This window comes from Pseudophryne corroboree, chromosome 3, assembly GCF_028390025.1.
Source record: "Pseudophryne corroboree isolate aPseCor3 chromosome 3, aPseCor3.hap2, whole genome shotgun sequence".
Classification (NCBI taxonomy): Eukaryota; Metazoa; Chordata; class Amphibia; order Anura; family Myobatrachidae; genus Pseudophryne; species Pseudophryne corroboree.
In genome coordinates, this window is record NC_086446.1 from 505,031,686 (window position 1) to 505,103,774 (window position 72,089).

A 72,089-nucleotide genomic window follows, 5' to 3' on the forward strand; every position below is an offset into this window, starting at 1 on the left:
TCAGGTGCGGTAGGGGGTCATCTCAAGAGTTTCAGCACGCAGGGGGCTCACTCACAAGTGGACTCCTGGATCCTACAAGTAGTATCCCAGGTGTACATTGGAAATTCGAGACGTCTCCCCCTCACAAGTTCCTGAAGTCTGCTTTACCAACGTCTCCCTCCGACAGGGAGGCAGTATTGGGAACAATTCACAGGCTGTATTCCCAGCAGGTGATAATCAAAGTACCCCTTCTACAACAAGGGAAGGGGTATTATTCCACACTATATTGTGGTACTGAAGCCAGACGGCTCGGTGAGATCTGAAATATTTGAACACTTACATACAAGCGTTCAAATCAAGATGGAGTCACTCAGAGTAGTGATAGCGAACCAGGAAGAAGGGGACGATATGGTGTCACTGGATATCAGGGACGCTTACCTACATGTCCAAATTTGCCTTCTCACCAAGGGTACCTCAGGTTCGTGGTACAGAACTGTCACTATCAGTTCAGACGCTGCCGTTTGGATTGTCCACGGCACCCCGGGTCTTTACCAAGGTAATGGCCGAAATGATGATTCTTCTTAAAAGAAATATGGACGCTTTCCTGATAAGGGCAAGGTCCAGAGAACAGTTGGAGGTCGGAGTAGCACTATCTTAAGTAGTTCTACGACAGCACGAGTGGATTCTAAATATTCCAAAATCGCAGTTTTTTCCGACGACACGTCTACTGTTCCTAGGGATGATTCTGGACACAGTCCAGAAAAGGATGTTTTCTCCCGGAGAAGAAAGCCAGGGAGTTATCCGAGCTAGTCAGGAACCTCCTAAAACCAGGAAAAGTATCAGTGCATCATTGCACAAGGATCCTGTGAAAAATGGTGGTTTCTTACAAAGCGATCCCATTCGGTAGATTTCACGCAAGAACCTTTCCGTGGGATCTGCTGGAAAAATGGTCCGGATCGCATCTTCAGATGCATCAGCGGATAACCCTGTCTCCAAGGACAAGGGTGTTTCTTCTGCGGTGGCAGCAGAGTGCTCATCTATGAAAGGGCCGCAGATTCGGCATTCAGGACTGGGTCCTGGTGACCACGGATGCCAGCCTGAGTGGCTGGGGAGCAGTCACACAAGGAAAAAATTTCCAGAGAGTGTGATCAAGTCTGGAGACTTCTCTCCACATAAATATACTGGAGCTAAGGGCAATTTACAATGCTCTAAGCTTAGCAAGACCTCTGCTTCAAGGTCAGCCAGTATTGATCCAGTGGGACAACATCACGGCAGTCGCCCACGTAAACAGACAGGGCGGCACAAGAAGCAGGAGGGAAATGGCAGAAACTACAAGGATTCTTCGCTGGGCGAAAAATCATGTGATAACACTCTCAGCAGTGTTCATTCCGGGAGTGGAAAACTGGGAAGCAGACTTCCTCAGCAGGCATGACCTCCACCCGGGAGAGTGGGGACTTCATCGGGAAGTCTTCCACATGATTGTAAACCGTTGGGAAAAACCAAAGGTGGACATGATGGCGTCCCGCCTGAACAAAAAACTAGACAGATATTGCGCCAGGTCAAGGGACCCTCAGGCAATAGCGGTGGACGCTCTGGTAACACCGTGGGTGTACCAGTCAGAGTATGTTTTCCCTCCTATGCCTCTCATACCAAAAGTACTGAGAATCATAAGAGGGAGATGAGTAAAAACGATACTTGTGGTTCCGGATTGGCCAAGAAGGACTTGGTACCCGAAACTTCAAGAGATGTTCACGGAAGACCCGTGGCCTCTACCTTTAAGAAAGGACCTGCTCCAGCAGGGGCCTTGTCTGTTCCAAGACTTACCGCGGCCGCGTTTGACGGCATGGCGGTTGAACGCCGGATCCTGAAAGGGCATTCCAGATGAAGTCATCCCTACCCTGGTCGAAGACAGGAAGGATGTAACCGCAAAACATTTTCACCGCATTTGGTGAAGATATGTTGCGTGGTGTGAGGCCAAGAAGGCCCCTACAGAGGAATTCCAAATGGGTCGTTTCCTACATTTCCTGAAAACAGGACTGTCTATGGGCCTAAAATTAGGGTCCATTAAGGTTCAAATTTCGGCCCTGTCGAATTTCTTCCAGAAAGAACTGGCTTTAGTGCCTGACGTTCAGATGTTTGTAAAAGGGGTACTGCATATACAGCCTCCTTTTGTGCCCCAGTGGCACCTTGGGATCTCAATGTTGTTTTGAGTTTCCTAAAGTCACATTGGTTTGAACCACTCACCACTGTGGACTTAGCATCGTCACCTTCCATGTGAGATATTTTATTAGCCCTGGCTTCAGCCAGGCGTGTGTCAGAATTGGCGGCTTTATCATATATAAAGCCCTTACTTAATTTTTCATTCTGACAGGGCAGAATTGAGGACTCGTCCTCAATTTCTCCTTAAGGTGTTTTCTGTTTTTCACATGAACCAACCTATTGTGGTACCTGTGGGTACTAGGGACTTGGAGGACTCCAAGTTACTTGACGTTGTCAGGGCCCTGAAAAATATGTTTCCAGGACGGCTGGAGTCAGAAAATCTGACTCGCTGTTTAGCCTGTATGCACCCAACAAGATGGGTGCTCCTGCTTCTAAGCAGACGATTGCTCGCTGGATTTGTAATACAATTCAGTTTACACATTCTGTGGCAGGCCTGCCACAGCCAAAATCTGTAAAAGCCCATTCCAAAAGGAAGGGGGCTCATCTTGGGCGACTGCCCGAGGGGTCTCGGCTTTACAACTTTGCAGAGCAGTTACTTGGTCAGGGGCAAACACGTTTGCTAAATTCTACAAATTTGATACCCTGGCTGAGGAGGACATGGAGTTCTCTCATTCGGTGCTGCAGGGTCATCCGCACTCTCCCGCCCGTTTGGGAGCTTTGGTATAATCCCCATGGTCCTTACGGAGTCCCAGCATCCACTAGGACGTCAGAGAAAATAAGATTTTACTTACCGATAAATCTATTTCTCGTAGTCCATAGTGGATGCTGGGCGCCCATCCCAAGTGCGGATTGTCTGCAATACTTGTACATAGTTATTGTTACAAAAATCGGGTTATTCTTGTTGTGAGCCGTCTTTTCAGAGGCTCCTTCGTTGTTATCATACTGTTAACTGGGTTCAGATCACAGGTTGTACGGTGTGATTGGTGTGGCTGGTATGAGTCTTACCCGGGATTCAATATCCTTCCTTATTATGCACGCTCGTCCGGGCACAGTATCCTAACTGAGGCTTGGAGGAGGGTCATAGGGGGAGGAGCCAGTGCACACCACCTGATCCTAAAGCTTTTATTATTGTGCCCTGTCTCCTGCGGAGCCGCTATATCCCCCTTGGTCCTTACGGAGTCCCAGCATCCACTATGGACTACGAGAAATAGATTTATCGGTAAGTAAAATCTTATTTTTACACATAATGTCCCTTACACATATGCCGCACATTATTAATGCCCTTATACACATAATGACACACATAGTGCCCCCTACACATTTGCTGCACATTATTAGTGCCCCTATACACATAATGACACACATACAGTAGTACCCTGTTACACATATGCCGCACATTATTAATGCCCTTATACACATAATGACACACATAGTGGCCCTTTACACATATGTTGCACATTATTAATGCTTTTTTACATGACACACATAATGCTCCTTACACATATTCTGAACACTACTGCACAACCAACCCACTCACATGCACACAGCACTCACACTTCCACTAACACTGTGACCTCTGCCTCTGCTTGGATACAGATGTGTCCTCACAAATCTTGCATCAATGCTAACGTCGGGTACCTTTTTTTTTAATGAAAATGCATCTTATTTGCTTTGCTATGTGGCTAGGATGCACAAGCAGCTTCTGCTGATTAAACTGATATGCAGCATGCCTATATACTGTGTAAGGCTGTATCTGCATATGAAATGCTACATACAGAATATAGGCATGCCGCATATCATTTTAATCAGCAGAAGCTGATGATGCCCCTAGGCATATCAAATGCCCTAGGCAATTGCCTAGTTTGCCTATGCCTATGACCGGCTCTGCCTTCACTTCATATTGTGCAACTTTTCAGGGCCCCAGTTCTTATTATGCAACCTTATAATTCCCCTCCAGTTCACTGTACACCACAATACCATGAACAGGTCCAGGATCATAACTAGATAGATTGCAGGCTCCAAGGCAACTATGTACCACAGAATTATGAAATATGTATATAACACATGTAACTTTGACAGGTAAAAGGGGCCCCTCTCAACCCAGGGCCCCATTGCAGCTGCACTGCCTGCATCTATGGTAGCTATGCCCTTGCTTATGTACCTTTAGTTCCTAAAAAAACACAACCTAAATGTTCTCTTTTCTGTTTCTTATATTGTATCTTCTGTTCTTATATGCAAATGTAAAGCACTTTGAGTTCTATATAAATAACATAACTGGATGCCACTATCTGAACGGCAAAGGTTGGTGACAAAGCAGGTACCATGTGCAATGCCAAATACCAGATAACGTTTAGATTGATATGGATGTGTCCCTAGTATGTATGTTTCATTGGCAGCAGAATACAGACCAGGAAACTGTGTCACAGAAGCCCCATTGAGACCGATAAAATCGCCTCACCAAAGAAACGTGAACTAGTGTCTCTCCTGAAGGAGCAATAAATCGCTTTCTGGAAGAATTTTTGTGTGATTTATGGATGTCACTTAATTTCACGAACTGTCTTTCAAAGGTGAAAAGTAAAAGGAGCCTATATCCCAGAGGTGGCTGAAAATTAATGTTGAAGGAAGATATACAGAATATGAGGCTGGCTAGGTTTCTACAGTTTTACATGTGTATATTTCTAAACTTTTGGACTTTATTATAAATTGTACAATTTATACTTATACTGTAAATGGCTATAAAAATAAATAAATATATAAAAGAACACAGCACACTGTGGTTGGCAGAGTCTGTTTTATTGTTTGCCTCATTATGTCGTTAGAGGGTACAAAGTGCTTCCCAGATGTAGAGAACTGTAGCTGTGCAATGTTTGCGGTCCACATTTGTACTGTTTTTCTTTTAAAATACTGCTTGTTTAGCCTTTTCTGACTAAGTACAATGTACAGATAGGTCCCATTAAGAGTATATAGTTTGAGATCCAAAATACTCTGTGTAAAATTCAAGTCAGTTTGCAGAGAAAAAATGGCCATGGTTAGTGAGGAGCGGGTTCGGTTCCTCGGAATCCGAACCCCCCCTGAACTTCACCCATTTTACACGGTTCCGAGGCAGACTCGGATCCTCCTGCCTTGCTCGGTTAACCCGAGCGCGCCCAAATGTCATCTCGCGAGATTCGTATTCTATATAAGGAGCCGCGCGTCGCCGCCATTTTCACTCGTGCATTGGAGATGATAGGGAGAGGACGTGCAGCGTTCTCTCAGTTGTGTTCAGTGTGCTGCAAATATCTGTGCTCAGTGTGCTGCAAATATCTGTGCTCAGTGTGCTGAAAATATCTACGTTCTCTGCCTGAAAAACGCTCCATATCTGTGCTCAGTGTGCTGCAAATATCTGTGCTCAGTGTGCTTTATTGTGGGGACTGGGGACCACCAGTATTATATAGTAGGAGGACAGTGCAGAGTTTTGCTGACCAGTGACCACCAGTATTATACGTTCTCTGCCTGAAAAACGCTCCATATCTGTGCTGCATTGTAGTATATAGTAGGAGGACAGTGCTGAATTTTGCTGTGACCACCAGTATATATATAGCAGTACGGTACAGTAGTCCACTGCTCTACCTCTGTGTCGTCAAGGATACAATGCATCCATTCCTGTGGTGCATTTTAGTTGTGCGCAGTATATATAGTAGGACGACAGTGCATAATTTTGCTGACCACCAGTATATAATATATAGCAGTACGGTACAGTAGTCCACTGCTCTACCTACCTCTGTGTCGTCAAGTATACTATCCATCCATACCTGTGGTGCATTTTAGTTGTGCGCAGTATATATAGTAGGAGGACAGTGCATAATTTTGCTGACCACCAGTATATAATATATAGCAGTACGGTACAGTAGGCCATTGCTATTGATATATTACTGACATATAATTTCTTTCATTTTTCTTTGCATCATGTGCTGTTTGGGGACTATTTTTTAAATCTGCCATCCTGTCTGACACTGCAGTGCCACTCCTAGATGGGCCAGGTGTTTGTGTCGGCCACTTGGGTCACTTACCTTAGCCATCCAGCAACCTTGGTGCACCTCTTTTTTTCTTTGCATCATGTGCTGTTTGGGGACTATTTTTTGAAGTGCCATCCTGTCTGACACTGCAGTGCCACTCCTAGATGGGCCAGGTGTTTGTGTCGGCCACTTGGGTCGCTTAGCTTAGCCATCCAGCGACCTTGGTGCACCTCTTTTTTTCTTTGCATCATGTGCTGTTTGGGGACTATTTTTTGAAGTGCCATCCTGTCTGATACTGCAGTGCCACTCCTAGATGGGCCAGGTGTTTGTGTCGGCCACTTGGGTCTCTTAGCTTAGTCATCCAACGACCCCGGTGCAAATTTTAGGACTAAAAATAATATTGTGAGGTGTGAGGTGTTCAGAATAGACTGGAAATGAGTGGAAATTATGGTTATTGAGGTTGATAATACTATGGGATCAAAATGACCCCCAAATTCTATGATTTAAGCTGTTTTTGAGGGTTTTATGTAAAAAAAAACACCAAAATCCAAAACACACCCGAATCCGACAAAAAATTTTCAAGGAGGTTTTGCCAAAACGCGTCCGAATCCAAAACACGGCCGCGGAACCGAATCCAAAACCAAAACACAAAACCCGAAAAATGTCCGGTGCACATCACTAGCCATGGTGTTTCACCACGGCAAGGAACAAATGCACCCTCTTCTTTATCTCATTTTATCTTTTTGATTTTCATCCTTCTTCACTCCTGTCCAAGGCCTGTGCTTCTTGACACTGCCCAGCCATAGATATCCTCATACCTCCATCTATGTCTCTTTCTCCAACACTACCTCAGCCTCCTTTTCACTTCTTGTTGGTGTTCCCCAAGGCTCTGTTCTTGTCCCTTTTTTTCTCTCTCTACACCTCACTAGGTGATCTCAACAGCTACTTTGGTCTACTTTTACGCTGATGATAGTTACACAAATCTATTTCTCCTCCCCTGACTTCTACCTCTCAACCTCATCTCTGTCTCTCTTCTATCAGTGGATGTTTTAATGCTTTCTTAAGCTCAACAAGACTGATCCTATACCACTCCCTCCATGGTCCATTTCCTCACCCATTTCACTCTTTCTTGGATCCGGACTATAGGTCAACAGTCATTAGGTAGACAGTCATTAGGTTAACTCCATATGGTCGACAGACACATGGTCGACATGGATAAAAGGTTGACATGGACAAAAGGTCGACATATGAAAGGTTGATATGTTCATATTGTCAACATGCCAATGGACAACACACATATGGTCGACACATGTATTTTGTGGGGGGTTTCCATGTGTTTGGACTCCTTCCTTGATTATCAATGTCATAAATCATAACCTTTAGTAACCATGTGGTGAGCGTGACACCCTGCCTGAAGCGTGGAGGGCTAAGTAGGGTGACGAAGGGATGCGGTTGTACAAATGGTGGTTCCAGATGACAAACTATTTACACTAACCCTAAAAATGCAAGAAAAAGTGTGTTGAACATTTTTGTGTTGACAAGTCATGTTGACCTTTTGACACTGTTGACCTTTTGTATCTGTCAAACCTTTCCAGTGTCAACCTTTCATACAGTATATCGTCCTTTTGTCCATGTCAACCTGTTATCCATGTGGACCTTTCATCTGTCGATCTATATGTCGATCCAGACATGTCGACCTTCTGCCTGTCGACCATATGGAGTCGACCTAATGACTGTCAACCTAATTAATGTAGATCTTCTATACCACACCCACTATTGCTATAACTATCCTCTTTCCTATCCCCAAGTATGCTACATGGGTGACATCCTTCACTGCTCTCTCTCTCTCTCTCTCTGTCACCCCCCACACACTCATTCTTACTTTCTCTAAATCCTGCCACTTACACCTGTTCAATATATTCTGGTCACACCCTTCCTCGCTGGGATTCTACCTCGATCACCTGCCTGTACCATTATGACCTCTTACTATCTGGTCTTCCTCTCTCCCAACACTCCCTCTTAAATCTATCCTCAATGCTGCTGCTTGCCTTATCTTTCTGTCTTGTTGCTCTAATTTCATTTCTCCATCATCTCCATCACTGACTACACTTTCCTTACAGAAACAAGTTTAAGCTCCTCTTGCTCACCTCATGCCACACTCCCATTTGCCTTCTCCACTATTCCTCTGATTGTCGCCTTGCCTTCTCTTGATTACCTCCTGCATCCAAAACCTCTTGTGTTGCTCCCATCCTCTGGAACTCACTCCCTCATCCTTGAGGGTGTATACCAGCCTGCAGGGATTCAAATGTGTCATGAATACACAATTGTTCTTAAAAGCCTACTATGCCTCCTTTTACTCTTAACTCAAGTCCTTCATCCTCCTTCCTCATCTCAGTTCACCACCCAGTTTTACTCCTCAATCCTTTAGACTGTAAGCTCTCACAATCAGGGCCCTTCACCCTCTTGGTTCTCAAGAGGGTAGAGGTTTCTTATCCTGCACTATGCTTGTCTCCAGTGCACTCCCTCTTACAGTCAGTTATTCTAATGCTTTCTGCCTGCCCTTCATATGCATGGGGTCACTTATTTCTCCTGTTATTATCGATGTCTCATTCTTTTTTCCCTATTGCCACTTTGGGGCTTATTCATATGTTCACGCGCCACCTATCTCCCGTCTAAATTGACGGGAGATAGAAGGGCAATTTTCAAATGACCCCCATTATCGCACTGATTGCACTCAGTACAGTCGGGTTTAGGCGCGCAAAGCACCTAAACCTGACTAAACTAATGGGCGCAATCGTAAAGAGACCCGTTTGGGCACCCAAACGCGTCTCTTTACGTGCATTTCAGTTCACTACCTCCGGGGGTAGCGAGCTGAAATGAAGTTGTCGTGCCCGTCGGCAGTAACATTAGAATACCGCCGGTGGGCACAATCGCGGCCGGGAGGGGGACAGAACATTTAAATTCTGCCCTTTATGTCTGTTTTATCCTTTTTAGATTTTTTATATTGTTTATTCTGTTGAAATTTTCATGTACAGCACTAGAGACACTTTGTGGCAACATATATTAATATCAATAATTAAATAATAATACATATACAGTGTGTATTGTAGGGGATCCAGTTAGGAACCCGACAGTCGGGATCCTGGCTGTTGTAATACCGACACTGGAATCCCGACACTGATCAGAATGCCTCGGCATCCCGACAGCCGGGATCACGATCAAGTGGCTGCCAGGTTGCCAGAGAGGTAAGCCGCAGGGGGACAGGTTTAGACTATGAGGGGGGGGGGGGGGTTAGGGTTAGGCTGCGGGAAGGGGGTTAGGGTTAAGATGTGGAAAGGGGGAATTAGGGTTAGGTTGGGGGTGTTTAGATTAAGGCTGCGGTAAGGGGATTTAGGATTAGGCACAACTGGAGAGGGTTACGGTTCAGATGCGCAGAGGGGTGGGCGGCTAGGTTTAGGTTGCAGTAAGGGAGGGTTAGGGGGTTAAGGAGAGAGGGGTAGCATGCTTACCCCGGGATTCTAAAGAGCGAGTGCCTCATCTCGACCACCGGCATTTCAGTCCCAACCCTATTGTAGATGTAATACATTAAAATTACACCTAACATGCACGGACAGTGGCGGACGACATTTTAGTGGAACAAATATTCATAAGAATGGGAGGCAATCACGAGACCGCCGACGCTGGTACCCTGACAGGTGGTGAAATGCCGCTGCTGGAATACCGGCGCCACAGGCTTTTCTCCCTCTGTGATTGTCCACGACACCCACAGAGGGAGAATAGATCCGGTGGCAAACACAGTGTCTGCAGTGTGGCGAGCACAGCAAGCCCACAATGGCCTAACTTATCAATTCACTTGAAAGGGGATACAGCCTATCCAGAATGCATATGCTTCTGAGGAAGTTGCGGGTCTTTACCGTGTTAATCAAAACAGGCCACCTTATTTGAACTTTCACCTTACCAATCAGGCCCAGCACAATTGGATTTGCCATCTTCCAACAATATTTATCGTCATCTGTTCATACTGCTGCAGGACTTCTTGCTTACATCATTGTATGGACTTTCACTCATCTAGCTGGTAATATTACATCATCGCTGGTTATTATTCCGAATATTAACTTTGAGTTACTTCTACTTTGTAATGTGATATATTCCTATTGAGTTGGCTATCCTATCAGGCAGGCAAATCAAACCCTGACAAGTAAGCATTTCTTCTGCAATATCGACCACGAAAATGGGTAATTTTCTCTTGCAAAAAATGGAGTATAATTGGATTGCCCGATAATAATAATTGGGCAAAAATTGCAAAAATACAATTTTTTTTCATGAGGAAAATTACTATGGCTAATCAGATTCTCGCCTATGTTTTTTATTACTTACGATTATATTAGACATTATTACCCTCCTTTGAATCAGATGCTTATTGATTGACAGCACCGATGTGATTACTTTTTATCTGTCTATAAAGAAACCAGTAATATCCCGAAACCTATGAATTCAATAGGAACCAGTGAGGTCACTGGGGATACAGCCTAGTAATTAACTATAGACCAGTAGTACCATTTCACTTGGCCAATTTCTGTCATTGTGCACATGCATGAGCTGGCTTACACATGTGTAATGATGCAGAAAGCCGTCACCTGAGCTTCAGTTCCACTGTTATAAAAGTATTAATAAAAAAAAAGTTTTTAGACATAAAAATATAGTAATTGATATAATGCATATTATCCTGATGAATTTGAAAGTAATGCAGTGGAAAAAATATTGCAAAAATAACTTATTTGTTTCACTGATTGACATATGTTAACAATATCCTGAGATATCATTGACATTTGGCAACAGAATAATCTATACTGGTGATAAGCATACTGTGAAAATGGTATTTACTGTACATACTGATTTTGTGGATAACACAACTACTAAAGTATTTTATTGCTTTTTCACAAGATCACAGAACACAATGATAAGGAAAAAACTCTGCCCCCGAGAAATCACTGGCATGTGTCATTGAATAAGGATGGACGCAGAAACGTACACTATTTCTGTAGGTAGGAACATGTTACAGTATATACTCTGCACAATGGAGCAAATGATGATTAATGCCGGGATCCTAATTAATCCGCAGTGACAGATTAGCGTAGATGTGCCGGGGTCTTGTCTTTCTGCAGCAAGGCTTTCCTGATAGGACAGGTGGTGGGAAGGGACAAAAAATATTCAATTTGCTCCTCATTTACATACATATGACAACCATCTGGGCTAATAGCTTTCAAATGTCTTCATTACTGCTCTTCTAGTGAGGGAACTGTGCTAGATACCAATTAGGCCTTGAAATCCAGAGAATAACATGTAAATATTTGTAAAAAGTAAATGTTGAGCATTCCAACCTCGGTTTGTGTATGTGTGGCTTTTCTTTGTGTGGGTTTTTTTTGTTGACGGGGGAAGGGAGTGTGGTTAACGCCTCAAAATAAAATATAATTTGATGTTAATCAGAGACCAGGTGTTATATTTTAAGTTCTATTATTTATTTTAATAACCCCATTCTTGTCATTAATGTTATTATAATGAGGCAAACCACAGCTATATAGTGTACTTAGTTTCAGGCTTATACAGGAAGCATAATTTCTCTGCTTTGGCTAGCTTTTCTGATAACAGTGATGCCCTAATGTATGTCATTACATCAATGGGTGGATCTTCTAATATGAATATATTTGGACTATACACCCTGGCCAATATATCGGCCGCTCTATTGAACGGCCGATATGTAGCGGGTCTGTTGGCCAGTGTGTACAGGCGATATGTTTGTGAACTATCGCATCAGCCCTGCAGCACAGCTGATGTCCAATATATCTACCAATATATTGGCGCATCGCTGTGTGTGTGTACGGCGATCAGCCAACCGCCTGTACACATGCTGCGGCAGCCAGCGGTGATTGACAGCTGAACTGGGCGGGTGTGTGTGTACACGCCCGCCCAGTTCATGACGTCAGTCCCCGATGGACCGGGCAGTGTGTATGCACACCACACTGCCTAATACGTCCATAGATATATCTGCAGATCAATTGATCTGCAGATATATCTATCAGTGTACCCACCTTAAGTCTCTGAAAAAGTTCTTCATTTACCATAGATATAAGCAAATTAAAAAAATTTTTAATTCCAATTCTATACTGAAGCAACTATGCACCTTGGTAAGTAAAATGTGCAGAGATTTAGATGTGAGAGGAGTGTGTCCAAATTGCAATGTAAATATAAAGCTGTCCAGCATTTGTGGGCTACATGCAAAAGCAGTCAGTTTTTATCAAGTATGCAAAAACAATAAATGGATTTGCTCCCCTTGCATTGCAGCATGGTTGTTCAGGTGTGAAGTTCCACCTTTGTTTTGCTTTATTCCTATCCGAGAATCTGCTCTATTGCACACTTAGGGGGTAATTCAGACCTGATCGCTGTTCAATTTGCACGCAGGAAGCGTTCACAAAAGCGTGCGAAAAGAAAGCAAACACGCCTTCTTCGCAGGAGTGCACAAAAACGTGCAGCAGTGCACAAAAGAGGTGTTGACTGTTTTGCTTCGCATGGGTGCGATGCATTCGCAAGGTTGCAAAACGCATCACCAGCAACATGGAGTTAATCGTACATGTGCGTTGCAATCGTTAGCTTGCAACTAATCGCACAATGGAGATTTTTTTTATTCTTTCCTTTCAACTAATAGCACAATCATCCTAAGGATTTGTTATGTGATTGATTAATTGATCAAAGACTACAAAATTAAAAGTTTTTCAAACTAATTGATCAATAACATTCTGCAATTAAGGCAACATACATACTGTTTATCTCCTATATAATAGCCCTATTCTGTGACCTTGTGATTCATTTGCTAATGCTGGGCGGAGTTACAACAGTGGGCGGAGTTATTCAAATGAGTCACAGAGATCTGGCCAAATCTACAGGAGACTAGGAGCAGAAGCAGATAGCATGGGCATTGGGCATGTCACAGGCAGGTGTGCATACCTCCCAGCTTTCTGCAGGAGCTTTCTCCAGGCAGAAGGAGGGAAACACCCTCTGCAAAAAGGGGGCGTGGCTTCACGGGAGGGCCCCCGTTTTCGTCAGTGAGGGGGCTTGCCCAGCGCTCTGTGAGCTGCTGGCATGCCCCCAGGGGCTGATTATGAGTCCGGGGGGCACAGGGCACTCATTGCTGTGCCTGCTGTGGGTTGGGGGCGTGGCCTAATCGCGGTCCGCGCGGCCACGCCCCCTTATGCAAATTCCGATTTTTAATTTTTTTTATGGGATTTTGACCCCTCAGCTAGGGCTAAATCCAGAGGACGTGGTCGCTCCCCCTACACACCCGCACAGGGAGAAGAAAGCAGGGAGACTGCTGCCTCCCTGCAACACCACAGACCTTGCAGAAACCTAGGGCGATCCGGCACCGGAAAAGCTAATCAGGAATAAATACTTAAATTAGAAAAGAAAAACCAAAACAGGACAGTAAGTTACCCTAAACAGATAGGGGAGAGAGAGGGCAGAAATTAGCCCTTTCCATGTGGTATATTATATACGTATCGATGTTATTTTCGTCCTAGTTGGTGGTGCACCCAGAGCCAGAAAGTATACAAACTTTAGTACAATGGGGAGAAAACAGAAGGCTCTTGTGTGGGCGCACTCTTGTAGACAGGAAGTAAGTTAGATAAGATAATTAAGATGAATGGTTAAAACATAACTTTTATTAACTAGTATTACAAACAGGGTTGTTACCGGAGATCTATCCTTCAAAATGCAATATAGCAGGCATCTTAGTGAAATAAAAATGTTCTGGTCTCTTAATGTTTAAAAGTGTGTGGAAGGGCGGTAGACATTAGTTGGTCATACCCCCATTCCCACTTGACCAGTACAGACTTGCTGTGTTAATGGAACCACAGGGTGGTCAAGACACAAAAATAATAACTATGCTCTTTTGGCTTATGAAAGATTAGAGAAATGATCAGAAGTCATTCCTCTGAGTGTAATACAGAAAAAATGGACATGCTCCTATCTGGATTTTAGACAATGATAACGGTAGAAGTAAATGTGGCACCTCACGTAGTTGGTGCCCGTGACCAAGGGTCTAGAGATTACTGAGTAGAGAAAACAAGTGGTGATACTACTGTTGGTGTTGATACCACATAAATGAGGAAAATCCTGCTCTACAACACCAGGTATTCGCAGGTGGTCTCCCTTCCTGGTACTGACTTGGCCCAACGCTGTTTAGCTTCCAAGATCAGACGAGATCGGGCGCTGGCAGCGTGGTATGGTAGTAGAGAATTTTATGTGAACACCAATGAGAGTGCACCTATTTAAGAAAATTGAAAATCAGAACCGACAGAAAGAGAAATGAGGAAAGATCCAGTAAATGAGTGGATCTGCTTTTCACGTTAGACCCGATCCAATATTCCCACTCGCGTGGTGCAATGTACCGGGAATCGTGAATGAGAGTCCACGAAAGATAGTGATCTGTAGACAATTGATATTAATGAGAATTGGCACTGTAAAATACAGTCAGAGAAAACCTTGATCGCAAGTGTGTTATAATTTGTCCAGACAGGTAGTGCATGGCAGGAGATGCTGGTAGAATCAGATAAATACGTGGTCACTCTGGTGATGCGGTTTGTTGCAAAACTCAGGGTAAAATCTAGAATCTGTAGGTTTGTGCACTAAGGTATAAGATTTGCAGTAACTGTAACAACATATATCTGTTAACCATAAGTGTTATACGCTGTTTGCCTCGTGACCCCGGATAGGATGTGGGATGCTATAATAGATATATGCTAATTATATGCATGCATCAATTGCTGTAAGGAGGCAAAAATAAAGATAGATGCAAACCAACACTTTCATGAGTATAACAAATATATTGGTCAAAAAATAATGACACTCAGACAGTTAGCTAATTTCCAATAGGTTCGCTAAATGCTACAGAGTGCTAGTGAAGATCTATAGTCAGTCACCCCTATAATGCATACTAAATACGAGATAATTCAAGCGGTTCTGCTAAGGTTTGAAATAGGAGTTGCTATCCGTGGCAAAGAGCCACAGGATAGTGAGGCTTACAGTTTCACCAGAGATCAGGATAGGCCAAGAGAGCAAAGGAGATAAATGAGGCTAAATGCCAGGATGCGGTGGTGTCGACGAGACCCCTGTTCCTAGATGCGGAAGACGCGTTTCGCCCTAGGGCTTGTTCACTTCCGGGTTCCGTACTGTACGGTGTGGGGAGAGGGCTTTTAAGTCCGCCCCGGTTAAGGCTTGGCCAATCATATGGTGTCATATGGTAGATGAGATCTCCCCGTATGTGTAGTTGCTAGGAGACCGCATGCATGACGACGTCAGAACGGGAGGCGGGAGATGCATAACTTGTCGCGAGATCGCGGGCGCCATCTTGGATGTGGGAAAAATATCTTTGAGGTTAAGGTTTGTGTGGGCAGTTACTAAGAGACTGAAAATAGCGAAGCTGGAAACGTCATAGCCGGAGGCTGGAAACATAAGGTGATGGTAAATCACCATAGTGGATATGTCATGTGGTGAGTGTGGTCTCCCCGTATGTGTGGTTGCTAGGAGACCACATTGGTGATGACGTCAGATCGGGAGACGGAAGATACACCACCTATCGCGAGATCACGGGCGCCATCTTGAAAGTGGGAAAAATGCCATTGTGGTAAGGGTATGTATCGGCGGTTGCTAAGAGACTGATATAGCGGAGCTGGGAAGTCACAGCCAGAGGGCTGAGAGCATTTATGTGATAGTAAATCACCATTGTTGGATATGGGAATACTAGATAATGAATAGGTGGTAAATGCCCCTGTTGCATCGCTACGTTGTAAAGGATGCTGCTATTGCAATTTGATGATATAAGGTGATATAATTAAAATAGATGTTATGGAGGAGCTATACAAAAGGGATGAGGGAATGTAATGGAATAGGAATATAATAGAGAATAAAAATAAAAAATAAATAATGACAAAATAATAAATAAAAAATAAAAAATAAATAAAAAATATATAAATTAAAATTTAAAAATTAAAGCTAAAAATGAATGTAACATGAATGTATGATATGTAATGAATTATTAATAACCTGCTTAATTCACAGGGATATATTGAAATGTGCAACAAGCTGGATGAGCCTGAAGGAAATATGTGATGGATGGGCTGGACGTGCTTGGAGGGCAATAATAAGAGTAGAGGGATCAAGAGGTGACTGTGATGGTACTGAGTGTACGTTGGGAGGCAGGTGTCGGTGTACAGTGACAAGTCAGCAAGTTAAGGGGATGATTGGAAGCTGAGGATTAGATGTGGGTGCATAGATGTGCAGTGACCAAAGGAAAAGCAAACTGATTATTTTTACATTTGTCGGGATAAGGGGGGAGGTGAGGGGTGGGTATAGCTGATAGGTGATAGATGGGGGAGGCCGGGAATATGTGTCTGGTGGGTGTGGCTAATGGTGAAGAATGGAAATAAGAGCTGAGTGTGAGGAGATATATTAGATAGGAAGGGAAGATGAGACATGGTGTTGAATAGTGATATAAGTAAAAGGATGAGATGTGCAAGCGATACGTGTACAGTGAAAGGTGTGAAAGTGTGAATCACCTATGGGAAAAATAATGGATTAAAAAAGGAATATATGTTCTAAAATGTAAATAGTAGGTGAGAAGCTAAGTTACAAAAAAGCTCCATAGTTAATGGTTTCATTCAAGCCAAAGGGTTTCAGGCTGTTCAGGCGGAAAATCCACTCACTCTCCTTTTTGTATAGTTCTTTTGTTATGTCTCCTCCTCGTATTCCGAGATGTACTCGATCTAGCGGGCATACACTGCCATAGCAAAAACCAGAAGAGAGAATCTGATCTTTGGAAAGAAAAGTAAGAGCACGGAGCAGGAAGACACCGTCCGCTTCATTGGGACCTTCTGCCCTGAATGGAGGAAATTGAAGGGAGCAATAACTAGACATCTCCCAATTTTACAATTGGACCCCGATTTGGCACCCCTCTTCGACTCCCCACTGCAAATGAGCTGGCGCAGATCAAAAAATATGAGAGACCATCTAGTGCACAGCCATTTGATCTCCTCAAATATCAAAAAACCTATCATCACAGGCTCTTTCCCCTGCGGCCACTGCAAATTATGCCCCCAAATTTTGCAAACCAACACGGTCATCGACAGGTTTGACCAGCCGGTCAAGTTACAATATTTTTTCAATTGTAATACGCAGGCGGTGATATATTGCATAACGTGTGAGTGTAATCTCAAGTATGTAGGCATGACCACTCGTAAATGGAAAGAAAGAATTTTGGAACACCTTGGTAACATCCGTAATGCCTCCAGAGATCTTAACAGAATGAAACAGCTCACATCGGTAGCAAGACATTTCAACTCTGTGCATAAGGGATCCATCAAAGGATTTAAGACCTTCTGCTTAGATCGAGTACATCTCGGAATACGAGGAGGAGACATAACAAAAGAACTATACAAAAAGGAGAGTGAGTGGATTTTCCGCCTGAACAGCCTGAAACCCTTTGGCTTGAATGAAACCATTAACTATGGAGCTTTTTTGTAACTTAGCTTCTCACCTACTATTTACATTTTAGAACATATATTCCTTTTTTAATCCATTATTTTTCCCATAGGTGATTCACACTTTCACACCTTTCACTGTACACGTATCGCTTGCACATCTCATCCTTTTACTTATATCACTATTCAACACCATGTCTCATCTTCCCTTCCTATCTAATATATCTCCTCACACTCAGCTCTTATTTCCATTCTTCACCATTAGCCACACCCACCAGACACATATTCCCGGCCTCCCCCATCTATCACCTATCAGCTATACCCACCCCTCACCTCCCCCGTTATCCCGACAAATGTAAAAATAATCAGTTTGCTTTTCCTTTGGTCACTGCACATCTATGCACCCACATCTAATCCTCAGCTTCCAATCATCCCCTTAACTTGCTGACTTGTCACTGTACACCGACACCTGCCTCCCAACGTACACTCAGTACCATCACAGTCACCTCTTGATCCCTCTACTCTTATTATTGCCCTCCAAGCACGTCCAGCCCATCCATCACATATTTCCTTCAGGCTCATCCAGCTTGTTGCACATTTCAATATATCCCTGTGAATTAAGCAGGTTATTAATAATTCATTACATATCATACATTCATGTTACATTCATTTTTAGCTTTAATTTTTAAATTTTAATTTATATATTTTTTATTTATTTTGTATTTTTTATTTATTATTTTGTCATTATTTATTTTTTATTTTTATTCTCTATTATATTCCTATTCCATTACATTCCCTCATCCCTTTTGTATAGCTCCTCCATAACATCTATTTTAATTATATCACCTTATATCATCAAATTGCAATAGCAGCATCCTTTACAACGTAGCGATGCAACAGGGGCATTTACCACCTATTCATTATCTAGTATTCCCATATCCAACAATGGTGATTTACTATCACATAAATGCTCTCAGCCCTCTGGCTGTGACTTCCCAGCTCCGCTATATCAGTCTCTTAGCAACCGCCGATACATACCCTTACCACAATGGCATTTTTCCCACTTTCAAGATGGCGCCCGTGATCTCGCGATAGGTGGTGTATCTTCCGTCTCCCGATCTGACGTCATCACCAATGTGGTCTCCTAGCAACCACACATACGGGGAGACCACACTCACCACATGACATATCCACTATGGTGATTTACCATCACCTTATGTTTCCAGCCTCCGGCTATGACGTTTCCAGCTTCGCTATTTTCAGTCTCTTAGTAACTGCCCACACAAACCTTAACCTCAAAGATATTTTTCCCACATCCAAGATGGCGCCCGCGATCTCGCGACAAGTTATGCATCTCCCGCCTCCCGTTCTGACGTCGTCATGCATGCGGTCTCCTAGCAACTACACATACGGGGAGATCTCATCTACCATATGACACCATATGATTGGCCAAGCCTTAACCGGGGCGGACTTAAAAGCCCTCTCCCCACACCGTACAGTACGGAACCCGGAAGTGAACAAGCCCTAGGGCGAAACGCGTCTTCCGCATCTAGGAACAGGGGTCTCGTCGACACCACCGCATCCTGGCATTTAGCCTCATTTATCTCCTTTGCTCTCTTGGCCTATCCTGATCTCTGGTGAAACTGTAAGCCTCACTATCCTGTGGCTCTTTGCCACGGATAGCAACTCCTATTTCAAACCTTAGCAGAACCGCTTGAATTATCTCGTATTTAGTATGCATTATAGGGGTGACTGACTATAGATCTTCACTAGCACTCTGTAGCATTTAGCGAACCTATTGGAAATTAGCTAACTGTCTGAGTGTCATTATTTTTTGACCAATATATTTGTTATACTCATGAAAGTGTTGGTTTGCATCTATCTTTATTTTTGCCTCCTTACAGCAATTGATGCATGCATATAATTAGCATATATCTATTATAGCATCCCACATCCTATCCGGGGTCACGAGGCAAACAGCGTATAACACTTATGGTTAACAGATATATGTTGTTACAGTTACTGCAAATCTTATACCTTAGTGCACAAACCTACAGATTCTAGATTTTACCCTGAGTTTTGCAACAAACCGCATCACCAGAGTGACCACGTATTTATCTGATTCTACCAGCATCTCCTGCCATGCACTACCTGTCTGGACAAATTATAACACACTTGCGATCAAGGTTTTCTCTGACTGTATTTTACAGTGCCAATTCTCATTAATATCAATTGTCTACAGATCACTATCTTTCGTGGACTCTCATTCACGATTCCCGGTACATTGCACCACGCGAGTGGGAATATTGGATCGGGTCTAACGTGAAAAGCAGATCCACTCATTTACTGGATCTTTCCTCATTTCTCTTTCTGTCGGTTCTGATTTTCAATTTTCTTAAATAGGTGCACTCTCATTGGTGTTCACATAAAATTCTCTACTACCATACCACGCTGCCAGCGCCCGATCTCGTCTGATCTTGGAAGCTAAACAGCGTTGGGCCAAGTCAGTACCAGGAAGGGAGACCACCTGCGAATACCTGGTGTTGTAGAGCAGGATTTTCCTCATTTATGTGGTATCAACACCAACAGTAGTATCACCACTTGTTTTCTCTACTCAGTAATCTCTAGACCCTTGGTCACGGGCACCAACTACGTGAGGTGCCACATTTACTTCTACCGTTATCATTGTCTAAAATCCAGATAGGAGCATGTCCATTTTTTCTGTATTACACTCAGAGGAATGACTTCTGATCATTTCTCTAATCTTTCATAAGCCAAAAGAGCATAGTTATTATTTTTGTGTCTTGACCACCCTGTGGTTCCATTAACACAGCAAGTCTGTACTGGTCAAGTGGGAATGGGGGTATGACCAACTAATGTCTACCGCCCTTCCACACACTTTTAAACATTAAGAGACCAGAACATTTTTATTTCACTAAGATGCCTGCTATATTGCATTTTGAAGGATAGATCTCCGGTAACAACCCTGTTTGTAATACTAGTTAATAAAAGTTATGTTTTAACCATTCATCTTAATTATCTTATCTAACTTACTTCCTGTCTACAAGAGTGCGCCCACACAAGAGCCTTCTGTTTTCTCCCCATTGTACTAAACACCACAGACCTGCCAATATGCAGCAGCGTGTGCTGACTGTAGCACAATGCTGCCGCTGTTGCTGGCAGGACGGGGGGAGCTTCTGAGCTGGGACAGAGCTACTCCAGCCGGGGGGCCCCCTAAAACTGTGGGGCCAACGGTACGTATCCCCTGGCCACCCCCACCCCCCCTTAATCCGGCTCTGCTGCTGGAACCCCCCCCCGTAATCCGTACCCCCTGATGCCCCCTCTCCCTCTGTCTCCACTATTCACCGCTGCTCTGCTAAGCAGAACAGCGAGTACAGGAGCTTTCCAACTGCCCCCCCCCCACCATCGGACACTGCGACCCGCGGGTGGGACAGCGGGACAGACCCCCAAAAATGGGACTGTCCCGCGAAAATCGGGACATTTGGGAGGTATGGGGGTGTGTGAGGGGTATGTCACACAGACAGACGGGCACCGGCTCACTGTGTGCTTGACCCCCCACATCGGCATACTCAGCAGGGTCTCTCTGGTGCGGAGGAGCGTCACTTTCTGACACACTCCACGCTTCTTAGCTGCAGTTTAGTGGGGCACCTGCCGCTGTGCAGGTTCCATACTGCCTCTGTTATCTCCAGCCCCGGCAACCCCACCGCTAGCTGCAGCGCTGCCACCCGCAGTGGAGTGCGCCCAGCTCATTCACACACTTTAGCTGGCGGGTAGCGCTGCAGAAATCCGAGCTGCTTGCAGGCTCTGACCCACTCCTCCCTCCAGCCGCAGCGACTCCTGGGAGCTAACCAGTCACTCCCAGTCTCCCCTTACCACAGTGCCCGGAAGCCGTGAGGTCCGCGCCACGTGCATGCTATGACCCCCTCCTCCCTCCAGCCGCAGCATCTCCTGGGGGCTAACCAGTCATTTCCAGTCTCACCTTACCACAGTGCCCGGCAGCTGCTCGAGGTCTGCGGTGTGTGACTGAGGAGGGGGGGAGGGATGCGGACTGGCAGAGAAAGCAGGACTCCAGCCTGAGAGAGTCAGCCATGCCAAGTCTCCAGCAGCAGCAGATCCCAACAGGTTGGAATGGAACAGCAGCAGCCAGCAGCAGTGACTCCGGTAAGACACATCTGTCTGTCACCACTGTTTTGTCCCTAATACCAATCTCTCCCGTGCCCTGTGTTCTGTCATGTCCCTGTCACCCCTGGCCTTGCCCTGCCACCCTTATTCTGGCCCTTTCACCCTTATCCTGGCCCTTTCACCCTTATCCTGGCCCTTTCACCCTTATCCTGGCCCTGTCACCCTTATGCTGGCCCTGTTACCCCTATCCTAGCCCTGTCACCCCTGTGCTTGCCCTGTCAACCCTATACTGGCCCCGTCACCCCTGTCCTGGTCCTGCCGCCCCTACCCTGGCCCTGTCACCCCTATCCTGTCCCTATCATTTCTGTCCTGGCCCTGTCACCCCTGTCCTGGCCCCGTCACCCCTGTCCTGGCACAGTCACCCCTGTCCTGGCACCGTCACCCCTGTCCTGGCCCCGTCAACCCTGTACTGACCCTGTCACCCCTGTCCTGGCCCTGTTACTGCATACCCTCCAACTACCTTTTATGGCATGTACAGTACCCGCAGCGCCTCCAGACCTCTCCCCAATGCACTACACCTCCGCACCTTCCCCTCCACCACATGCGGCACTCCACCCCTCCCCCACATGCTGTGCCTCCAGACCCCCTACACCACCCGTGGCTCCCACTCCTCCACCCCTTCACCACCCACAGCACCTCCAGGCCCCTTCCACCATTCACCCCCCTTATACGTCTCCCCCACCTGCCCCCCTCCACCCGCAGCATCTGCAGACACCCTCCTCCATCAGCGGTCCCCCCCTCCCCCACCCCTCCCCCACCAATGGCACCCCCGCACCTGCCCCTCCACCACCTGCAGCACCTCCGTACCTCCTTTCCCATCCGCCGCAACACCCGTACCTGCCCCTACCCTACCCATGGTGCCTGCGGTCCCCTACCCAACCCCCGGCACACCCATCCCACAGCACCTCCGGAACCCTTCACCCATCCACAACATCCCCACACCTGCCCCTCTCCCACCCGTGGCACCCCTGCCCCTCCCCCACCTGCAGTGCCTCCGGACCCCTCCCCCATCTGCATCCCCCACTCCTCTGCCCCTCCCCCACGCGCAGCACCTCCCGAACCTTCCCCATCCGGGCCCCACCCCCACTTCTGCCTCCCCTCCACCCGCAGCATCTACAGACACCATCCGCAGTCCCCCCCACACCCGCTACATTCTGTACATCGTGCCCTGCAGGTGCTGTTCATGCCGTCGCAAGGGGCTGCGCCTCCTTCACCATCGCACGCCCTTTCAGTGTGCAATATTTAACCACTAACAAAGGAATGCAGGTAATACTCCATATAATACAAAGATTAAACCCCAGAAAGGCATGCAAGGGTTAAGGGGGCGTAGCCCCTTGTGACGGTGTGAAGAGCGCCCGTAGGGCGCGATGAAGCACCTAGTACAAAATATGTGTATTGTCCTATTTGCACAATACACTTAAAACTATTTAACAAAAACTATATTTTTAAGTATGTAGTTTTTGAAAATAGTAATGTGGTAATCCCAAATTTAAATTTAAATGGAAAGACACATAAAGGAAATGTACAGTAGTTATAAAAAAATGTTTAAAGTGAAGACACAGAGGAAAGATGATATAGTATAAAAGACATAAAAAGGACTAAGATTAAGTTCAATAAAAACGCAACACAATAGTATAGTTTGGTATGTTTATTACTGTGTTTAAATTTTCTGACAATAGTTTTTAGTAACAAAAAAAGACAATACATTTAAAACATTGCCCAGCAAGGCCTGGATATTGGCCTGCATGGCCAGGAGCTCCCTCCTGATGGCCTGGTCACGATCTCCAACATCACGATCTATAATAAGTGGGGAAGAATGTTTTAGAAATAAAATTATAAACAAATAAACATATTATGTAAATCATCATCACTGCTATCCACTAGAATGACACTGCAAAACTGATTATGCTCTTTACATATGCTACTGATTAATAACAGAGAATTTAACATTCATATCTAAAAACAATTATTAGCATACATATTTGTCTTCAAAAAAACATTACTTTCCTTATACAGTCAAAACATCAAAATACCATCTACACTATGCATCTGTCACGTTAACGGCTCACTAGTTCACAAACACAATTTCTGGAGTTTGTTGGGCCACTACTCATCATAAACAGGGACTTCCTACCCAGTGGCCGATCCAGGGGGGGGGCACTCGGGCCCGTGCCCCCCCTGTCATTTCTGGCCTCCGTCCCCTCTGTCCCCCGTTCTCCCCCTGTGCTCCCCCGGCGCCGCACAGGGAGATGACGGGCGCCCGCTGAGATTGTGTTACCAGTGGGCGCTCGTCTCCCTGCACAGCGGTAGCCGGAGGCAGGAGCTCAGTACTGAGCTCTGGCTTCCGGCGCTGTCACTGTGCGCCGTGCGCTATGGGAGAGACGTCAGTCATGACGTCTCTCTCATAGTGCTGAGGAGCGGACGCCAAGGGAGGAGGAGGACTGCAGCGGCGCGGGAACGGGGCTCGGTAACTATGTTTTTTTCTTCCTTTATGCAGCGGGGGCATCTCCTGGGGGCAAACTACGGGGGACATTACTACTGGGGGGCATCAACAAGGGGCATTACTACTGGGGGGGGCAAACTACTGGGGGCATTATAACTGGGGGGCATCTACTGGGGGACATTTTTACTGGGGGCCATCTACTGGGGGCATTACTACAGGGGGTCATCTATTGGGACAAACTCGTAGGGGGCATTATTACTGGGGGGTCATCTATTGGGGGCAGCTACTGGGGCATTATTACTGGGGGGCATCTACTGGGGGCATTACTACTGGGGGGTCATCTATTGGGGGCAGCTACTGGGGGACATTTTTACTGGGGGGCATCTACTGGGGGCATTATTACTGGGGGGCATCTACTGGGGGCATTACTACTGGGAGGTCATCTATTGGGGCAAACTTATAAGGGGCAAACTACTGGAGGACATTATTACTGGGGGGTATCTACTGGGGGCAAACTGCTGGGGGACATTATTACTGGGTGGCATCTACTGGGGGCAAACTACTGGGGGACTATTACTGGGGGCCAACTACAAAGGTGCCAACTACTGGCGGCGTAACTACAGGGGCATTACTACTGGCGGCTTAACTACAGGGGCATTACTACTTGGGGGCTAAACTACAGGGGGGCCAAACTACTGGGGGCTTAACTACAGGGGCCAAACTACTGGGGGATAACTACAGGGGCCAAACTACTGGGGGCATTACTACTGAAGGCTAAGCTACAAGGGGGCATAACTACAGGGACTAAACTACAATGGGGCAAACTACAGGGGGCATTACTACTGGTGGCTAAACTACTGGGGGCATTACCACTGGGAGGCTAAACTAAAGGGGGCAGGGGTAAACCACTGGGGTCATGACTGCAGGGGAATTACCACTGGGGGCATAATGACTGGGGGCATTACTACAGGCAACATTACTACTGGGGGCAATACGGGCATTGCAAAAGGGGCACCACTACTTGGGGGTCTATATAAGGGGCACTACCAGTACAGTGGACATTGCATAATGAGCGCTACAACTGTGGGCATTGTATAAGAAGCGCCACCTCACATGCACCGAAGCCGCATGCAAATGTACTTGCCCCTTCCATGGTGCCCCCCCTATCATTTTCTTCTGGATCCGCCCCTGTTCCTACCTGTATTTCTGTTATGACAAAGTGTTTTGACTAAAAAAAAAAAGTTTTTCTGTAATCTGTTGCAGTACATGTTTCTTCAACCTGGGTCCCTTCAGCTACTGTGGAACTCAGGGACGTGCAGTGGAACTACACATCCAAGCATTGCCTGCCTCAGTGATTGCATGCCTTAATACCCAAACTGTGGCAGGTAATGCTGGAATGTGTTTTTCCACAGCAGCTTCAGGGAAACGGGTTGAAGATACATGTTGTTGTATATAAATTTATCAACATTTAAAAAAAAAAAAATCCTGCCAGCCACTCATCCTTCTCTACATCTGGGTCCACAGTATCTGGGGGTCACAGCTGCCCCCTCAGCCCCCCTCATCAGAAGGGGGGGTGGGTGGTTGGATGGGGGAAGGTGCTTGAAAGGTGGTGGGAGGTTGGATGGGGAAGGAGGATCAGATTGAGTGGGGGATGGAGCATGAGGGGAAGAGGGAGGTTGAGAGAGGGTTGAAGCTTGGGGGGGGTTCAGAGATGGCGGAAGATTGAGGGGGAAAGGAGGTACAGAGGGGTATGAAGTTTGAGGGGGGGAAGGAGGTCCAGAGGTGGATGAAGCTTGAGCGGGGGGGGGGGGGGGGTGTGAGAAGGTTCAGAGGTGGAGGAAGATTGAAGGGGGGCGAAGGAGGTTCAGAGGGGAAAGAAGCTTGAGGGAGGGAAGGAGGTTGAGAGGTGGAGGAAGCTTGGGGGGAGGGAGGTTCTGAGGTTGAGGCAGATTGAGGGGGGGAGGGAGTTTGATGGGGGGAGGGTTCTTGTGGGGGTGTGGGGCTTTGCTGAGGGGATTCTGGACTTTGCTGGTGCCTTCTTCATGCTCTGCCTAAGGAGAGAGGAACACAGTTTTTGTTACATTTTTTACCTTAAATGTTGAAAACAAAATGAATAAAACATTAGCTACTCGATTATGCAAAAATCTAAATGTGATTTAGTAGGTATTTATCCATTGTGAAAAAAGATATTTAAAAAGGTAATTGTAAAGTCGACATTTAAAAACAAAAACCACTTTAAATGTGTTGTCAAAATATAAGAGGATTATATGTCATATCCACTGTTCACTATGTGTGTGGTTTGTATGTGTATTAATTTTAAAACAGTGGATATGGCATAGAAACATACAACCCACACACATACTATATACCTGCATACAAACATCTATGCCTACATAAATTCATTATCACTATATACAAGCAAAACAATATACACACATTTAAGGTTATAATTATTACTTAGCAATAAACCTTAAATAAACGCCCTTATGCAAACATAAATGATACTGTAAGCATTACTTACTTTCTCTTATCTGCAAGCGAAGCTGCACCAGCAAACATGGGTGGCGGAGGTTGGACCACCGCCGCTCCAGTTGCACAATGGTCCGCCGGGTGCGGACCTTCGCCCTCAGTTTTCTGCAGACCTCCATGTAAGCCACACGCTTACGTGCGTTAGAGACATGAGGGCCCGTGCGGCCTATACGGCGGTCCATTATTGCAATGAGGAGCCGCAGCTCCCACACAGTGAAGATGGCAGCTCGCATGGTGCCAATGGCGTATTCATCATACATGCTAATATTTATATTGTCTGCCTACTATCGATTGGTCATCAGCTATGATGCTCACAGATACCAATAAACTTTATTGCTGTTAATGCACATTGACAGTCTGGTCTGTGTTCTCAGTTGCGAACGCAATTGCGAGTATATGCTACTGTAAGTGTAGAATTTGCAAAAAACTTACCAAGCATTTCGGCTCCTCGCTCAGCTAAACATTGCAGGATTGTTGTGTTAGTTTGTGTATTTGTTTTTATGTAATGAAAAAGTTAAATACAAAATTAGTACACATCATTAAGACACATAAATGCATGACAAACAAACAACACATATGTAATATTATACATTTAAAATAAAAACATAATGTGTCAAGAAACACATAACATCATTGTTGTTATAAACAATATAGATGTTGACAACACAACACTACTGGTGTTCATTAACTCATGACATGCTTATTTTGTTTTTGAAACCATTACAATATGTTTTATGTACAACCACTAACATTGCTGTAATTGTTTTTTTATTTAAAACACAGTAATAATGTTTGTAAACAACTCATAATTGCCTACAATTTTGTATGTACATTTTTTTGGGAGTGAATACATATGTTATCCATTTCACAAATATGGATTTAAAAACACCAATAAACACTTGTCTGACGTGGTCATAACTCAAACATACCTGAAATATTGTGCTACTATTCTGGCCCTAAGGGCATCGTCATGCTGTAACATGGAGCCCCACCTCCATGTTCGGCCAACCCCTGGCTCCTCACCCTCTGGGGCCAAAACCTCATTTTGGGGCAACTCCACATGCCTCCTTACAGCAATATTGTGGAGTATGCACACAGGACCACTATCGTATTAACCATTTCCGGCAAATACATGAGGTCGCCACCAGAGCGGTGGAGCACACGGAAACGCCCTTTTAAGACTCCAATTGTGCGCTCCACCAGCTGTCTGGTGGCTGTAAGGGTGGAATTAAATATCAATTGTGGTCCTGGTGTTGGTGTGCTGTAAGGAGTCATGAGCCAGGGGGTGCAAGGATAGCCACAATCTCCTGCAAAAACACAATAAATAAATAAGATAAAAATATGGGTAACACTTAAAAACCCCAAAAACATAACCTTTACTACATGATGCGGCTCAAACTCACCCAAGATCCACGTGTCTTGGCCTTCGAACATGCTTAATTTTTGCCATATCCCTGATTGCCGAATCACGTGGGAATCATGGACCCTTCCTCAGTACCGGACATTCAGGTAAAGTATATGGAGGGATGGGCCACAAACAATCATCACATTCAAAGAGTGGAACATTTTTCTGTTCCTAAAGATCTCTTCATTATGTGTTGGTGCCACAAGTGGAACGTGTGTCCCATCCAGTCCACTACCCCAATAACATGTGGGAAGTGACTCCCCCCTTCATGGAATTGCTGCTTCAATACAGCTAGGGACTCCACATCCAATGGCATTGATATGAACTGCGTAGTTCTTTTGAGGAACGCAGCTATTATGCGCCTCAGGATCTATGAGAATGCGGCCTGGGAGATGCCTACCAGGACACCAACTATATGCTGGTAGGACCCTGGGGCGCAAAAATGTAAGACAGCAATGAATTGTGTCAATGGTGGAATTGCTGTAGGATGCCAAATTGTACTCTCTAGATCACTCTCTGTTATTGAGAGTGTTTCTAGGATGACATGAGGAGGCAGCCTGTAGCGCCTCACCACCTCATCATCTGGCATTCCAAAAAGGCTGACACATGTATGAAAGATACTAGGCCTTGCACACCTTCTTTGCCTTCGAGGATGAGGGGCAGGTTGGGTTTGGCTGTATAAGGCATACAGGTATGCTGCCATAGCCAACTGAAAGACACATTTAACAGAGTGTTAAATCATAATCCAATGATTGGTCACAAACATTCTTGACAAACAATGTAACATTCTAATAACCACTTACAGATGTGGTATAATCCATATCTAAATTGTGCACAACAGGAGGAAAGGAACATTGTTAAAATTTGGAGCTAAAATCAATTCAAGTAAAATTAAATAAAAAGCAACACACCACAGCAACACAATGAGCATGCATATACTTACCAGATAAAACAACCACACAAGAACTACATCAAAATGCAGATAAACAATGAAACAGGGCTACTTTGGCCCCAAACCCCCCCCCCCCCCCCAAAAAAAAAAAAAACTGCCATGAGAAGAAAAGAGAAGTAATCATAATAAGCACACTAATAGAAACCAACACCCCACCTCACAACACACACCTAGGAACATGCACATATTTACATGCAGATGAGTCTGAACACTCAAAAAGGCCACAAAGACAAAACCAAAATAGGCTACTTTGCCAAAAAATAGATAATATGCTGCTGCCTTCAGGAAAGAGAGAAATAATCATAATAAGCACACTAATAGAAACCAACACCCCACCACAAAACACACACCTAGCAACATGCATATACTTACCCGCAGATGAGTCTGAACACTCAAAAAGGCAAAAGGCCACAAAGATAAAACCAAAAAAGGCTACTTTGGCAAAAAATAAACAATATGCTGCTGCCTTCAGGAAAGAGAGAAATAATCATAAGAAGCACACTAATAGAAACCAACACCCACCACACACAACACACACCTAGGAACATGCACATACTTAGCCGCAGAAATATATACTGTTGTTCACTTAATAAAAATTACAAAAAAAAAACAGTCAGGCCAGCCACACTACAAACATCCTTCAATACAAACCACAAAAAAAAATGCATTGTTTGTGCTACACACTGTATGACCGCAATACAACAAATAAAAGCACCACACCACAATACACTACACAGGGACATGTTGCAAACACACGCAGTGCTGTGCTAACTCACATCATACAACATACTTACCACAAAAGCTACAAAATCAATACAAAATCCACGACTCTGCATAACACATTACATTGCCATTACGCCAAGGAAATATAATTAAAAACACTACATATTAAAAAATAAAACACAAAAAACACTACTTACTGTACCTCAACTCTCAACTATCCACAACTCACAACACACTCTCCACGGGTTCTCTATGGTATGCCGGCGGTCGGGCTCCCGGCGACCAGCATACCGGCGCCGGGAGCCCGACCGCCGGCTTACCAACAGTGTGGCGAGCGCAAATTAGCCCCTTGCGGGCTCGCTACGCGCGCCACGCTATTTTATTCTCCCTCCAGGGGGGTTGTGGACCCCCACGAGGAAGAGTAAGTGTCGATATGCCGGCTGTCGGGATCCCGGCGCCGGTATACTGTGCGCCGGGATCCCGTCAGTCAGCATACTGAAGACCACGCCTCTCCACACCACAACTCCACACACCCACAAACCACGGATGGCTAGAACATGCCTAAATAGTATAAGCAATCTAAAGAAAGCAAATTTACCAATTGTGTATGCATCATCTGTGCTAATTTACGCTAAGCATGCATACGCAGGTATAAAACAACACCACTTTGAACCATACGCACATGCTTAGAGCATCATGGATCCTGATCCTGACCCATTTTCAGAAGAGATCCGCAAACTCAATGCCCAACTGTCTGGAATACTAGAAAGAAAACGTGAAAAGCAAAGGCACGAGAAAGAGCACAGCAATAAACACTTGCCCGTGCAGAGGAGGGAGGAGCAGGATCCAGTAGTGAGGGACCTCCATCTACTGGGCAACAAAATCAACAAGAGGTTGCTGTCAGTACCCTGGCCGAGGAAGATGTGGGCCAAACTGAGGAAGATTCTGGGCCAACTACCCAAATGCAACAATCAGGTCCACAAACTGAAGAGGAAGTTGGGACAAGTCCACAGGCTACTGCATTGCAGCCAACAAAAGAAAAGAGAAGACAGCAAACCCCATTTACCAGGAGGGAGTTGGCCATTCTTGTCCCACAAGTCATTGAGAGAATTCATTTTGGCAATAAGAACATGGGCACTGGGACCAAGGACCGTATCTGGAGCGAGATCCAATTGTCCGCACACCCCAAGAAGTGAGGAGACGGTAAGTACATACTGAGGGACACTCAAAAACACTATTGTCTGTATTTACTAAGATGGTAGCCCGTTTTTAGATGTGATGTTGCCAATAGCAACAAAGACTATTACATATGTAACCTTCTAGAAGGCGCTAGATAAATGAGCAGCTTAATGTTTGTTTGGTATGTTTCTACATCTATCTTGAAGCACAATTTACATATAACAATATTTACTGCTATGTATGTGTACAAGTAGAAGTTGTCCAAAGTAATGCAGGGTATGATATTAGTGATTGTTGTATGTATACAATAAACCTCATATAGTCTGAGGATTGTCCGTAACATAAACTATAACCTTAACACTTAATTATAATAAATAAAAACACGGAGACTTGAATTTGGCAGAAATTGTTAGCTATTTATTTAAGTGAACCATTAACTGTGAATAATTAAACTAAAGTATGGTGGCCAGAAAGAACGGCTAAACAACCCTATCCCATAGATAACTATCTTATAAAACAGAACTGACGTAAACCTTCCAACAAACAAATAGGTATCCGCTCAACCTCCATCCTGACTACCCACCCGTGAAGGTGATGAGGCTGCCACCCGTGAAGGCGGTCCAGCAGATGTAAAACCAGTCAGCGAAGGAGAGCGCACCTAAAGTCAACAACCAAATGACCTCCAATTCACTCTTTAATCCAACAAATGTTAACTTGCCGTTCTTTCCCGCCACAACCCAAACCGTGACAACCCACAGCACGAAAATAGCCAACGCAACAACAAAATCAAACACCACCAGTAGGGAGGGAGGGTGGGACGACAAAAGCAGAAGAGGCTGACCTAGCCCCTTTCTCAGGCTTAAGAACCCATTCCACCTACCCCCAACATTCATTCCTATTGGCTAACAATAATACTCCCATAATGCCTTACCGTCCTGCCCCCAGACTAGCTGAGGTTTAACCCACTCCTCTCCTATTCTGTCAATTCGTTCTCCTTGCACCAATAACTCCAAAAAATAAATAAATTAATGTTTAAAATGTAACGTGATAAAAATGTAAGCAATGTATTTTTTTTTTTTGTTCCACAACCACAAAAACATCTGTAGTTGGGCTGACATCAAGTCCCGCCTGAAGTTAAAAAAGTCTGCGCAGCGGAGAGCTTCAAGGGAGACAGAGGGAGGGACACTCCCTGAGACTGTTGAATATACAGACTTGGAGGAGCAAGCCTTGGTCTGTGTGTTGTATGAGGAGGTGGCAGGTGTGTCTGAAATGGACACCGACACACTTGCCCTTGAATGTCCACATGCCCTGGCAGATAAATTTAGTATTTTTTTATATTTTAAATATAAAAAATTAAAAATGTGGTTTAATAATGTTTTTTTTTCTTTCTTTTGTCTCCTTTTCCATTCACAGCACAGGAGGTGCAGCTCACTGAGGCTCAGGAGGGTGGGAGCAACGACAGCTCCAGTGTGGGGCCAGAAAGCCCTCCATCCCGGCCACACACTGAGGCACTCCCCCAACCCAGTCTCCAGGAGCTTCTGGTCCACATTGTGAGCCAAAGGAGAAACACCACCGAATTCCATGACCATATGCTTCTGGAGGTGCGTAAGCTGACCTCCACGGTCCGTGAGCTGTCCTCCACTATGCGACAAGGCATGTGTGACATCTCCTCCTCTGTTGCCGACGGCATGCGTGACCTATCAGCCACTATTGGCCAAGGCATGCAGACCATGGCAGCCCTTCCTGGCCAGAGTCTCAGAGAGGCTACAACACCTGCCACATCCCCTAGCCCTCTTGTTGTGTTTGTTGCTCAGTAGATGGGGGTACTTCACTGCTGGGTACTGTAATCTTCTTTTCTGCACAGCCACAATGCGTATGCGCATTCAGCAAAAGCACGCCGCTTGCGATGCGAATAGTAGCAGTGATCAGATCTGAATTAGGTGCTTAGTGCCTGATTCAGATGTGGACGTTGTTAGCAGCGATGTTAACATACTGTATGCTAATGCGAAACAGGCGTCATCATCTGTTTTCGTCTGTTTAAATGTATGTGAGAATCAATTCTGTTGCACTACAAGTCTTAGACTGCATTAACCTACATGCAACTTGCAATCATCATCAAGTCTTATGCTTTTCATCTGTTTAAATGTATGTTCTATAAAGAGTTTCTTGTAATTGTCCTTACCGATGTATATGAATAATTGAACCATAGTATATGGTAGTCTGCTGCCTGTTTAATAATAATAATTTTATTTATATAGCGCTCTTTCTCCAACAGGACTCAAGGCGCCTTACAGACATCAAAAACAATGCACATAATACAGAAGATTTAAGTAATACATCAAAAGATAAACTACACAGACATAAAAGAACACCTTGAGCACACAGAAAGAATAATGCATGATTGGTGTAGGCATTTTGGGTAATATATTCCACCCTCACAAGGTGACGGGTGTGGCAGCCATCTTGGGCACACTGCGTAGGATTACCCAGGGTAGAATAAACTACCCCTAGAAGAGATAACACAAAATGGGGAGATTGCAGAGTCCTAAAGTTCAGAGTAGGGTTCCAACAAAACCATCAGGTCCATGTATTTTTCATCCCATCCACAAGCACATCAGGCAGCCATGTTGGTTACACTGTGGGAGATGAGCCATACAAAGACCAAACGCATGTATGGGAAAACTGACACGTGTGTAGGAGTATTCTATACCCTGCATGGAAAGATCCAAATGAAGCACGCTCTGCCCACAGAGGAACCATCTGAGGCAGTCATCTGGGGTGCACTGTGTAGGTTGCTGCTGGCAGGTTGTGAAATCAATGGAGGTAAACATTACTGGAATGGACATATCACCAAATCCAAGTCTCAACAACTTGCCCCACTCACACTCAGATGATTCAAAACAATATAGAAATCCATCTAACCTCATAAACATCACGTCTCCCATCACCCTCCAAGTCACTGAAATGTGCATTATGGAATGCACGCTCTGTTTGTAACAAATTAACATCCATCGACAACCTCTTTGTCTCTGACAACTTCAACCTGCTGGCTAAAACAGAAAAATGGCTCACCCAATCAGACACGACCTCCCCTGCAGCACTGTCACATGGTGGTCTCCACTTCACACACACCTCCAGGCCAGGTAACAGTAATTGAGGTGGGTTTGGAATATTACTGACCCAATATTTTTATATACACAGTTCTACCACAGGTTTCATCACTCACATTCACATATACCCCTTTTACACCTACGAGCACGGGTCGCAGCCGGGAGCCTGACACGGGAGCTGCCCCCTGCTGCGACCCGTGCTCGGTCCCTTTCCCATTAGCAGTCACAACCCGGCATATGCCGGGTTGGTGACGCTTCTAGCTACACGGCAGGGGCGGCGCAGGGAGATCACATGATCTCCCAGCGCCGCCCATCCATACAGTGTAAACGGGAGCCGTGTCGCATCGACACGGCTCCCGTTTACACTACACCCTACCCGGATCATTCCCGTGTCCTACCCAGGTAAATAGCCGGGTAGGATTCACGGGTCACTTGATCCGGGTTTACCCTTTTCCACTTGCCAAAAACACGGGTAAATGCGCACCCCCGTGCATTTACCCGTGTTTTTTGAGCTAGTGGAAAAGGGGTATACGTTTGAAGTTCACTCTGTTAGGAACTGGGCAATTCAAACATCAATTTCTAGAAGATTTTTCTGCCTGGCTGACATATCCACTATCATCATGGGTAATTTCAATATTGCTATTGATAGTTCAAAATATGCTGCTCATGCCTCCAAACTACTCTCTCTAACCTCCTCACTTGGAGTTACCCGATGGTCTGACTCCTCTACTCATCAGGAGGGCCACTGCCTTGATCTAGTATTTACCAGGGTCTGCTCAGTTTCTGAATTTATTAACACTCCTTTCCCTCTCACTAATCACAACCTTATCGCCTTCTCAGTCTCTTCCATTACTCCAAACTCCATGACACTGAAATCAAGCAAGCCTCCTCTAACCCACAGAAATACTAACATAATTAATTTTCAACAACTTTCCACCTCTCTTCAACAAATGCTCTCACCAATTTCTACATTTACTTCTCCTGAGACTGCTGTATCCCACCTGAACCAGACTCTAGAGAGAGCCCTTGATGAAGTGCCTCGGTCTACACTGTGCAGGGTCATCTTGGTCGTGTTCAGTGAACGTCTCACTGTACTGCATTTACTCTTGCCCAACCTCCAATAGTCGCCTTGTCCTTACATACTGTAAGTCCTAGGGGCATCGGAATTCGGGATGGACCTTATTCACCCTGGAAAGGTGGCTGCTAAAGGCAAAGTCAAGCATCACAGGAGGCTAAAAGACTGCTGGGCAAGGGGAAATTGTGTGAGCATCATCTGGTAACACCTGGTAACCCAGATACCTGAGTAGTCCATGTAACAGACGTTCATCGTCTGTTGATCCACTCTGTCAGCCCCTCCATTGGTTGCCCATATTCTACCATATTCAATATAAAATACTTCAACTCACATATAAAGCTATTAACCAAACTACACCAAAATATATCTATTTGCTTATTTCAAAATATCTCCCAACTCGACCTCTCCACTCTGCACAAGATCTGTGTCTCTCATCTGCAGATTACTTGCTCCCATTAACAATTGCAGGACTTTCTTCTGGCAACACTCACCCTATAGAATGCCCTCCCATGCATGATAGATGACTCTTCTCTAGCCTCCAGACTTTCAAGCTTTCCCTGTAAACTCACCTCTTCAGGCAACCATATCAAACTCCTGAACAACCCACTTAACCTTCAGAAGCATTCATATCTAATTAGATACCTTAGATACCATCAGGTTGGCATTTGCAATTTGGTGGGACCACTATGCTATAGATAGTGCCTATCCTTATGTATACTCCTGACTGACAGACCGAGGCATTTGCATTTTCTGCGGGGTGCCGCAGTAAATGTGGGCGTATGCGCAGGACATTCACTGCGCATGTGCGCGCAGGGCAATCATAAAAGTTCTGGTTTGACAATGTTAAATTCCTTTGTCGTATAAACAACCCTTAATGAAGTCTAAGAACACAGTACGCTGTTTACTTAAGAAGTACCGTAAAGGTACGCTAGTTGCGTAACGATCGCTTAGCCGTAGGCGAGACGCTCAAGCGTCACGTTCGCTCACGGCCCAGTGATCACAGGACAGCACGTTATTGGTGATGACTAGAGTACTGATTCGCTATGGCGTAGCGGACGCTCGAGACCACGAGGAGATCACCAGCGGCGCAGACGCTCACAACGCTATACCTTTATGTCTAAACCTTATCAATGAAATACACAGAATACCTTAATGTGAATACAGGGTGTAAGTGCAACCTTGTGTAACCTGACTAACTACAAAGCTGCTTGAGCGTCACCGACGCTCAAGTGAACACTTAAAACTATAGACAATACACAGATACTGGTTTAGGGTCCAAAGCCTATTAACTGTATTATATCTAATATACTTGTAAAAGGGAATAACAGTACAAATGATACACTACAATATAACAGATACTTCCTAACCAAAATAGCTACACTAGAAATACAATACAATACCAATCTAATACAATACAATACAATACTAGTCAAAGGGGAGATATGGGAGAAAAGAGAAGGGAGAGAGAGAGAGAGAGAGAGAGAGAGATATGAGAGAAATGGCTCACAGTAAGACAACATGATTGCAGAGAAGCTTACACATGTGAGGAACAATCGCTGCGCAGTTAGTCAATGCTGATGAAATACTTGGGCTTACTCATACTGGCTGTCCCTATATCATGGGACAGAAGCTAGACTCCATTTTGGGAAACCTCCACTTGATTCCAAAGACCACACCACATGGCTGAAAGGGGGAGGGGAAGACATCCAGCAGCAGCCATTTTAGATTTGCAGGTCCAAACACATGGCACTCTCAACTACACCACAATCACATAGCAGGAGACACAAGACTCCATGTTATTCCAAAATGTCCAAGCCTCAAAACAATGCATATGTTCTGATTTTACAATTCCAAACCATCTAAATCACCTTTCACAATGTAATCCAACTTCCTAGAACCATCTCATAATTTCACATCCCAAACAACTTCAGTATCTCAATAACCAGAGCATATTCATCACAAGACCAGATCACAATGTAATTAACACAAACGTAACTGCATGGTGGTATTTATGATTAACAGGATATATAGTATAACTAACCAGCACAATCTATTTTAAATCTCCATAGGCAAACAAATACCACAAATACTATGCTACAGATGGTATACTGTTCCAATCCATCACAGACTTCACAGAGTATCCACAAACACCCAACAATCACACAACCAAGTTACAATATCCTATTTAAACCAGAAAGCAATCTGTCTGTTTCCTTATCTAGCCATGTGAAGTTCAATACTTAGCCTTTAGTTTGGAGGATGTCCTGGGGATTTAGCCGCCATGCTGCTGGGTGCCAGGTAGCTGTGTGTGTGTGTGTGTGTGAGTGTAGCTACATTACATCTGTTCTCTGAGGCCACACCTGACCACTACCTTCCTGTTTGACCAGTACCTGGGGGAGGGGTCTTTCTTTCTCCTTTGTATTGAGTCACTATTCTCTTTGTATATGCTAATCAGGTTCAGCCCTGAAAACTTAGTAAAAGGTTGTCTTGAGCATCCATTGTTCTAACAATATGATCTTAGCTTTTATACATATAATCATATCTATCTGCTGCAATGTCCCACAACTTCACAACCAGCATCAAACTAACCCACACATCATTCTGCTTGCTTCAATACCAAACATGATGGGCACATCTGGTTCTGTTCAAAAGATACGTATTCATGACATCAATTCATCAGCCAATTCTATATCTCCATGATGTCTGGTGTTTGCTGTGCTCGCTGCGCATATTTGCAAGTATAGCGGCTTATATGTGTGCAGTTTATATGGTCTCTCTATGTAATATTTTTGACTTTGACAGTCCACCCTTTGGCAGTCACCAATAACTGCCACTTCCTAAAACATTTCAAAAAGAGAAAAATATATGTCAGGGGTTAATACATTTCCATGGTTGGGTAAGGGAGGAGAGAGGAGAAGGTGTGAAGAGGGTATGACCTAGTGAGATAGCAGAAGCATGTGTGTATGAATCCATGTTTGGGGGGTCATGTATCATCGTGCCGTACGTGTTGTACATCAAGCTTCGAGGTATTGCGAAGTATACATTTGAATTCCTTCTTATCCTGTGGTACAGGTCTGTGGATGGGCTGTCAAACTTTACCGAGCTCTTTTCGGATTTTTTTTTTTGAACAAAATGGGGAGCACATTTTAGCTGATGATACATGAATGGGGGAATATGTGATTGCTGATATCTGTGCCTGTATTCCCTATACTATGTGTGTTATTACCTGAGGGTTGTAGAGATGAAGATGAAGAACACTTATGGAAAATGCAATGATATTCTATGTCAGGTAAATGTGCATCTGTCGTCGAAGTTTTGTTCGGTATCAGTTGAAAGTCGTCTTCTTTGCGCTGTTTTGCTCCTTAGGCATGAGCAACAAGCTTTGTCAGTGCCATCAGATTTACAAAAAATGTTGGGCTAGCGTGAGTTTAAAAATACTAGGGAAACTGGGGATCCATGGCAAAGTTCATCAAATGTCCATTTCTCAAGTGGTCAAAACTTCATCTTTGGTGCTTGTCTGTTGTCTATATAGCGTCTCGTCAACTTCCTCGTCCAAGGGGGTCTTTGTATCTTGGGGAAAAGCAGAAAAACAGGTGAAAGAAACGGACCTTATAATCGCATTTTCATCACATCATGGTTTCTATCATTGGGTCATAAATCAAATCCAGGTTAATTACAGTTTCCTCACTCCTCAGGCTCATCACTTTTGTACTTTGTTTGCACCTCATTAAAGCCTGCCCGCATCTAAATATCAATCCAATCGATATAACGACACCCAAGATACATAGTAGAAACTTTCCAACATCCATTATGACTCCTTGAGCCCAGTCTCCTAAACCGGAGAACCAATTTCGCGGGTTCAACCATGACACCCAACCAGTCAGCTCATTACCTACAGCAGCAAGGGTGAGATTGTGTTTTCGACGAAATTCCCACTTCAATTGGAGAATATCGTCCATCTTTTGGTCTATGACCTCTACCGGATCCTCGGTGCTATTTGTGATATACGTGCAACACTTTATGCCGTACTGTGTTGCCAATGTAACACAATATCCGCCTGTTACTGCTGTAAGATAATTAAGAACCATCCTATGCTGAACTAGTTCTGTTTTATAAGCTTGAAGTTCTCTTCCAGTGTATCTGAACGTGTCATCATACATTTCAGTGATATTATCTAACAAATTGGCGAGTGCGGAAATGTACCTATAATTCATCACTCCCCGAGCGGTGCGAGTGAAATCTAACGCTACCAGAACCTGAATCCCGGTGGATTCATGGATAAGATCAGAGGCCGGATGCTCTAACCTTTCTGACAGTTGTCTTTTAACTCGGTGCTCGTAATGAGTGTGAGTATAAGGAGCTTGGGCACCACGGTGTATGTCCTTCATTTTGTCATGTGTAACAGTCATCACTTCAGGCAATACTTTTCTAATATAACACAATCCTTCAGAGTTTGGGGCAAGCCACTTGTACGCCTTTCTCCCGCATATGAAATATGCGTCATCGGGGAGAACATATGGGACGGAGAAGGACATGACCATGTTACAGACCTTCCAGGTGAAATCTCCTGACCCTAATTCTTCCATCTGTTTAAGGCACGTATCAGTTTGTACGATATGTGCACAGTATCCTGGTGATACCTCTCCAACTCTAGTAATCCTATTTCCTAAGGTATATCGATACCGGAAAGATTTTCCTCTACTGGCTATGTGGCGTACAAGCTCTGTATCTGTAGGCATTCTATCTGCTCTGTGTGAAAAGGTCATGGTAAGGTTGCTCCATGTCACTTCCCAATTTCCCGGCTTACGGGGATTGGAGATATTAAAACATAAGAGGGACCTATCCACATGGTATTGGTGGAGCTTCAAACTAGGAGGGCTGGAGATGTTAAACCTCCGGTCCACCGGTCTCCCACCACTTAGCTCAAGTACCTCCCCTAACGTTAAAGGAAATGGTACTAGCCCTGATTTGCTATGACCCTGAGGTACTTGAGAGCATACCCAACAATCTGTTTTGTTTAACACATTACCCACTAAAGAGTGATAGTCACTCAATGGATGCCGGTCCATATGGATATTAAAACTGGATTGGCATTTCTTTATGCATCCATCCTCTACCAGATTGTCACAGAGCCTACAGATACAATTTTCTTTTTGAACTAACAATCCTTCACAATTGTTTACAAATAACATGGTTGTTAGATCGTGCCCGGTACTCGCCTTTGCTTGGTGATTGGGTTGCTATTGGAAATTTACACCTCCGTCTCAGTCATCAGGACCTTTCTGGATCCTTTCTCGACCTCGCTGGTACTCTCACCGAAACAGACTGCTCTGGTCAACATCATGGTTAACGGGAAAATCCATATCACAGTCTCTTGGGGCAAGTCCATCTTACAGGAGGAGAAAAGAAGAAATTTGTAAAGGGGGCATAAGAAAACAGTTTGAGGGGGAGAGAACTTGTTACGATAATAAGTTCTCTCGTCTTGTTGTTCTTCTTGTTCTGCTGTCCTCTCAAAGGTGCTGTCTCTCAGTCTTCCAAACGAACATTCTGGTGATGCAATATTCCTTCCTAACCGGCGATCTTTCTGTAAGGAGAAAAAAAATCTGGCATTACCATTGGTCCAACTGAGGGGTGACATACCATCTTTAAACCATGGAAACATGAGTGGGAAGAGAGAGACAACAAAAAAACAAAAGAGATAGAGAACAATTCATGTGCATATATACATTACATAACTCGACAATAACCACCAATGAGAAAAGAGAAACAAAACATTTTTAAACATTGTCAACATTAAGAAAACATTGTTAGCATTAGAAAAACATTGTCAGACTTATTAGGCTGTCATATCTATGTGTCTACTGGTCTCCTTGAGCAGTCCCTCCCCACCAGCACCTGCATTACTCCACTGTCTGTATCTGGCCAGAAATACATTGTGGCGGAGGTCATGCTGGGGTTTGGTAGACTTCTGCAAGGACCAAGTGGGTATGCAATGTGTGAATTCTTACCAATACTCGTCAGAGATGGGGATAGAGAGAGAGAGAGAAAAAAAAAAAATTTCACTGATACATTTACAACGTTTCACCTGGTCATTCCTGTGTCTTTCAGTGAATGACCTCCCAATTTATTAACCGTTACCTCAGGCTTACCATCAGCCCTAATGATCACCTTTCCTGACTATATATTATGGGTGTGGCCCAAAATTCTTCCTATATGATCCCTGATTATAATGGTGTGTGTTGTAATTTTGCTCATTTCTTGGTCTAGGGGATCTAACTTTATGTGGGTTATTACAGTTGTTGGCATAATGCCCTTCTCTTCTACAATGGTAACAGATCCTTGGCTTTCTCCAAGTGTCAGTGAACTGGGGTCTTGGCTGATTTGATGCCTCCTCAAACGCTTGGATGCTCATCACCATCAACCGCTTTCCCTGTACCTACCTGATTCCTTGGATACCATGATTATGTCGTTGTCTAGGGAGTTGATATACCTTCTGTGAATCTTTGATCATACAGTTAGATCTTTCCTAGGATCTGGGTAATCAGATCTGATTGATCTCAATTCTGTCCGGGACCAGGGATGGCGCATTGCACTGTCCTTGACGGGAATGGTTCCCTGATCATCAGTCTTCCCATTGGGGACTGTGATCACCCTGACAGGACTAAACTCAATCACATCACCTTGTTTTGGTCTTACAATATGGGGTACATTTGTTTGTGCGTGATATAAAACATTGTACGTACCTGTGGACACGACCTCACCTGACCCTCCGTTAGGGGGTTTGATTATTGCCTTTACCAATTTGGTCGCGTCCACCTGGATGTCTTGTAGGATGGCTTCTGGAAGAGGTGCCGACATCGTTCTGGGCTCACTTTCTTGTTGGTAATCCTGAGGGAAGTTTAACATGGGGTGCGACTTGCACAGGTTAACATTTGTAATTTTTACACTTTCATTTTCATAAACATTATTACATTTAACACTTTCATTCTTAATACAGTTACTAAGTGCATTTTTATCGTACAACATTGTGCCATTTCTCTGCAACCATAATCCTCTTCAATGCCATGTCTCTCCTCTCAAGATGAAAGTTAGATATGTAAGTTACATTTCTTTGCATTTCACTTTCCTGTTGCCATAACTGCAAACAATCATCATGTTTAACTCGTTGTTTCCAGGATTTTATGAGACTGATCCTTTGCCTTAAATTATGCAACACCTCTAAGTCAAAACTACCTATCCCGGGAAATGGTGCCTTATCCCCTGCAGTCATTCGTGTCCATTCATCACAAAAGGTCTCAGTGTGGGGACCATACCTCCTCCACATTACTAACCGAGCAGACCCTCGGGGTCTACAAGCCTCTGGAGTCTGAATCCTGACCTCCGACCGTCTCTGTGTTGTGCACTTGGCTGCCATTGTGGACCTTTTTTTTTTTTTATAGCAGCAAATTTTCTCAGCACGTTATCAATGCAAATGGCAAACAGGAAGGTGAGATGTGAAACTTACACAGATGAAAATGCAATTCTAAATTTAATCTAATAACATACATTGATGTAAGCACACGCATATAGATATTACATATAAGTACCAATCACTATTACTTATGATTGACTATGATATAGATTAAATAAATGCATAAAAAAAACTCATTAAATGATGATTTCTTTTTGACAGTGGATGGCTGATTGTTTCCTGAGTCAACTGAAAACCAGCCGCTCAGAAAAAAAAAAAATTTGACCTTCCCAAAATGGCCGCTGCTCCTCCCCCTTCCACCTCCATGAGGGTCACACAAAATGGTGGACAGACCATGCGGCCTCTTGTCACAAAGAAAGTCATCATTCAAAACTCCTAAAGTTATTCTAGGCCTGAGTGTGTAGTTGGCACCAATTTGAAATAAAAAACAGATTTTCAAAGACAATAGCGTACTGTTCTTACCTCCGGTCCCGGATTCCCTCAGCACCCTTTACTAAGCGAAACAGACGCTTATCCAATCAGCACTGCAAGGAATATGATCCCGCCCTTTGCTGATGGATAATGTCTGCTGATATTACCTAGCAGAGATATGTGAAGGACTGGACGGCCCCCAATTGACAATGTTAAATTCCTTTGTCGTATAAACAACCCTTAATGAAGTCTAAGAACACAGTACGCTGTTTACTTAAGAAGTACCGTAAAGGTACGCTAGTTGCGTAACGATCGCTTAGCCGTAGGCGAGACGCTCAAGCGTCACGTTCGCTCACGGCCCAGTGATCACAGGACAGCACGTTATTGGTGATGACTAGAGTACTGATTCGCTATGGCGTAGCGGACGCTCGAGACCACGAGGAGATCACCAGCGGCGCAGACGCTCACAACGCTATACCTTTATGTCTAAACCTTATCAATGAAATACACAGAATACCTTAATGTGAATACAGGGTGTAAGTGCAACCTTGTGTAACCTGACTAACTACAAAGCTGCTTGAGCGTCACCGACGCTCAAGTGAACACTTAAAACTATAGACAATACACAGATACTGGTTTAGGGTCCAAAGCCTATTAACTGTATTATATCTAATATACTTGTAAAAGGGAATAACAGTACAAATGATACACTACAATATAACAGATACTTCCTAACCAAAATAGCTACACTAGAAATACAATACAATACCAATCTAATACAATACAATACAATACTAGTCAAAGGGGAGATATGGGAGAAAAGAGAAGGGAGAGAGAGAGAGAGAGAGAGAGAGAGAGAGATATGAGAGAAATGGCTCACAGTAAGACAACATGATTGCAGAGAAGCTTACACATGTGAGGAACAATCGCTGCGCAGTTAGTCAATGCTGATGAAATACTTGGGCTTACTCATACTGGCTGTCCCTATATCATGGGACAGAAGCTAGACTCCATTTTGGGAAACCTCCACTTGATTCCAAAGACCACACCACATGGCTGAAAGGGGGAGGGGAAGACATCCAGCAGCAGCCATTTTAGATTTGCAGGTCCAAACACATGGCACTCTCAACTACACCACAATCACATAGCAGGAGACACAAGACTCCATGTTATTCCAAAATGTCCAAGCCTCAAAACAATGCATATGTTCTGATTTTACAATTCCAAACCATCTAAATCACCTTTCACAATGTAATCCAACTTCCTAGAACCATCTCATAATTTCACATCCCAAACAACTTCAGTATCTCAATAACCAGAGCATATTCATCACAAGACCAGATCACAATGTAATTAACACAAACGTAACTGCATGGTGGTATTTATGATTAACAGGATATATAGTATAACTAACCAGCACAATCTATTTTAAATCTCCATAGGCAAACAAATACCACAAATACTATGCTACAGATGGTATACTGTTCCAATCCATCACAGACTTCACAGAGTATCCACAAACACCCAACAATCACACAACCAAGTTACAATATCCTATTTAAACCAGAAAGCAATCTGTCTGTTTCCTTATCTAGCCATGTGAAGTTCAATACTTAGCCTTTAGTTTGGAGGATGTCCTGGGGATTTAGCCGCCATGCTGCTGGGTGCCAGGTAGCTGTGTGTGTGTGTGTGAGTGTAGCTACATTACATCTGTTCTCTGAGGCCACACCTGACCACTACCTTCCTGTTTGACCAGTACCTGGGGGAGGGGTCTTTCTTTCTCCTTTGTATTGAGTCACTATTCTCTTTGTATATGCTAATCAGGTTCAGCCCTGAAAACTTAGTAAAAGGTTGTCTTGAGCATCCATTGTTCTAACAATATGATCTTAGCTTTTATACATATAATCATATCTATCTGCTGCAATGTCCCACAACTTCACAACCAGCATCAAACTAACCCACACATCATTCTGCTTGCTTCAATACCAAACATGATGGGCACATCTGGTTCTGTTCAAAAGATACGTATTCATGACATCAATTCATCAGCCAATTCTATATCTCCATGATGTCTGGTGTTTGCTGTGCTCGCTGCGCATATTTGCAAGTATAGCGGCTTATATGTGTGCAGTTTATATGGTCTCTCTATGTAATATTTTTGACTTTGACAGGTTGGATCGCTCTTTGCATTCCAACCTGAATTAGCCCCATCGTCCGTATTGATAGTAAAGGATGCAAAAATTGAAATAAAATGAAAAAAAAAAAACCCAAAATAACTTATATTTACCATATGTGTGTTGACCATTGTCATGTTGACCATTTAAACCTGTTGACCTTAAGCACTGTCGACCTTTTATATGTCTACCTAATGACCATGTCAACCTTTTGTACCTGTCAACCTAATGCATGTAGACCACATGGGGTCAACCTATTGACTGTCGACCTAATGGTGGTCAACCTATCATCTGGGTACTGGGCGACACACCTGGTTTTGGGAACGCTGACTGGTGCCAACACTTCCCCAAATCAATCATTTTATCATTAATCACATTGTAAAATGAGGTTGTCTAATGGGCGAATTGATCACTGTGTCATCGGCTGACATAAACAGGCTCCGGTATTGGAAGCAGTAGCAGAATAACCACAAGACAACCAAAGCGGCTGCTTAGGGTCCTGTATAAATAGCAGGCAGTACAATCAGTGAGAGGAAGAGGGGGGGCAATGATATATAATCAATACAGTCACTGACTGAGGTGTGTAGTATTGGGTATTACAAAATGCGGTCACTGAGTGAAGGGAGATAATCAGTAATTTAGTTGATGGGGCTTGCTACAGTCGGCAAGCATGGCTCACTAATATTCAATGCAGTCGATGGGTGAGGGTGTAATAGTGGGGTATGGGGACCTGCTATATTCAGTGGGGGAAACACTGATCTAAAATGCAGTAACTGAGTGGCGTAATAATGGAAATTAGAGGTGAGGGGACAGCACAATAAGTGAAGGGGGAAAGTAATATACTGTAATAGAATATAAGGAGGAAAAACAAGTAATATAGGGACTTAAATCAGGAATGAAAGCATAGTGCTATGGATCATTTGAGGGAGAGAGGGGGGCTCTAAATCGGTATCTTGCTTAGGGCCACATGAGGTCTAAATCCACCTCTGATTGAAAATGGTCAGGCAGCATGGCCTGAGGGGCTAGAAAGCACGCATTTGGTTTATATATTGACTCTGGGGGCAGGTGCTTGTGTCAAGCAGAAGTGACCTCCCCTCCAAGAGGCAAGTGGCGTAAATCATATAATTATGCCCCTTCGCCGCTCAATTTACTATGGGAGTTATGGGATGTGGGACTGTGGCCTGCTCTTCCTGGGAGAACTCTCTGAAATTGTGGAGTCTTCCAGACATTCTCGAAGAGTAGGAGAATTATGTGATCACATAAATTACAATTTCTGTCATTCCTCTCTAACCAAACGCCAGCCTCTGTCAGAGCCACATTATTATGTGTAGGTATTAATAGAGTTTCTTCACCTTAAAAGTCTTTTCATGTGGATGCGAGTGGGTGTCTTGGTTTTAATGTAATGTACTTACACAGCTGTGAGCATTTTGCCTCATGGGGGAAAATGTAGGAGGCGGGCAAAGGCAGGCAGAGGATTGGTATTATTTATTATTACTATGCAATAAAATAACAGTCACAATTTTATAGCTTTTTTGTGCCTGGACCAATCAATGCTGCCTGGCCTTTAATCATATTCCCTCTTATATAATTCTTACAGTGATTATCAGTGGTGACGAGATTTACCAGTGATGGCGGAAATAACGATGCTGTGGAAGTGATTCTTCATAAATCCCATTTCCACTGCTGCAACCTTTATACGTCATTTACTGCCAAATCACTGTGTTCTTTTACATCTCTGTGAGGATGTGATAGAGACAGGCAGTGTCACGCAGGCAATGAAAAGGAATTATTAAGATTAAAGGCCCAGTCACGTCAAAAAGGCTGAATCACAAAAAATATCAAAAATACAAATATTTTGTTTACTTTTATAAAAATAATTCATTCTGCTCCTTGGGAGGCTTGTAAGAGGTAAAGTAGTAATTACAACTCATAGGGGTGATCTCAGGCAGCATTAGCACTTAAGTTGCATACCCATGTTGTTGTTGTTGTTGTTATTATTATTATTATTATTAGTAGTAGTAGTAATTTTATTATTGTGATATGGGGCTTATTTGCCACACCTCTCGTGTAGGAACAAGCTGAAGACATGATTTAATCCCCTCTGGGTTTCTCTTGTGGCATTCAAACACACAGGTGAACCACATAGCAGCAGAGCCAGACTGGCCTAAAGGGCCAGTTCGGCATAACAGCCTGGCTGAGCAACTCTGCTCGGGCCACACAGCAGACAGAGAGCCAGGGATTGGCTGAGCAGCTCCGCCTCCCAGTGCCCTGCTCAGCTGCATGACATACAGAAAGACGGGGACTGCCGTTAGGCCACGCCCCTGTGAGTCGTAACCTTGACCCCAGGGACGTGCGGTGAGGTACATGGCTCAGGAGGCGCTGGCTAGCACCAGACCCAGATTTACATGCAATATATGATCCAAAGGGTACATCTGGGTATTATACACGGGTGCAGCAGTATAAACTCCTGGAAATTTGGTGAGCTTTGATCAGAGATGTGTGGAAAAGATAGACAGGCGAGGCACTGCCTCACTTGCCATAGACTTTTTACTCAAGAGTTTTGGCTATAAAAATTATTTGAAAAATGCAAAGAAGATATTTCAAACATATTCTTTGTATTTTTCATATACTTTATACAATCCAAACTCTGGTACAAACATTAGTATGACAGGAAAGGCTCTGCCTCACCCCACCGCACGTCACTGCTTGCCCCGTTGTTGCGCGTGCACTAGATGCTGGGGACATTTCAGACTCCCAGTTCACTGCTACATGGGGTTAATTGATTGGTTGCTTTCTGTGATAGTTTTGTAGTGCTTGAGTGAAGGATAAAACACTGTCCTTGTGGGTGGGGAAACCGATACCAGTTAGTATGCTCAGAGCCGGCCTTAGGCATAGGCAAACTAGGCAAATGCATAGGGCATTTGGTATGCTTAGGGGCACCAGCAGCTTCTGCTGATTAAAATGATGTGCGGCATGCCTATATTCTGTGTGTGACTGCGGCTGTATCTGCATACGAAATACTACATTGCAGTATATTCCTGGAAATCACTGTAATGTAGCATTTCGTATGCAGATACAGCTGCAGTCGCACACAGAATATAGGCATGCTGCATATTATTTTAATCAGCAGAAGCTGCTTGTGCATCCTAGCCACCTAGTAATGCAAATAAGATGCATTTAGCAGAGCTGCCAGATAACTCATGCCAGGAATCTCCTGCAGAACTAGTGGTGGTGCTAGGGGGCACCAGCCAAAATCTTGCCTAGGGCATCATATTTGTTAGGGCCGGCTCTGAGTATGCTAGTGACTAGGCAGCTGAATTGTGTTGCCTGGTGTCATCCTGACAAAAGTCTGCTGTGCTAGTTGTGACGTGCACAACAAAAAGCACAGTTTCCCCATCAGGAAGTTGTTTGTGTCTGTCGGTGGCAACATTGTGTGTGTGTAATGTCAAGTAGATCAAGTAGCAGTAATGTGAGGTAGTGTATCTTTAAGAATCTGTCAGCACAGGACATGTGAAAGAATTTAGGAGAACAGCAATGAGAGATGATATCTGTCAACCTGTAATAATGCAAGTATTACCAATAAATAAAAAATAAAAAGTATAATCAACATACTTGATGCTTCATTGCTGTAAGAAAAGGCAACATCAAAACATAACGAGAGCTGTTCGGTTCCCCAGAAATCGTAATCCACCCAAATTTTGTGGATACGAACCAAAACCAGGTCCAGATTTCCTGGGGAGATCTAATCCAAACCGAATCCTGGTTCGGATCTTGTGGCTGTTCAGAATTCGAATTTTAAATCCAAATTTTTGCTTTTGCATTGCAAAAATGACATGATTTTTTTTATCCATTTTTATGTTTTCCCCCCCCAATGATTATCAATTTTTTAATCGATTTTTCATCCAAAACCCAAATCTGAACCAAAACACTTGAGGGAGGTTTTGCCAAAACATAATGGCGAATTAGAACCAGAATCAAAATACAGTCCATGCACATCTCTAAACATTACACACATATCTCTACCTGAGTAATACTGAGTTACAGTATCCACCTCCCCACCCCCTGTGATTTGCCCCTCATTCTAGATTTGCATACAAAGTCTGCGCCTTTATTTGATTTGAAGACCTTATTTTATATACTTTAGACAAGGGGTCAAGTAATTATCTGCCCTCACCCCGGAAAGAGAAGGAGTTGAATCCAACAGTAAGTGACATATAAATTCTATATTTAAAGAGAGAGAAAAAATCTTATTACCAAATAACAATAACATTGTAATAATTGTATCAATCAGATGCTTGCTTTTATATGTTACAGTTAAGGGGGTACACATGGAGAGATCCGTGTTTAAAATCTAAGCAATCTGACTAGATTGCTTAGATTTTAAGCACAGATCTGCCGTGTGTATGCCCCCCAGCGATAGTGCGCATCGCTATCGCCGGTGCTAGATACAGCCTGCATGCAGGCTCAATCTAGCGGGTCGTCACTTCAGTGCTGTGTGAAGTGAGCGGCCCCCCTTCGTCCCCCCACCTCGCTCAGCACATCGCGCTGTACTGAGCGGGGGAGAGATGTGTTCCGAGCGGTCTGTGTTAAGATCGCTCAGCACACATCTCTCCCGTCAGTACTGGCCTTTAAACTAAAAATATAAGAGCTGGGATCTGATAAATTGCAATAGATTAGAGCTGTTTTTTGCATATAGTACTATTTAATTAAACATGATGGAGTATAGCACACCTGCAAACAGCCTACATTTATATATTTTTTGTATGTTTAAAAGTTTTAATTAACTTGGTTGAAATGCATCTTGAAATGTTATTCCAGATATGTACAAAGACATTTCATTTCTAATTTCAAATCCAAGTCCTTGTAATGGGAGACGAATGCTCAGTTTTCTAACAACAAAACCAATATGTTCATGTAACCGTGAGGGTCATTCAGTTGCCATTGGAGTTGCTATCACTGCTGCTTACAAAGAAGTAGCATCAATAGCTCTAACATGGTAATGCAGCTGGAGGTGTCACACTTCCTCCTGCATTACTGATCCGAACCGTATCCAAAGATACAGTATCGGATCATCTCCGTCACCATCGGCTGGCTGTGTCAACCATGGGGACGTGCAAATAAGCAGCAGCAGTCGCTACCTGAAGGCCAGGAAATCTCTGTCCTCTGACACAGATTCTGGTCTCCTCCCTCCCCTGCAACGGCATCAATACATCTCCATTTGGAGAAACAGAGACCACAGGATCCATGCGTGTATGTGCAGAATGGGAGCTGCACATGCTGAAAGTATGATAACTGGTACTTTGCTATGGATGCAGCAACTCAAACCACATTGAATACAGTGGCGGAACTTGTGAGTGGTGGGCCCAGGTGCAAAAATATCATTTGGGCCCCCCTCCTCCACCCGAACCCAAGTGCACAATATGCCACACAGCAGTGGCTGACAGAGTAAGGCAATGGGAGGCAGAGGGTGACAGCGGCATGCACGGGGAGGCAGAAGGTGACAGGGGGAGGCAGTGTGTGACAGGGAGAGACAGTGGGTGACGGGTACAAGCACAATGTCCTTTGTGGTGTGGAGAACAGAGAGAATGTACCTTGTTGGGGGCAGGAATACAGTGGCCTCTGCTCTGTCCTTGTGCTTTCCTCAGTTTGGCACTTGGTCAGGCAGACTCTTGACAGTTCCAGTTACACCGATTGTGAGCTGCCTTTAATTCACAGACAGCAGGGAATCAGAAAAAAAATCAGCTTTCTGTAAATTAGAGGCAGTAAGTGGCTATGACCATAAGCGCTGATAGGTGGCAGGATTCCTCTATAAGTCCAGCAATCACAAGGTCAGCCTGGCCACCTAAGGTAAGGGACAGGTCCCTCAAGCAGTGGGGCCCACCCTGCTCCCTGCACTAGGCCATTCACCTGACATTGCTCAAAATGGTCTGGGGGGGAGGCAGGGGATAAACATATCTGGTCTGGGCAGTAGAGGGCCCCTTAGTCCTCAGGGGCCCTGGTGCAATGTACCTGCTGCACCAATGATAGTTCTGCCTGCGTCTGAATAGCCTCCCATATACATAAAGGACCTGATGCTGTGTACCACACAATCCGCACACAATGTCGATGTTCACATGGTTGAGGGATTATTTGTAAGTGCACATGTGCAAAAATCCTTAAAAACTCTTACAGCGCATGCGTTATTCAGCGTTCAGGTCAGACGATATTAAAAGTGCATGGAAAAGTGATGGGTGGTGACTGGGAAGTGGCGCACGCAAGATATCATATAGGGATAACGTATTGTCGGGAATTAAATAGACGTCGCCGTCTAAAACCAAACATCACCAACTACTGAGTAACATCACCGGGAATTGAATTAGTGGGAATTTCAGTTGTCGACAAAAATGTAGTAGACTAGTGGATTTGACAACATTGCGTTGAATCGAATCTTGCCCTTTCAGTGGCAGTATTATAGCAGTGTCACCGGAATGTCAATGCTAATGACTACATTCTCAGATGCACAGCCACAAAGGAGTCCATAGTCAGACAGAGAAACTACACCTGCCATAAGGCTGAAGCAAGTGTTGATGGTGCGACCGATAGTGATGTATTATAAGAACGTATCAATTTGGCATAACAGCATGTACAGGCGCTAATCATGGGTGAGTTTTTAGCTGCATTTGCATAAACTCGCTGCTACGTGTGCTCTTTCTTGTGCGGCGCAGAATTAGCCCCAAACGGCATAAATTATCTGCTCCCAAAGCCTTTTGTCCCGAAGCAGCTGCCTGTCACATTTTTATTTTAATCGATTGTAGAAATCCTTCTGTATGCACAACAACAAATGTGCTGCATAAAAAGATGATAGATAGATAGATAGATAGATAGATAGATAGATAGATAGATAGATAGATAGATAGATATATTTATCTATATATCTATATCTTACTGAGATGGGTATTGCAATATACAGTATAAGGGATTGTTGTTGACTGCAAATACACCCAGCACAAGGTTAATAATAGAGGCCCTGAGGTAACCCTATTTCCCCAGCCATTTAAAAGTCCAATTTTCTTATTTAATTTTCATGTTCATTTGAATAGGGCACCTGACCCTGCTGGTATAGGAAGCGCAATCCTTTAGATTCCCCCCAAATGCTTCATAAATCATTCATTTCAGACCTCAGCCCCCAAACACTCCTCCCTTTGAATTACACCCCCCTCTCCATGCATACAAAGTTGAGTATCTTTTGATAAATGATCCACTGACATTGGGATATAATAGCGACACTAGTAAGAGTTGAACCCTCATTATTCCGCCCATTAATGCAGTCAGAAATGAAAGCAGGCTTGGGTGTACTCAGAGTTGTGTATTACATAGCTGCCATTATGCTGGAATGCAGAATTGATAGTCTGGGTTCTCTGTTCTGCTAAAACGTCAGGCATTGCCACTTTTATTCTCACAGCATTAGAATAACAGTGGCAATGAGTTGCCTGAATTGTAAGCTGAACAGACTGCCCTATTATTTCTGTATCTTTGTGACTGGAATCCAAGCTGGAGGGATCCCTAATTAGGTGCTTACTTGTCAAATAATATTTATGGGAGATTACTCCAAAACAGACATTTTCGGGGGATACCTGCAAATATTAAGCATCCCCAAATGTACCATGGAAAGACTGCTATAGATCTCTCCATATCTGCCGTGGCCCCTCCACTTCCGAAAGCTATACTCACCATCTGAATTTGGGCTGCAAAGCTGTCAGAAGATAGCATTAGCCCATTGTAGTCTATGGTCAACATTTTGTAAATATTACCAGGAGAAGGTTCTTCGACAATGGGCGCCCACGTGTGGTAGGCAGGCCGCTCATTTGCAGGAGTCTCCTGATAGAGCTGTGAAAACACCACTGTTGCAGTCACTGCACTCCAAACACATTGCAGGACGGGCTCCTTTTGCCCCTGTCCCTACGGGTGTATATTGATACATTCGGGAGGTATGTAATTTTCTTTTTGCCATGAATAGCAGACAATAAGAAATTACAAGTCTAAACCTGATAAATGATAAATATGCTCCTGTGTCTGTGAGCACCTCCTGGAGAAGCATTGGCTGGTATCTCACAATAAGTGCCAGGCTGTCATGATCTGTGCTCTTTTATTGTGCTGAAATTTGTCATGAAAAATGTATTACGATAGAGATTTACAAAACATCTAACTAGGATTATCTAGACTCCACTCTGTTGTCATTGTCACCAGGTATATAACCGGACTGGAATTGTTGGGTCGACCCTATTTAGGTTGACACTCATTAGGTTGACCACACTTGGTAGACACCTGGAAAAGGTCGACATGGTCATCAACATGGAAAAGGACAACATGGGAAAAGACCGACATGAGGTTTTTTTTGTGTTTATTGGTGTCTTTTTCTTCGTAAAGTGACCAGGACCCCTAATTAGTGCACTGTGTCTCTGTTACTATACCCAATCGTAGTCCACAAGGATCCTAAAGTATGAAAAGGTTTCAAAAAATTGTGAAAAACTCATGTCGACTTTTTCATGTGTTGACCTTTGCCATATCCACCTGTATTGTTCTACACCAATAGGATATATCAACAAGATAGACTCGGTCAAAGACAGAGCACACTACATTATGGTTGCATTTTCATACAGTGGTCAGTGTTTGGAGTAGAAGAATAGTGGGGGTTCCCTCCGTTGTCATGATCTTGTGGCCATCCTTATGACACCTGATCCCCACTCTTGCCTGCAGCAATTACCAGCCCCCAGTTGTCAGCTGCCAACCTCTGTATGGCCTGGACTGTATGCACAAAGCTTTGCCGTGTAATTACCACAGCAGCTGAGCCCCTGGCTTGATCAGCCTCGCCACTAGGAGAACCAGCTGTGATTGGTGTTCTGCCTGGACGATCTCTGTCATGTGCTCTCATAATAATAGAACATTTACATTTAATAATGTGATATATTTATCATGTGTTCATTAACTTGACTGCCTAATAATAAAAATAATAATAATAATAATAATAATAATATATAGCACTTTTCTCCCAATAGGACATAGGGCTCAAAGTGCTTTACATTTGTATTTTTAAAAACACTAGGTACAAATAGAGATGAGCGCCGGAAATTTTTCGGGTTTTGTGTTTTGGTTTTGGGTTCGGTTCCGCGGCCGTGTTTTGGGTTCGACCGCGTTTTGGCAAAACCTAACCGAATTTTTTTTGTCGGATTCGGGTGTGTTTTGGATTCGGGTGTTTTTTTCCAAAAAACCTAAAAAACAGCTTAAATCATAGAATTTGGGGGTCATTTTGATCCCAAAGTATTATTAACCTCAAAAACCATCATTTCCACTCATTTTCAGTCTATTCTGAATACCTCACACCTCACAATATTATTTTTAGTCCTAAAATTTGCACCGAGGTCGCTGGATGACTAAGCTAAGCGACCCTAGTGGCCGACACAAACACCTGGCCCATCTAGGAGTGGCACTGCAGTGTCACGCAGGATGTCCCTTCCAAAAAACCCTCCCCAAACAGCACATGACGCAAAGAAAAAAAGAGGCGCAATGAGGTAGCTGTGTGAGTAAGATAAGCGACCCTAGTGGCGGACACAAACACCGGGCCCATCTAGGAGTGGCACTGCAGTGTCACGCAGGATGTCCCTTCCAAAAAACCCTCCCCAAACAGCACATGACGCAAAGAAAAAAAGAGGCGCAATGAGGTAGCTGTGTGAGTAAGATAAGCGACCCTAGTGGCCGACACAAACACCGGGCCCATCTAGGAGTGGCACTGCAGTGTCACGCAGGATGTCCCTTCCAAAAAACCCTCCCCAAACAGCACATGACGCAAAGAAAAAAAGAGGCGCAATGAGGTAGCTGTGTGAGTAAGATAAGCGACCCTAGTGGCCGACACAAACACCGGGCCCATCTAGGAGTGGCACTGCAGTGTCACGCAGGATGTCCCTTCCAAAAAACCCTCCCCAAACAGCACATGACGCAAAGAAAAAAAGAGGCGCAATGAGGTAGCTGTGTGAGTAAGATAAGCGACCCTAGTGGCCGACACAAACACCGGGCCCATCTAGGAGTGGCACTGCAGTGTCACGCAGGATGGCCCTTCCAAAAAACCCTCCCCAAACAGCACATGACGCAAAGAAAAAAAGAGGCGCAATGAGGTAGCTGTGTGAGTAAGATAAGCGACCCTAGTGGCCGACACAAACACCGGGCCCATCTAGGAGTGGCACTGCAGTGTCACGCAGGATGTCCCTTCCAAAAAACCCTCCCCAAACAGCACATGACGCAAAGAAAAAAAGAGGCGCAATGAGGTAGCTGTGTGAGTAAGATAAGCGACCCTAGTGGCCGACACAAACACCGGGCCCATCTAGGAGTGTCACTGCAGTGTCACGCAGGATGTCCCTTCCAAAAAACCCTCCCCAAACAGCACATGACGCAAAGAAAAAAAGAGGCGCAATGAGGTAGCTGTGTGAGTAAGATAAGCGACCCTAGTGGCCGACACAAACACCGGGCCCATCTAGGAGTGGCACTGCAGTGTCACGCAGGATGGCCCTTCCAAAAAACCCTCCCCAAACAGCACATGACGCAAAGAAAAATTAAAGAAAAAAGAGGTGCAAGATTTAATTGTCCTTGGGCCCTCCCACCCACCCTTATGTTGTATAAACAGGACATGCACACTTTAACCAACCCATCATTTCAGTGACAGGGTCTGCCACACGACTGTGACTGATATGACGGGTTGGTTTGGACCCCCACCAAAAAAGAAGCAATTAATCTCTCCTTGCACAAACTGGCTCTACAGAGGCAAGATGTCCACATCATCATCATCATCCTCCGATATATCACCGTGTACATCCCCCTCCTCACAGATTATCAATTCGTCCCCACTGGAATCCACCATCTCAGCTCCCTGTGTACTTTGTGGAGGCAATTGCTGCTGGTCAATGTCTCCGCGGAGGAATTGATTATAATTCATTTTAATGAACATCATCTTCTCCACATTTTCTGGATGTAACCTCGTACGCCGATTGCTGACAAGGTGAGCGGCGGCACTAAACACTCTTTCGGAGTACACACTTGTGGGAGGGCAACTTAGGAAGAATAAAGCCAGTTTGTGCAAGGGCCTCCAAATTGCCTCTTTTTCCTGCCAGTATAAGTACGGACCTACTTGGATGCGGTCACTCATATAATCCTCCACCATTCTTTCAATGTTGAGAGAATCATATGCAGTGACAGTAGACGACATGTCCGTAATCCGTAATCGTTGTCAGGTCCTTCAGTCCGGACCAGATGTCAGCATCAGCAGTCGCTCCAGACTGCCCTGCATCACCGCCAGCGGGTGGGCTCGGAATTCTGAGCCTTTTCCTCGCACCCCCAGTTGCGGGAGAATGTGAAGGAGGAGATGTTGACAGGTCGCGTTCCGCTTGACTTGACAATTTTCTCACCAGCAGGTCTTTCAACCCCAGCAGACTTGTGTCTGCCGGAAAGAGAGATCCAAGGTAGGCTTTAAATCTAGGATCGAGCACGGTGGCCAAAATGTAGTGCTCTGATTTCAACAGATTGACCACCCGTGAATCCTTGTTAAGCGAATTAAGGGCTCCATCCACAAGTCCCACATGCCTAGCGGAATCGCTCCGTGTTAGCTCCTCCTTCAATGTCTCCAGCTTCTTCTGCAAAAGCCTGATGAGGGGAATGACCTGACTCAGGCTGGCAGTGTCTAAACTGACTTCACGTGTGGCAAGTTCAAAGGGCATCAGAACCTTGCACAACGTTGAAATCATTCTCCACTGCGCTTGAGACAGGTGCATTCCACCTCCTATATCGTGCTCAATTGTATAGGCTTGAATGGCCTTTTGCTGCTCCTCCAACCTCTGAAGCATATAGAGTGTTGAATTCCACCTCGTTACCACTTCTTGCTTCAGATGATGGCAGGGCAGGTTCAGTAGTTTTTGGTGGTGCTCCAGTCTTCTGTACGTGGTGCCTGTACGCCGAAAGTGTCCCGCAATTCTTCTGGCCACCGACAGCATCTCTTGCACGCCCCTGTCGTTTTTTAAAAAATTCTGCACCACCAAATTCAAGGTATGTGCAAAACATGGGACGTGCTGGAATTTGCCCATATTTAATGCACACACAATATTGCTGGCGTTGTCCGATGCCACAAATCCACAGGAGAGTCCAATTGGGGTAAGCCATTCCGCGATGATCTTCCTCAGTTGCCGTAAGAGGTTTTCAGCTGTGTGCGTATTCTGGAAACCGGTGATACAAAGCGTAGCCTGCCTAGGAAAGAGTTGGCGTTTGCGAGATGCTGCTACTGGTGCCGCCGCTGCTGTTCTTGCGGCGGGAGTCCATACATCTACCCAGTGGGCTGTCACAGTCATATAGTCCTGACCCTGCCCTGCTCCACTTGTCCACATGTCCGTGGTTAAGTGGACATTGGGTACAACTGCATTTTTTAGGACACTGGTGAGTCTTTTTCTGACGTCCGTGTACATTCTCGGTATCGCCTGCCTAGAGAAGTGGAACCTAGATGGTATTTGGTAACGGGGGCACACTGCCTCAATAAATTGTCTAGTTCCCTGTGAACTAACGGCGGATACCGGACGCACGTCTAACACCAACATAGTTGTCAAGGCCTCAGTTATCCGCTTTGCAGCAGGATGACTGCTGTGATATTTCATCTTCCTCGCAAAGGACTGTTGGACAGTCAATTGCTTACTGGAAGTAGTACAAGTGGGCTTACGACTTCCCCTCTGGGATGACGATCGACTCCCAGCAGCAACAACAGCAGCGCCAGCAGCAGTAGGCATTACACTCAAGGATGCATCGGAGGAATCCCAGGCAGGAGAGGACTCGTCAGAATTGCCAGTGACATGGCCTGCAGGACTATTGGCATTCCTGGGTAAGGAGGAAATTGACACTGAGGGAGTTGGTGGGGTGGTTTGCGTGAGCTTGGTTACAAGAGGAAGGGATTTACTGGTCAGTGGACTGCTTCCGCTGTCACCTAAAGTTTTTGAACTTGTCACTGACTTATTATGAATGCGCTGCAGGTGACGTATAAGGGAGGATGTTCCGAGGTGGTTAACGTCCTTACCCCTACTTATTACAGCTTGACAAAGGCAACACACGGCTTGACAAATGTTGTCCGCATTTCTGGTGAAATACTTCCACACCGAAGAGCTGATTTTTTTTGTATTTTGACCAGGCATGTCAATGGCCCTATTCCTCCCACGGACAACAGGTGTCTCCCCGGGTGCCTGACTTAAACAAACCACCTCACCATCAGAATCCTCCTGGTCAATTTCCTCCCCAGCACCAGCAACACCCATATCCTCCTCATCCTGGTGTACTTCAACACTGACATCTTCAATCTGACTATCAGGAACTGGACTGCGGGTGCTCCTTCCAGCACTTGCAGGGGGCGTGCAAATGGTGGAAGGCGCATGCTCTTCACGTCCAGTGTTGGGAAGGTCAGGCATCGCAACCGACACAATTGGACTCTCCTTGTGGATTTGGGATTTCGAAGAACGCACAGTTCTTTGCGGTGCTTTTGCCAGCTTGAGTCTTTTCAGTTTTCTAGCGAGAGGCTGAGTGCTTCCATCCTCATGTGAAGCTGAACCACTAGCCATGAACATAGGCCAGGGCCTCAGCCGTTCCTTGCCACTCCGTGTGGTAAATGGCATATTGGCAAGTTTACGCTTCTCCTCCGACAATTTTATTTTAGGTTTTGGAGTCCTTTTTTTACTGATATTTGGTGTTTTGGATTTGACATGCTCTGTACTATGACATTGGGCATCGGCCTTGGCAGACGACGTTGCTGGCATTTCATCGTCTCGGCCATGACTAGTGGCAGCAGCTTCAAAGATCTTGATCTTTCCCTAATTTTGGAACCTCAACATTTTTGTTCTCCATATTTTAATAGGCACAACTAAAAGGCACCTCAGGTAAACAATGGAGATTGATGGATACTAGTATACTTATGGATGGACTGCCGAGTGCCGACACAGAGGTAGCTACAGCTGTGGACTACCGTACTGTACTGTGTCTGCTGCTAATATAGACTGGATGATAATGAGATGTAGTATGTATAAAGAAGAAAGAAAAAAAAACCACGGGTAGGTGGTATACAATTATGGATGGACTGCCGAGTGCCGACACAGAGGTAGCTACAGCCGTGGACTACCGTACTGTGTCTGCTGCTAATATAGACTGGATGATAATGAGATGTAGTATGTATAAAGAAGAAAGAAAAAAAAAACCACGGGTAGGTGGTATACAATTATGGATGGACTGCCGAGTGCCGACACAGAGGTAGCTACAGCCGTGGACTACCATACTGTACTGTGTCTGCTGCTAATATAGACTGGATGATAATGAGATGTAGTATGTATAAAGAAGAAAGAAAAAAAAAACCACGGGTAGGTGGTATACAATTATGGATGGACTGCCGAGTGCCGACACAGAGGTAGCTACAGCCGTGAACTACCGTACTGTGTCTGCTGCTAGTATAGACTGGATGATAAATAATGATATAAAAAATATATATATATATCACTACTGCAGCCGGACAGGTATATATTATATAATGACGGACCTGCTGGACACTGTCTGTCAGCAGAATGAGTTTTTTAATTTTTATAGAATAAAAAAACACCACACAAGTCACACGACGAGTGTACTTTTTCAGGCAGACAATCACAATATACTTTACTGGTGGTCAGTGTGGTCAGGTCACTGGTCACAGTGGTCAGTGGTCAGTCACACTGGCAGTGGCACTCTGGCAGCAAAAGTGTGCACTGTTTAATATGTACTCCTGGCTCCTGCTATAACCTATAACTGCTCCCCAGTCTCCCCCACAATTAAGCTGTGTGAGCACAGTCAGATATTATACATAGATGATGCAGCACACTGGGCTGAGCACAGATATGGTATGTGAGTGTGACTGAGTCACTGTGTATCGTTTTTTTCAGGCAGAGAACAAGAACAGAACGGATTATTAAATAATAATAAATTATAAAACTGCACTGGTGGTCAGGTCACTGGTCATCAGTCACTAGTATAACTCCTCCTAAGCTCCAGTAAGTAAATGAAGTGTCTCACTCTCACTCTCCTATCTATTTTAATTTCTAAACGGAGAGGACGCCAGCCACGTCCTCTCCCTATCAATCTCAATGCACGTGTGAAAATGGCCGCGACGCGCGGCTCCTTATATAGAATCCGAGTCTCGCGATAGAATCCGAGCCTCGCGAGAATCCGACAGCGTGATGATGACGTTCGGGCGCGCTCGGGTTAACCGAACAAGGCGGGAAGATCCGAGTCGCTCGGACCCGTGTAAAAAAACATGAAGTTCGGGCGGGTTCGGATTCAGAGAAACCGAACCCGCTCATCTCTAGGTACAAAATGATTAAAATATTTATGATAAGAGATATAAGCATTTGGGTTATAATATATATATATATATATATATATATATTTATAAAAAATAATAATATATATATATATATAGTGGTTTTGCACAGAGATAAGTGGTTCGGTTCGTCGAGATCCGAACCCCCCCGAACGTCACCTATTTTACACGGTTCCGAGGCAGCCTCAGATCTTCCTGCCTTGCACGGTTAACCCGAACGAGGCTGAACGTCATCATCCCGCAGTCGTATTCTCGCGAGATTCGTATTCTATATAAAGAGCCGCGCGTCGCCGCCATTTTCACCCGTGCATTGGAGATTGAACGGAGAGGACGTGGCTACGTTCTCTCCCTGAAAAGCTCCGTATCTGTGCTCAGTGTGCTGCAAATATTTGTGTTTAGTGTGCTGCAAATATATGTGCTCAGTGTGCTGCAAATATGTAAGTTCTCTGCCTGAAGAACTCCATATCTGTGCTCAGTGTGCTGCAAATATCTATGTTCTCTGCCTGAAAAGCTCCATATCTGTGATTATTGTGCTGCAAATATCTGTACTCAGTGTGCTGCATTTTGGTGACCAACAGTATATAGTTGTACAGTACAATAGGCCATTGCTGTATCTTGCAGCTCTGTGTCACTGCAAGTATCCATTCCATATCTGTGCTGCATTTTTGTGAGCAGTATATATAGTAGTACAGTGCAGCATTTTGGTGACCAACAGTATATAGTTGTACAGTACAGTAGGCCATTGATGTATCTTGCAGCTCTGTGTCACTGCAAGTATCCATTCCGTATCTGTGCTGCATTTTTGTGAGCAGTATATATAGTAGTACAGTGCAGCATTTTGGTGACCAACAGTATATAGTTGTACAGTACAGTAGGCCATTGATGTATCTTGCAGCTCTGTGTCACTGCAAGTATCCATTCCGTATCTGTGCTGCATTTTTGTGAGCAGTATATATAGTAGTACAGTGCAGCATTTTGGTGACCGACAGTATATAGTTGTATAGTACAGTAGGCCATTGCTGTATCTTGCAGCTCTGTGTCACTGCAAGTATCCATTCCATATCTGTGCTGCATTTTTGTGAGCAGTATATACAGTAGTACAGTGCAGCATTTTGGTGACCAACAGTATATAGTTGTACAGCACATTAGGCCATTGCTTTATCTTGCAGCTCTGTGTCACTGCAAGTATCCATTCCATATCTGTGCTGCATTTTTGTGAGCAGTATATATAGTAGTACAGTGCAGCATTTTGGTGACCAACAGTATATAGTTGTACAGTACAGTAGGCCATTGCTGTATCTTGCAGCTCCGTGTCACTGCAAGTATCCATTCCATATCTGTGCTGCATTTTTGTGAGCAGTATATATAGTAGTACAGTGCAGCATTTTGGTGACCAATAGTATATAGTTGTACAGTACAGTAGGCCATTGATGTATCTTGCAGCTCTGTGTCACTGCAAGTATTCATTCCGTATCTGTGCTGCATTTTTGTGAGCAGTATATATAGTAGTACAGTGCAGCATTTTGGTGACCAACAGTATATAGTTGTACAGCACATTAGGCCATTGCTTTATCTTGCAGCTCTGTGTCACTGCAAGTATCCATTCCATATCTGTGCTGCATTTTTGTGAGCAGTATATATAGTAGTACAGTGCAGCATTTTGGTGACCAACAGTATATAGTTGTACAGTACAGTAGGCCATTGCTGTATCTTGCAGCTCCGTGTCACTGCAAGTATCCATTCCATATCTGTGCTGCATTTTTGTGAGCAGTATATATAGTAGTACAGTGCAGCATTTTGGTGACCAATAGTATATAGTTGTACAGTACAGTAGGCCATTGATGTATCTTGCAGCTCTGTGTCACTGCAAGTATTCATTCCGTATCTGTGCTGCATTTTTGTGAGCAGTATATATAGTAGTACAGTGCAGCATTTTGGTGACCAACAGTATATAGTTGTACAGCACATTAGGCCATTGCTTTATCTTGCAGCTCTGTGTCACTGCAAGTATCCATTCCATATCTGTGCTGCATTTTTGTGAGCAGTATATATAGTAGTACAGTGCAGCATTTTGGTGACCAACAGTATATAGTTGTACAGTACAGTAGGCCATTGCTGTATCTTGCAGCTCCGTGTCACTGCAAGTATCCATTCCATATCTGTGCTGCATTTTTGTGAGCAGTATATATAGTAGTACAGTGCAGCATTTTGGGGACCAACGGTATATAGTTGTACAGTACAGTAGGCCATTGCTATTGATATAATAATATTACTGGCATATAATTCCACACATTAAAAAATGGAGAACAAAAATGTGGAGGGTGAAATAGGGAAAGATCAAGATCCACTTCCACCTAGTGCTGAAGCTGCTGCCACTAGTCATGGCAGAGACGACTCAATGCCATCAACGTCGTCTGCCAAGGCCGATGCCCAATGTCATAGTAGAGAGCATGTAAAATCCAAAAAACTAAAGTTCAGTAAAATGACCCAAAAATCTAAATTAAAAGCGTCTGAGGAGAAGCGTAAACTTGCCAGTATGCCATTTACTACACGGAGTGGCAAGGAATGGCTGAGGCCCTGGCCTATGTTCATGGCTAGTGGTTCAGCTTCACATGAGGATGGAAGCACTCATCCTCCCGCTAGAAAACTGAAAAGAGTTAAGATGGCAAAAGCACAGCAAAGAACTGTGCGTTCTTCTAAATCACAAATCCCCAAGGAGAGTCCAATTGTGTCGGTTGCAATGCCTGACCTTCCCAACACTGGACGGGAAGAGGTGGCTCCTTCCACCATTTGCACGCCCCCTGCAAGTGCTGGAAGGAGCACCCACAGTCCAGTTCGGGATAGTCAAATTGAAGATGTCAGGCACCCGGGGAGACACCTGTTGTCCTTGGGATGAATATGGCCATTGACAGGCCTGGTCAAATTACCAAAAAAATCACCTCTTCGGGATGTAATAATTTTAACAGAAATGCGGACAACAGGTGTCAAGCTGTGTGTTGCCTTTGTCAAGCTGTAATAAGTAGGGGTAAGGACGTTAACCACCTAGGAAAATCCTTCCTTATACGTCACCTGGAGCGCATTCATCTGAAGTCATTGACAAGTTCAAAAACTTTGGGTGACAGCGGAAGCAGTCCACTGACAACTAAATCCCTTCCTCTTGTACCCAAGCTCCTGCAAACCACACCACCAACTCCCTCAGTGTCAATTTCCTCCTTAGACAGGAACGCCAATAGTCCTGCAGGCCATGTCACTGGCAAGTCTGACGAGTCCTCTCCTAACTGGGATTCCTCCGATGGATCCTTGAGTGTAACGCCTACTGCTGTTGTTGCTGCTGGGAGTCGATCGTCATCCCAGAGGGGAAGTCGGAAGACCACTTGTACTACTTCCAGTAAGCAATTGACTGTCCAACAGTCCTTTGCGAGGAAGATGAAATATCACAGCAGTCATCCTGCTGCAAAGCGGATAACTCAGGCCTTGGCAGCTGTGTTGGTGTTAAACGTGTGTCCGGTAACCACCATTAATTCACAGGGACTTAGAGAATTTCTTGAGGTAGTGTGTCCCCGGTACCAAATCCCATCTAGGTTCCACTTCTCTAGGCAGGCGATACCGATAATGTACACAGACGTCAGAAAAAGACTCACTAGTGTCCTAAAAAATGCAGTTGTACCCAATGTCCGCTTAACCACGGACATGTGGACAAGTGGAGCAGGGCAGACTCAGGACTATATGACTGTAACAGCCCACTGGGTAGATGTATTGCCTCCCGTAGCAAGAACAGCAGCGGCGGCAACAGTAGCAGCATCTCGCAAATGCCAACTTGTTCTTAGGCAGGCTACGCTTTGTATCACCGCTTTCCATAAGAGGCACACAGCTGACAACCTCTTACGGAAACTGAGGAACATCATCGCATATTGGCTTACCCCAATTGGACTCTCCCGGGGATTTGTGACATCGGACAACGCCTCCAATATTGTGCGTGCGTTACATGTGGGCAAATTCCAGCACGTCCCATGTTTGCACATACAATTAATTTGGTGGTGCAAAATTTTTTTTTAAATGACAGGGGCGTGCAAGAGATGCTGTCGGTGGCCTGAAGAATTGCGGGCCACTTTCGGCATTCAGCCACCGCGTGTCGAAGACTGGAGCACCAGCAAGCACTCCTGAACCTGCCCCTCCATCAGCTGAAGCAAGAGGTGGTAACGAGATGGAATTCTACCCTCTATATGCTTCGGAGGATGGAGGAGCAGCAAAAGGCCATTCAAGCCTATACATCTGCCTACGATATAGGCAAAGGAGGGGGAATGCACCTGACTCAAGCGCAGTGGAGAATGATTTCAACGTTGTGCAAGGTTCTGCAACGCTTTGAACTTGCCACACGTGAAGTCAGTTCAGACACTGCCAGCCTGAGTCAGGTCATTCCCCTCATCAGGCTTTTGCAGAAGCAGCTGGAGAGATTGATGGAGGAGCTAAAACTGAGCGATTCCGCTAGGCATGTGGGACTTGTGGATGGAGCCCTTCATTCGCTTAACCAGGATTCACGGGTGGTCAATCTGTTGAAATCAGAGCACTACATTTTGGCCACCGTGCTCGATCCTAGGTTTAAAGCCTACCTTGTATCTCTCTTTCCAGCAGACACAAGTCTACAAAGGTTCAAAGACCTGCTGGTGAGACACTTGTCAAGTCAAGCGGAACGTGACCCATCAACAGCTCCTCCTTCACATTCTCCCGCAACTGGGGCTGCGAGGAAAAGGATAAGAATTCCGAGCCCACCAGTTGGCGGTGATGCAGGGCAGTCTGGAGTGAGTGCTGACATCTGGTCTGGACTGAAGGACCTGCCAACGATTACTGACATGTCGTCTACTGTCACTGCATATGATTCTGTCACCATTGAAAGAATGGTGGAGGATTATATGAGTGACAGCATCCAAGTAGGCACGTCAGACAGTCCGTACGTATACTGGCAGGAAAAAGAGGCAATTTGGAGGCCCTTGCACAAACTGGTTTATTTTACCTAAGTTGACCCCCCTCCAGTCTGTACTCCAAAAGAGTGTTTAGTGCAGCCGGTCACCTTGTCAGCAATCGGCATACAAGGTTACTTCCAGAAAATGTGGAGAAGCTGATGTTCATCAAAATGAATTATAATCAATTCCTCCGTGGAGACATTCACCAGCAATTGCCTCCAGAAAGTACACAGGGACCTGAGATGGTGGATTCCAGTGGGGACGAAGTAATACTCTGTGAGGAGGGGGATGTACACAGTGAAAGGGGTGAGGAATCGGAGGATGATGATGAGGTGGACATCTTGCCTCTGTAGAGCCAGTTTCAGCAAGGAGAGATTGATTGCTTCTTTTTTTGGTGGGGGCCTAAACCAACCAGTCATTTCAGCCACAGTCGTGCGGCAGATCCTGTGGCTGAAATGATGGGTTTGTTAAAGTGTGCATGTCCTGTTTATACAACATAAGGGTGGGTGGGAGGGCCCAAGGACAATTCCATCTTGCACCTCTTTTTTTTTATCTTTGCATCATGTGATGTTTGGGGCCAATTTTTTTAAGTGCCATCCTGTCTGACACTGCAGTGCCACTCCTAGATGGGCCAGGTGTTTGTGCCGCCCACTTGGGTCGCTTAGCTTAGTCATCCTGCGACCTCTGTGCAAATTTTAGGACTAAAAATAATATTGTGAGGTGTGAGGTGTTCAGAATAGACTGGAAATTAGTGGAAATTATGGTTATTGAGGTTAATAATACTATAGGATCAAAATCACCCCCAAATTCTATGATTTAAGCTGTTTTTGAGGGTTTTTTGAAAAAACCCCCACCCAAATCCAAAACACTCCCGAATCCGACAAAAAATTTTCAGGGAGGTTTTGCCAAAACACGTCCGAATCCAAAACACGGCCGTGGAACCGAATCCAAAACCAAAATTTCCGGTGCACATCTTTTGCACAGGTTCTAGCGACGATTCCAATCCCACAGACGGCCGCAAGGTGATTGACAGAAAGAGGGCGTTTCTGGGTGTCAACTGACCGTTTTCAGGGAGTGCTTAGAAAAACGCAGGCGTGCCGGAGAAAACGCAGGCGTGGCTTGGCGTTCGCTGGGCGGGTGTGTGACGTCAAAAGCCATCCCTCCATCGTTAGAATCAACGTACAGGATAAGTAACTACAGGGCTGGTCTTGTTTTGCACGAAAAGATTTTGCAGGCGCTCTGCTGCACAGGCATTCGGAACTTCTGCAAAGTGAAAATACACTCCCCGATGGGTGGCGACAATGCGTTTGCACGGCTGCTACAAACTGCTAGCGAGCGATCAACTCGGAATGACCCCCTTTGTCATATCTGTCTCATATCTGTCTATCAATCTATCTAATATCTATCAGGGAGAATGTGAGTGGACCATGTGAAGCTCACAGAAAATTCTAATTCTGACACATCAGTATGACCAGGGTTTCCCCTTGAAATGTTGCCTTTTTGTCATCTGGGGGGCAGAGCCGGTTTAAGATTTCTTGGAGCCCTATGCAAGATACTGGTGTGGGACCCTAATCTTTTCATGCAAAGGATACCTTTTCTAGACAAAATGCTGAAGTCAAATATTTAAAAGCAACACCCAGACACAATCCCACTACAGAAAAAAATTTACATAGCAAACTAATCCATAAAGAAACAAAATACACGGGGGTCTATTGGGTTGGGTACAGAATACCGTTAGTGAGGATGCTGGCGGTCACAATACCGACATTGGCATCCCGACTGCCGTAATCCCGGCAGGTGTGATTAATTAAACTAACTCTACCCCTAATCCTAACCCTCCCCCCGCAGCCTAACCCTAACCCTCCTTTCTGAAAGCCTAACCCTCCCCTCCCTCCCGCAGCCTAGCCCTATCCTCCCCCCGCAGCCTAACCCTAACCCTCCCCCTGCAGCCTGACCTTAACCCTTCCCTCCCTCCCGCAGCCTAACTCTAATCCTCCCCCTAGTGCCTAACCCTAACACTCCCCCCGCAGCCTAACCCTCCCCCCTCCCGCAGCCTAACCATAATCCTCCCCTCCCACAGCCTAACCCTCCACTCCCGAAACCTAACCTTAACTCTCCCCCTGCAGCCTAACCTTAATCTTCCCCTCCCACAGCCTAACCCTCCACTCCTGTAACCTAACCTTAACCCTCCCCCCGCAGCCTAACCCTAACCCTCCCCCTAGTGCCTAACCCTAACACCCTCCCACCACCACCCTCCGTGCACAACCTAACCCTGCCCGGCATACTTACATTCAGGAGTCTGGCTCTCAGAATACCTGGCATCAGCATTCTGTCAGCTGTCAGGATTCTGGAGCCGGTATCCCATCCATCGAGATGCCAACTACATCCTGGTCTATTTAATGCTGAGTGGTGATAGATAACATTTTCTATCATCTGTGTTATCCCTGGTACAGCGGATGTGACTGAAAGCAGCTAGATCTCTGCATAAGCTCACCTCTGAGTACCCTGTAATTCTATCAGCACGCCATGGTAAATATATCCTATGTGTAAGTGCCCAATTGCCCCCCCGGCTACACTCACCCAGTCGCAAGTAGAGATAGTACTGATATATATACAGCTGTGATAGGGTACGCACTGCCACTCCCCTTCCATTTTTGGGATTGCCATGCAATAAGCAGTATTTTTCTGACTGCCATGCACAGCAGAAACACATTTTGTGACTCCCATACCACAGAGAGAAATTTTGTGACTGCCATATAATACAGAGTGGTTTTGAGACTGTTGCGTAATATTATCCCCTCTTCATTAAATCCCCTCCTAAAAAACTCCTTCAGGATTATCATAACAACCCCATTCCACATAACCCCCACATAAACATTCCATTATCCCCATCATTAATTACATTCACCTTTATTTTAACTCTACTACAGCATTAAACTTCACGTTCATCAACTTACCCCCTGTATACTTACATATTTACCTTCACGGCCCCTGCACTGTACAGAAAGAGGATAAAGTGCTTCAGCAGCAACACCTGAAACCCCTCCCTGATTGTAGCCACCAGACTTGACCCCCTCCCCAGCAAAGTCACTAATAAAATTGCAATGATGACAGACAGGTTCCATAGGGTTCACTGGGGCCTAGTCAACAACCTGCACTGTCTTGTCTGTGATCTGGCTGTCAGGGTCTGTGTTTTGTTTGGGACCACTAGGCAAGACTGGTTGGGGCAGGAGTGAATGAAGTTAGGTGGTTCTATGATGCTCTACCTCATACAAGAATATCACAGAAACAATCTAGTGAATAGGAACTGAGATGATATGGAAATCAGAACAAGGCACTAAACTGATAGTAACTGATATCCTACCCTACAATGGAAGCAAGCACTTCCTAGAAGACCTTTCAATCAGATGTACAGGAGTAGGTTCTGCTCGCAAAGTAACTGCGCACACTGGTGAGGGTAGGCACCCTAATGGATCGTATTCACACTGGTGCTGGTGAAGGATGTGCACTGTGTAGATTAAGAATGAAAATGCGCACAGGTAATAAATGTTCACTCTGCAGGTTAAATGACAATGCATGCGGGTACTAACTGTTATATGATTAGCAGTCAGGAACTGCACAGGACAGCAGAGGATATTTGCACAGGCTTGCAGTCTGGGGATGGTTAACAGTATAGTACTGCACAGGATAGCAAAGGTTAGCCTGGAGATGATTAGCAGTGAGGGACTGCACAGGACTGCAGGCAGAAGCAAGCTAGGAGAAACTTGAGCAGGGAACAGGAACTGATGAGCTCAGAGTGTGCACAGTGGACAATATTGCACTAGACAATAGATTCAGCAATCAAACCAGGAATCAGGAAGCAAAGCTTCTGATACTGAACCAAGAACTGGTAAAATACAAGTTGTACGGCAATGCACAGATGCCAGTGATAGGTTTAAATTGTGTGCTCTGATCAGTCATTGGTGCCCCATGGTTAGGTGGAAGCTAGTCCCTCTGTGATTTTGAGAAACCAGATCCAGCTGATCAATACAACATGGCAGTGCCTATGCTAAACTGAAGTCAGGAATAGGCGTGAAAAAAAATCACCAGCAGCTATCCTGGTTCAATTTGTTTATGTCTACTGTAGTGGCCAGCAGGAGTGCTCCAGCAGGCGAAGCAACATCGTCAGGCTCGATAAGAGGGAATCAGAGTTTGATGCCTGATACCAGCCGTACCGGGTGGTAGACTTACTAAATTACGGTTTTTCAAAGTTGCAGATCATTCATGGCTTTGACAGATTTTAGTTTTTACAACGACAACAGGAATCAAAGGTAAACCAACTATCAGTGAAAGGTGTGAAAGACCATTGACTTTGGAAAACTGATATTTACTAAATCTACCCCTGTGAGTTGATTACATTAAAACATTAATCTCATACATGGTGGAATATTTACCAACTGTTTTGTGGGTAATATCCCAAAAACAGACACATTAAAGATCACTTTAATTCGTACACTTTACAGTGACGGTCTCCTATCAGAGCCCCTGTCCCAGCATGTAATGATTAATGGCAATAAAACATTTTTCTTACCCAAAAATTTGTAAATGCACCCCATGAATTTAGTCACTACTGACCAGAGGCGTAGCTAGGGTTTTTGGAGCCCAGGGCAAGATGGAAAATGGCGGGCCCCCCCAAAAAAAAAACCCACAGCAAAAGAAGCATGGGCGTGGCCACGCACCAGAAGGGGTGTGGCCACTGAAAATGGCCCACAGTGCCAGTTACATTGCCCCACAGTGCCAGATACAATGCCCCACAGTGCCAGATACATGCCCCACAGTGCCAGATACAATGCACCACAGTGCCAGATACATGCCCCACAGTGCCAGATACATGCCCCACAGTGCCAGATACATTGCCCCACAGTGCCAGATACATTGCCCCACAGTGCCAGTTACATTGCCCCACAGTGCCAGTTACATTGCCCCACAGTGCCAGATACATGCCCCACAGTGCCAGATACATGCCCCACAGTGCCAGATACATTGCCCCACAGTGCCAGATACATTGCCCCACAGTGCCAGATACATTGCCCCACAGTGCCAGATAAATGCCCCACAGTGGCAGATACATGCCCCACAGTGCCAGATACATTGCCCCACAGTGCCAGTTACATTGCCAGATACATTGCCCCACAGTGCCAGATACATTGCCCCACAGTGCCAGTTACATTGCCCCACAGTGCCAGTTACATTGCCCCACAATGCCAGATACATTGCCCCACAGTGCCAGATACATTGCCCCACAGTGCCAGATACATTGCCCCACAGTGCCAGATACATTGCCCCACAGTGCCAGTTACATTGCCCCACAGTGCCAGATACATTGCCCCACAGTGCCAGATACATTGCCCCACAGACCAGCTGAGAGTGTGGACTTTTCGTTGAACCATTTAGGTATGAATTGTATCTGCTTTTAAGGAAAGGAGATCTTTTGCTTAATTTTTATTATTTTTATATTTTTATATTCGTTTACAATTTTTTTGATGCATAAGTCATGCTATTTCAACATCTGATGTACTTTTGCACATTGTTTTATGAATTGGTGTTCATACCCTGAGTGTATGGTTTTTTTTTAACAATAAATAACTTTTCATGGACTGATCATGATCTATAAAAAAAATTTGACGTTTATGCCGGAATATCCCTACATGAAATCGATGTAAATGATCAACACGGTTGTCCATCAAAAGAAACCCAGATGCGTTTGAACATAGGCCCTCATTCCGAGTTGTTCGCTCGGTATTTTTCATCGCATCGCAGTGAAAATCCGCTTAGTACGCATGCGCAATGTTCGCACTGCGACTGCGCCAAGTAACTTTACTATGAAGAAAGTAATTTTACTCACGGCTTTTTCTTCGCTCCGGCGATCGTAATGTGATTGACAGGAAATGGGTGTTACTGGGCGGAAACACGGCGTTTCAGGGGCGTGTGGCTGAAAACGCTACCGTTTCCGGAAAAAACGCAGGAGTGGCCGGGGAAACGGTGGGAGTGCCTGGGCGAACGCTGGGTGTGTTTGTGACGTCAACCAGGAACGATAAGCACTGAAATGATCGCACAGGCAGAGTAAGTCTGGAGCTACTCAGAAACTGCTAAGTAGTTAGTAATCGCAATATTGCGAATACATCGGTCGCAATTTTAAGAAGCTAAGATTCACTCCCAGTAGGCGGCGGCTTAGCGTGTGTAACTCTGCTAAATTCGCCTTGCGACCGATCAACTCGGAATGAGGGCCATAATCTTTATTGCCGTGAGTAGGGTACGCCTTACATTCCCTCTATACAGTGAAAAAGAAACCTTTACACGTTTCCAATACACCTCCCTTGTGTGAGTGAGGTACGCCTATTCTCTTGGTGAAGTGGGTTCA

General features: G+C 44.8%; 2 pseudogenes; one reads left to right on the forward strand and one right to left on the reverse strand.

The window, feature by feature from the left end:
• Positions 1-14,302: 14,302 nt before the first annotated feature.
• On the reverse strand, positions 14,303-14,421 carry LOC134890344 (5S ribosomal RNA; annotated as a pseudogene).
• A 5,674-nt stretch (positions 14,422-20,095) lies between these two features.
• On the forward strand, positions 20,096-20,214 carry LOC134890345 (5S ribosomal RNA; annotated as a pseudogene).
• The last annotated feature ends 51,875 nt before the right edge of the window (positions 20,215-72,089 follow it).